This window comes from Nicotiana tomentosiformis, chromosome 6, assembly GCF_000390325.3.
Source record: "Nicotiana tomentosiformis chromosome 6, ASM39032v3, whole genome shotgun sequence".
NCBI lineage: Eukaryota > Viridiplantae > Streptophyta > Magnoliopsida > Solanales > Solanaceae > Nicotiana > Nicotiana tomentosiformis.
Genome location: NC_090817.1, coordinates 12,655,459 through 12,727,547, shown reverse-complemented (window position 1 = coordinate 12,727,547; position 72,089 = coordinate 12,655,459). Strand labels below are relative to the sequence as shown.

The following is a 72,089-nucleotide window of genomic DNA, read 5'->3' as shown; positions in this document are numbered from 1 at the left end:
CGTATTCCCACGATGTGAGGAAGAAGCCATCCTACCCAGTTAGAAATATCATCGACCAAGGGAGGAGGCAAACACGTAGCTGCACAAAAAGAAAAGAAGGTTAGAACCACAGCCAAACACGGCGGGGAATTAGATACTTACAAACGAGAAAGTCGTGTACTTACGAGTACAATGCCAAACCTGAGGAAAACCCTCGACATTGGCCACCACGTCCTTAGTTCTAACAAAGAAGAAGTTGAGCCAAAAATGACAGTTAGCCTTATCATTTATCTTCACCACCAAGCACTTGCCTCCTCGGTGGATGAGATTCAACAGCGTCCCCCTGTAAAAGTTGTGAGCGAATAAGTGCATCAAATGTCGGAGTAAGAGTTCGACCTCGGCCAGCTACGCAAACTTGGTGAGCATCCTCAAGAGTTTGTAAACGTACGACGCAAGCTGAGCTGGGCAAACACCGTAATAGCGACAAAACTTCTCCGCCAGCGGAAGAAGAGGAAGAGTGTAACCGATGTGGAATAGGTAGGCGTAGAAGGCGCAATACCAATGGCGGCAAACCTGCACCGCATCCCACCCGCTAGGGATCAGTTCGACATGGTTGGGGAGACTGTATTTCACCTTAAACTCTATCAAATCAACCTCAGTCATCGCCGATTTAAAAGTTTCGGGGTCGGCTTCAGGCAGTTTCGAGAAGTCAGACCTGATATCAGGGTTACGGGGAACTATTTCCTCCACCATTGGGAAGCTTTCGTCCTTGGTGGCCGCAAAAACATCCTCTGCATGAGAGGGAAACACCATCGCTAATGGGATTGCGTCGCTCCCCTCGCTAGACTCAAAAGGTACATTAGACATGTTTTTGACAAAATAGGGGAATGTAGTAAACAACAAAGGATTAAAAAAGATAAAGATCGTGGGAATGAAGGGGAAAGATGCGCAACAATGGAAAAAGAAGAAGAGGATATAGGGTTTCGATGTAGGAAGTCTGTAAAATTTGGGATTGCATCCTCATATCACTATTTATAGAAATTCGGGTGTCAGAACCAAAAATTGCCTCATCATTGCCTGGCATCGGAATCGAAGTGGCAAGACCAATCAGGAGTCCCACGCAAAATGAAGCGACGCATCGGGAATACGCATCATGATGACGCATAAGGTCGTGATGTCATTTGGATTCATGGACAATACAACCCCAAAATTTGCGGCTCACGAAGAGCCATGTTGTCAGTTCGCCTCAATCATTATGACTCAATCAGCTCATACAAACGTTCCAACTACAATGAACAAAATTCAGTCATCAAGCCCACCTAAGACTGGCCTCAATAAGCGGGGGAACTAACTGTATGGATCAAAATCCGCTCTAGAATATTTGAAATAAGATAATAATAAGGAAAGGATTCTCGAGCCGCCGTTAGTCGAGATAGATCAGTAAGTAGTAAAGCTCATAGCTGAAGAGTCAACATGAGTCGTGGTCAAGGTACCAATCATGGTCGAGGTCGAGCATCGTCGATGAAGCTATAATGGCTAGTTTTCGAAATAGGGCATTAAAGAGAATATTCTGTGAATATTATCTGTACATACACTATTAGGGTTTACTAGGAATATGCTTCATATAAATATAAAAAAGATAGAGAATAGAGGACCGTGAGACTCAATTGTAAGAACAACACTTTGAAAAAGATTCATTCTTGACTCAATACAAGGCTTTACTTTTTACTAAGATTCTCGTCAGATCCGAAGAATCCTCAATCGTTTGAGGATATATTGTTCAATCATTGTCAGGTGGAAGGTTCTTTTGTTCCACCTCTTGCTGATTAAATTACTCCTCTTAATTACATGAGTGCCATTATATTGGCATTTATTGAATATCATACACACTGCTGTTGTTCTTGATAGTAAAATACATGTATTATATAGAATCATTATTGTCCTCATAAATGCCATTCAACTACCTTCTCCGATTTACACGATCTGGGAATATTATTATTAACTAAGATTAACCTATGTTTAACTGAAATTAATTATTTGAACCAAGAATTATGTTTTTGGGTCAAACAGTTACACGTCGTCCAAATTCTGCAACTTTGACTGAGAACCTGCAAATGTATTGAAAGCAAATCAAATAAGTATATATAATAAATTTTGAACCCGCCAAATCAAATAAATTGTAGTAAAATATCAAATTCGGGTCACATAAAGTTCAAATCTTGAATTCACTTTTGAGTGGGTCTTAAACTATGCTAAACAATAAACTCGCCTTACCATGTTATACCCCAATATATATATATCAGTTTTAAAAGAAGGATAACAATTGCTAAAGCAAAAAATACCAATGTTTGTTAACTGCAAAAATCAGGGCTGGTAGAATTTCAAGCTGCTTACAAGGGAAAATGTTAGGTCAAATTGGGTCCAATTGTTTATATTCATCCTATTAGCTAGAAGGAATTTGGGGGGAAGTACACAAATAGCCATTTTAAGGCTGTATTTAGGGATTAACCAGTACTTATTTTGTCTTGAAAATTTAAACAAAATTTTTTAACTTCACGACTTTGTGTCCTGAAAAATTGAACTAGAAAACTAAAATTCAGAACACATTGACTAATTTTCAAATAGCAACCCTCTAGAATAGCTACTTTGTGTCATTTCTACATGAATTTGGGCATGGGAGCTCTCCGATTGAAATGGAGCCATTAATATTTTTTTATTTTTTTTATTTTGTAGGATATTTGACAATACTAATGTATTTATACATATCATTTTTATTGAAATTAATCTGACGTGGCAAATTGAATTATTTGTTAAAATATTAAGATGTGAAATTCTCTAATCACACTTTATTATATCTGAGTATCTTGATATGAAGACATTGAGAATCATATCCAATGAGGACCAATCGATATTGTGATAAATTATTATAATAGAATACGTAGATAAATATCTTAGGATAAATTATGAGTAATAAGTATAATAATTCATGAAACCAAAAATAAAATTACAAAATATAGTAGGATATAGCGAGCATGCACAAGTGGACAAATACAACATGCGAAGGATTGACAAACAAAAACAACTCTAAGTGGAATTGTGTTTTAAAGTTTTTTATGAATACAGTCAACGATGGATAACTAGACAAAGGACTTGAGCTTGGTTTCTATTTAAGGTGCAACAAAAGGTAAGACAACCCAATACTTTATTAGTTGATTTTGTGTGAAAACCTTGCAACAAGCATAGCGAGTGATTGTGGAAAAAAAGGATTAAATATCGATACAATGTTTGGAAACCTTGCAAAGTACAATGGTGGTATCTGCTCCCCGCGCAAAGGGGTCCATAAATAGAGCATGTATAAGAAAAGCAGTAGAAACGACGATTAAACACTAACAAATAACCATCAAAGACTTTTGGGACAGTCTATCTTTGCTTCATCTCAAAAAAGACTTCAATATATAAGAATTTATATATCTCGAGCTAAGCATCTCAAAGTATTTTTGTTAATGAACTTATTGTATTTTAAAAATATAATATATCTTTGTTTACCCAAAAAATCGGATAATGTTAAATTTAGATATGGTTCTAAGGGTATGCGAATCCCTTTGATACAAAATGACAATACATGTATTTTTGCTATAAAATGGGAATGATGGATGGGGGGACTGAAATGAGTTAGAAAAACAAGCACAATGAAATCTCAATGTATCTTGGAGAACTTGCCTCTATTGCAGTCTATATCCCTTTTTATAGTAGAGGATCACTGCTTTATCTTTAACAACATAATAAAATAATACATATAGTGGAGGACCCATGATAGTTTGTCTCTTCCTTGATTCTCGCCAAGATTCTCTCCCTCGGTGCGGTTGTAACGGTTCTTGTCTGCGAGCTTGGTACTGGCTCGAGCTCGGTGTTAGGTCGAACCCCCAGTCTTGGTTTGAGCTCGGTTCTGCCTTGGGACATCAATATTCGGGGCCTGTATCGATAGATGTTGCCCCGTAGTCCGATTCGGATATGGGCTCGATAATGATATCGAGTTTTGCTATTTATAACGCGAAGCGCGACGTCCCTACTTCAGAATTCATCCGAGCTTGTCATGTGGATACCCTTCGATTGAAATGTCATTATCTCCACCGGTCATTATGACTGAGAATCGATTTTGACCGTAAATAGATAGTCCCCTTATTTCTCGGAAAGGATATGGCGAGGAACGATATGATTTCCCTGCGGCTCGATCAAATTTATGCTAACGTTTCTATCGAACCTGATCTTGACGTATGTGATAGCTGTCCCATCGACTCGGTTTTACCGAAGCATTTAATGTGTGTAAGACGGTGGTCGGCCACCGGTGATACCGAACCGTCATGCCTTAGTCTATAAATAGTCTTTCTATGCAACCTTTACCACTTTTGCGCCTTCTCTTCTTCCAAACTTTCTTATCTATCCTCTCTATTTCGCTGCTACGGGGCAGCCCATTCCAGAATTTTGGTGTTGTCTATTTCTTCACCTTCCTTTGCACTCTTTCCTTTCATATCAATGGCAAAAACTTCCAAAGCCGTAGCTCAGAAGGAGAAAGCTTATTCCTCACGGCCGTCTGATGATAAGGTGCCGGTGGAGCCGTCAGTTCATGACTATGTTCCTGGCCCGTGCACTTTGAAGAATGATTTTAAGGTGGAGAGTCCTTCCTCCGTTCCGGGTTGATGTGAACACGTATCGATGTATACGTGCTCTATAACGGAGGATCACCTCGAGGCCGTCCTAAAAGACTTCAACTGGGGTTCTGAGGTCGTGTTGCAAATTCCATCTTCCGATGAGAGTGTTACCACTTACGTGGAGGGGTTTTAAGTGTTTATACTTATCCCTTCATACTGGTACCCATCGACCCGGTGATTATTGATTTCTGCAAAAGGTATCAAGTCACCCTTGGCCAAATTCATCCCTCTCTATGGCGTATAGTGATCTTCTTGCGTTTCTTCTCTATCAAAGCCGGGGGGTTGGATTTTTCCCTAAACCACCTCATACGACTGTATCGGCCTCAGATCTTTCGAGGACTAATCAGACTCCCGACAATGGGTCCCAGTGTGAAGGGATAAGTATAAACACTTAAAAAAAACCCACGTAAGTGGTAACACTCTCATCGGAAGATGGAATTTGCAACACGACCTCGGAACCCCAGTTGCAGTCTTTTCGGACGACCTCGAGGTGCTCCTCCGTTATAGAGCACGTATACATCGATACGTGTTCACATCGACCCGGAATGGAGGAAGGATTCTCCACCTTAAAATCGGTCTTCAAAGTGCACGGGCCAGGAACATAGTCATGAACTGACGGCTCCACCGGTGCCTTATCATCAGACGGCCGTGAGGAAAAACCTTTCTCCTTCTGAGGTATAGATTTGGAAGTTTTCGCCATTGATATGAAAGGAAAGAGTGCAAAGGAAGGTGAATAAATAGACAACACCAAAATTATGGTATGGGCGGTCCCGTAGCAGCGAAATAGAGAGGATAGATAAGAAATTTTGGAAGAAGAGAAGGCGCAAAGGTGGTAAAGGTTGTATGGAAAGACTATTTATAGACTAAGGCATGACGGTTCGGTATCAGCATTGGCCGACCACCGTCTGACACACATTAAATGCTTCGGTAAAACCGAGTCGATGGGACAGCTATCACATACGTCAAGATCGGGTTTGATAGAAACGTTATTATAAATTTGATTGAGCCGCAGGGAAATCATATCGTTCCTCGCCACATCTTTTCTGAGAAACGAGGGGACTATCTATGTACGGTCAAAACCGATTCTCAGTCATAATGACCGGTCGAGACAATGACATTTCAATCGAAGGGTATCCACATGACAAGCTCGGACAAATTTCGAAGTAGGGACGTCGAGCTTCGCGTTATAAACGGCAAAACTCAATATCATTATCGAGCCCGTGTCCGAATCGGACTACGGGGAAACACCGATCGATACAGACCCCGAATATCAATGCCCCAAGGTAGAACTGAGCTCGAACCAAGACTGGGGGTTCGACCTAACACCGAGCTCGAGCCAGTGCCAAGCTCGCAGACAAGAGTCATTACAACCGCACAGAGGGAGAGAATCTTGGCGAGAATCAAGGAAGAGACAAATAATCATGGGTCCTCCACTATATGTATTATTTTATTATATTGTTATAGATAAAGTATTGATCCTCTACTATAAAAAGGGGGATAGACTGCAATAGAGGCAAGTTCTCCAAGATACATTGAGATTTCATTGTGTTTGTTTTTCTAACTCATTTCAGTACCCCCATCCATCATTCTCATTTTATAGCAAAAATACATGTATTGTCATTTTGTATCAAAGGGATTTGCATACCCTTAGAACCATATCTAAATTTAACGTTATCCGATTTTTTGGATAAATAGTTTAGCGTCCATCGTGGGGCTAAGGGTAACAATGATTGTTTGATATAAATCTACAGTACACTCCATCTTACAACTTCAAAATGGCTCTACCTATCGACCTCGAAGCCGGCCTTCAAGATGAAACTAACAACTTAGTGCTCGGTGCCAGAAGGCTACCTGACGACGGCAACGAGGCTCGAATCGAAGAACCCAAAATTCGAGCCGAAGTACCAATGGATATCAATTCACAAATAGCTCTAAAAGTGAATCAGCGTTCTGAACCAGAAAGAAGAGTTTAGGGCAGTGCTCGACCCATAGACCGAGACACCTACAGCACAGAGGAAATCGGGGTCAACTTGCATATGATTTTCGAAATGTTACAAGCCCAACAAACAGCGATAGCTCAGTTGCTGAGCCAAACTCATATGCAAAGCGGGCTGAACTCCAATCCGCTTCTCCGAGAAGTCACCCCCAGAACGGAGCCCGCCGTAGTGAAATCAAACGAGCAGGAATCGGGGACCGCTCCTGAAATTGCTAAATTGCTCGAGGAACTCACAAAATGAGTCGAAGCCAACGACAAAAAAGTGGAAACATATAACGCTAGAGTCGATCAAATCCCGGGGGCTCCGCCAATGATAAAAGGACACCTTCGTGAATTTCTGAGTGATAGGGCGAAGAACCATTTTAGGAACAAGGAATTCGGCAAGCAAAACAAGCCAGAAGAACCGCAACACGTCATTCATATGATCATCGGCGGTATCGATGCCCCTCAGGGACTGATGCTTAAACGTACTAAAATATCGATTGTGAGGGAAAAGAGATCTCGAACTCAAGATTATACACCCATAGGGACTTTGTACTTCAGTGATGAAGATGCAGAGGGAATCATCCAACCCCAAAATGATGCACTGGTAATATTCGTACTCATGAATAAAACTAAGATTAAGCGTGTGTTAATTGATCTAGGTAGCTCGGCCAATATCATCAGATCGAGGGTCGTAGAACAGCTCGGCCTGCAAGATCAGGTCGTACCCGCAACTATGGTTCTAAACGGATTCAATATGGCATGTGAAACCACCAAAGGCGAGATTACCCTACCAATAAACGTGGCCGGAACCATCCAGGAAACAAAGTTTCACGTGATCGAAGGTGATATGAGATATAACGCCCTTTTCGGAAGGCCGTGGATCCACAACATGAGAGCCATACCCTCGACCCTACACCAGGTCCTCAAATTCCCAACATCGGGAGGTGTCAAAATAGTGTACGGAGAAAACCAGCCGCAAAGGAAATGTTCTCTGTCAAAGAAGCAAAATCAATATCCTTGCCTTCGCCGATAAAAGGATCGGGTTCAGAAGGATGATGCATGTCAATGTGCTTGGTTCTCTTATGTTGGACTAGATTTTTGGCCATACTGAATGCACTTGTATTGTCGCATAGGAGAGGAACACAATCTGAGAACACTCCAAAATCTTCCAGTTGTTGCTTGATCCATAGCGACTGGGCACAGCAAGAGGTAGCTGCTACATATTCTGCTTCTGCAGTTGGGAGTGCCACCGAGTTTTGCTTCCTTATACCCTATGAGATTAGGCAGGAACCCAGGAAATGTGCCATTCTAGACGTGCTTTTCCTGTCCACCAGATATCTTGCATAATCAACGTAAGCATACCCAATAAAATCGAAGTTATCACCTGAGGGATAGTAGAGAACCAGGTCCTGCGTTCCTTTGAGATATCTCAATATTCTCTTAGCAGCTTTCAGATAAGATTCCTTTGGATTTGATTGAAACCTTGCACGGAGGCCCACACTGAACACAATGTATGGTCTGCTTGCAGTAAGATACAAGAGTGACCCTATAATCCCTCTATACATGGTCTGATTTACAGGAGAACCACGTTCATCCATGTCTAGTCTGGTAGTTGTGGCAATAAGGGTGTCGATGACTTTTGATGCTTCCACGTGAAACCTTTTCAGCAACTCCTTGATTTACTTCTATTGCCTTATCAATGTTCCCTTCTGGGATTAATTTACTTGAAGTCCTAGAAAGAAATTTAATTCGCCCATCATACTCATCTCGAACTCACTCCCCATGAGTTTTACAAATTCTTCACAAAGCGAGTCAATTGTGGCTCCAAAGATGATGTCATCAACATATACTTGAATAATGAGCAGGTTCCTCCCTCTTTTCTTCAGAAAAGAGTGTTGTCAATATTTCCTCTTGTAAATCCATTTTCTAGAAGGAATTTTGACAACCTTTCATACCAAGCCCGGAGAGCCTGCTTTAGCCCGTACAATGCTTTGTCCAGTTTGAACACATACTCAGGATGCTCGTGACTCTCAAAACCAGGAGGCTGCTTGACATAGACTTCTTCTTTTAGATAGCCATTTAGAAATGCACTTTTGACATCCATTTGGAAAAGTGTGAATTCCATATGAGATGCAAAGGCAATAAGAATTCTAATGGATTCCATTCGAGCAACTGGAGCAAATGTTTCATCATAATCGATACCCTCTTCCTGATTGTAGCCTTGAAGTACAAGCCTTGCCTTGTTTCTTGTTGTATTTCCAAACTCATCAAGTTTGTTCCTGAATACCCACCTGGTTCCTATGATGGTTCGATCTGCAGGTCGAGGGACCATGTGTCATACCTTGTTTCTTTCAAATTGATGCACCTCTTCTTGCATGGTTGTGATCCAGTCTGCATCTTCCAGCGCTTCTTTGATGTTTTGGGCTCTATTTGAGAAAGAAAGGCTGAAAAGGCAAGTGAATTTCTGGCTCTTGATCTGAATCTCATTTGTAGAGGACTCAGGTATGTCTGAATGAGGTTCTTGGCTACTTCTTATTTCAGCAAGTGGAGTACCTTAGACTGCATCATCAACTATATTTTCAACTTCAGTTGTTGTGATCGTGGGGCCAGGTTCCTCTCGAATGGATGGAGATGTATTTTTAACATCTTTTCTGGATTCCTTGATATGACTCATCATGTCTTCCTTTCCATTTGGCATGTCAATAACTTTACTTTTTACACATGCATCACACACTTAGTGATTTTTGAAACTTGACTTGGGCAGACCACGAACCAGGTCCTTCCTGACCAATTTGTTCAGCAACGTGAAGCTTGCATGACCCAGCCTCTTATGCCATAATTCAGCATTATCGTTAATAACACTTAGACAGTTAAGATCACCATTCTGCAGAGACTCAAAATCAGCAACATAGATATTTTTTTTATCTTTTTGCTACTAGCACCACCTCACCAGTCACTATGTTTGTGAATGTACATACTTTTGACACAAATTCCACCTTGTTTCCCTTGTCACGGATCTGGGAAACACTTAACAAGTTGTACTTCAGCCCGTTCAGGTAGTACACATTTTCGATTGAGTGTGAGAGAGACTTCCCAATCCTTCCAACTCCCAGAATGTATCCTTTCTTGCCATTACCAAAGGATACACTACCTCCTTGTAGGGCTTTAAGTGAAAGGAAATCAGTTGTACTTCTAGTTATGTGTTTTGAGCAACCACTATCCATGTACCATTGTAGGCTACTTCCTTTCAATGTTCCCTGCACAAGAGAATTAGGAGTCAGACTTAGGAACCCAAACGAGTTTGTGTCCCTTGTAATGAGGAAAGGGGTGAATGAGGGATCTTCTAGTCCAAGCAGGCATCATGCGTTTTTTATATGACGGATCAGGTTCTCTACCAGTAGTTACTTTTTTAGCGAAAACTATGTTTTTATGTGGTGACTGAAATCTGGTTTTACAATTTTCTTTAAAGTGGCCAGTGTTGCCACAGTGGGTGCAAAGCCAGTTATCAGGTACAATAGCATACTTGCTATGAAGGTTATAGGGATTCATTTCCCTTTGGAACCCAATCCCATGCATGTTTCCCCCATTGTTGTTGTACATGACAGTGATAGCATCAGAGGACCAGGTCTACTTGAGTGATTTTTCAAGATCACTCTTCACTCTTCCTAGTTATTTATGAAGTGTTTGTTTTTCTCAAGCTCAGCACACAGACTAGACTTCACTGAATTTAACTCACTTTCAAGCTTAATGTGTACCTCGCTTGCAACTTCCTTTCCCTTTTGAGAATTTTCAGGCCTACTCTCTATTTTTGTTCTCCAATTATTTCCTTCAAGTGCACTACCACCACTAATAGGTCATCTCTCCCATGCTCAATGTTAGCAACTCTCTCAACTAAGACTTCTTTTTCCTTTCTTACACACTCAAGGGTCTCTTTTAAGTCTACCACAACGACCATTGTATCATCTCTTTCATGTTCTATATTTGCAATTTTTTCATCTAAGGCATGTTTCTCTTTCTTCAGGTTCTCAATTGTTTCCTTTAATTCAACAACCACGATTACTAAGTCATCTCTGGTTTTTTCTGCTTCTCCTAACTCCATAGTTAAAGCATCTTTATCATTTATAAGACTGTGATAAGTATCAATTAACACATTTTCCAAAGACATGAGTTTTTTTAGGAGAATAAGATTTCAGATTTCTCTGAACATCTAGAAAATTTACCTCATCATTATCGTCATCTTCATCATCATCAGACTGAGCCATTAAGGCAAAGATTGAATCATACTCAGTTGCTTTGCTTTCCACTACCATCATTGAACTATTACCATGATCATTTTCTTTTTCAGATTCGCTGGAGGAGTCTCCCCATGCAGCAAGAGCTTGCTTTACAACATTGTCAGCGACATTCTTTCTCTTGAAGCGTTTATTAGGAACCAGGTTCCTCTTGGCTGCTTTGTCAAAATTATTTTTGTACTGATCTTGCTTTAAGAGAGGGCACTCATTGATGAAGTGTCTTGTCTTACAATGGGATTAAAAACCACGACCTACCCTTGTAGGATTTCAACTCCACTACTGAGCAACTTTTAGATTTACAACCTATGCAACCTAGGAATTAACCTCTTAATCCCTCACTAACTTGTAATACTCTATTACAAGCCACTTTGTAATAACTCTATTACAAAGTCTTTACAATTCGACTAACTCTAGCCAAGACTCAAACAAAAATGTTTAAGATTTACAAAGGGTTTTCTACAAAATACTTCTGAACAAGCTAAGTAGGAAATATAATTTAAGAACTATTACAAAGTTACAACTCAACTAAGGACATACAATGACTTGTTGTGGGGAATTTGTCTGTAATAGTGTTGTTCTTTGTTCTTGATGCACTTGAGAATTGATTGCTTGATGATCAATTATCGTGTGAAAACTGGAAAATGAATTCTCTAAGAGAACAAATGATTTGTTTTACCTTCCTTGATGTTAATAATGCATTTGTGACATCATTAGAATGATGTAAGCAAGGTAAGTAAAAGATACTCCACATAAAGTTGACTGATGCACTGTTTCTGCACTGTAGCATGTGCAGGCAGCAACTTTACAGCAGGGGTAGTTGACTTGTACTGTTTCCTCGGGAAACAATAGTTATATGTTCCCTTTGTTGTTCCTCTAACTCTGAAGAATTGAAGCATATTCCAATCTGAAGCCTTTCGATCTTAAGGTCTTGAGGATATGTAACTAGCTCCTTATCTGGTTCTTGGCAGTAAGTTTGTTAGATCATCAAAACATAAAGCAAGGTAGTTGTAACTTATCAAACATTTTAAGTCAAAGTACGCGAGGACGACGTCGTGACTACTAATTCATTGCTCGACCTCTTAAATGCTCTCCAGGTCAACCAATGAAGGGACTAGATAGAGTGGGACTGGAACGCCAGCCGACGCCCGAAAAACATGTAAATTTCTCCAAGTATGTAACCAAAGCAACAACACCGAGGCAATAAACTTTACGGTTATCAGCACATCTTTCTAAGATTCAGATTATGTTCGAACTAACACCTACTGGCGCTCGGCCATAATTAAATTCAGGTTATGTTCGACCTTGTTAGAACAAACACCTACTGGCCCTCGGCCATAAATAAATTCAGGTTGTGTTTGATCTTGTTCGAACTAACACCTACTGGCCCTCGGCCATAATTAAATTCAGGTTGTGTTCGGCCTTGTTCGAACTAACACCTACTGGCCCTCGGCTGGCCCTCTGCCATAATTAAATTCAGGTTATGTTCGACCTTGTTCGAACTAACACCTACTGTCCCTCGACCATAATTAAATTCAGGTTATGCTCGACCCAGTTTGAACTAACACCTACTGGACCTTGGCCACAACTAAATTGAAGCTATATCCAACCTAGTTCAAACTAGCATATACTGGTCCTCAGCCACAGTTCTATTAAAAGGTCATGTTTGACCTTGCTCGAACAAATGCCTATCAACCTTTAGCCGCAACTCGCCATTAAGTGATCATGACTAATAAGAATAAACCAAGGCAACCAAGCGACATAATTAAAAAACATACAAATAGTAAAACAAACTACAGGAAAAGAAGCAGATGCAAAAAACGAAGTTGGCATTTCATACATGAAACATTTTTACAAAGGTTCATGAAGACACCACCAACTACACACAAAAGTTAACAAAAAAAAAAACTACTGGTCACCACCATCAGGGTCATCCGTGCCTTCACCGCTCTTACTACTGACGTCCTCGCCACCTTGGTCACCCCCGCTTACACCGCCCACGCCGTCGGGATAAGTGGTGTCATACCAAGCATCCTCTTCAAGACGGTCCACGACTTCATTATCTCCCTCTTAATCACCCTCAGGAGTAGCGGGATCATACCCGCAAGCGACTCTAATTTCACGGGTTTTAACATGGATATCCTATAAAGATGCCTCAAAAATAGACCATGCCTTGTACAAATCTCATTATACATCCAATTGAGCTTCGACGTGAATCCATTCCTCATACGACGCCCGAGGAACATTAGGAAATTCCAAAGTATGGGAAAAATAGGGTTGTGCAAGAAGTTGAGCCTTCTTAGCTTCCAATGCGACCACCTGACCACAAAGGAAGGCGTTATCCTTCTCCAGCTCTCTAACCCTCCCCTTTAGTCACTCCTCCTTAGCTTTCGCTGCGTACTGGTCGTTCTCCTGCTCAGCCTGAAGGGTGTTGTTCACTAGCTCAATTACTGATCGTGGCCAAACCTACGCCACTATATAGTAGCAAAGAATGGTCGATGAAGTTTTACCCGATGAGGTCAGGATCGATTTCCACATGGAGTTAATTTGGTTTGGAGTCGGGTATCTAACTAATCTGTATGTGCGAGTTGTTTCTAATTGCACTTTCAAACATTGTTGTGATTGATTCTATTCTAATTTTTATACTATTGTATGCCAAGTGTAAGCTAAGTACAATATTTTTGGTGAAAGTTTTCAAGTGTTAAAAGGCACTAAGGTAGTGACTATCTAATGGATGTAAAGAATTTAAGACAAGCTTGTTACGATTGGGGTCGTGATATAACCATCACACATAAGTGCTCACTCTATACCTCTCGGTAGTTTGAGTGACTTTGCCTGATTTGGCTTTCTCAAGCCCAAATAGGTGTTCACACAATACAAATAAAATTGGCTTAAGTCGGGTATTACTATCTCTAGGTTTAACCCTTTAATCGGGGCTATCAATCTCTTGAGTTCACCCTAATTCCTTGTTAGCCTATTTTTTCTAGACTTAGTCTCTCTTTCTCAAGAAGAGCCTAAGTCATAAATGCGTGAATTAGTGTTTGCAACCACTAATTCTACAATTTTAGCATGAATTAGGCTAAATATCGCTAACCCATAAATAATTAAGCCCTAAAATTCAAGACCCATTAAATACCCATACTAGGATTGGGTCACCACCCTATCTATGAGGTCTATCTACTCATGAATACAACAGAAATCAAAGGTGAAGATGAATATAAGCCATAATATTAAAGAACAAGACGAAAATCTAAAGTTTGAAGGTAAATCTATTATAAAATTGCCCAAAAGGGGAAAAACCAGACGTTCACGTGCTCTGCTCTACAAAACTTAACCTAAAAATGTCAAAAAGATCTATTTATGCACAACTAAAATTTTCGGACAAAAATGCCCTTGCAGAGTATTCGCGAATGCGTAATTCTAACCGCGTTCGTGCTTGAGCTTTCGCGGCCGCATAATAATAAGCGTGGTCCGCGTTTCTTCAATACTGGGCTTGGACTGGACTAGATTTCGTGGACAGCGTAAATACCTTCGCGTCCGCATTCAATCGCGGCCGCGTATTATGTTCGCGGATCGCGTTCTTCAGTTAGGTTTCATTTGCCATGTCTCTGAACCTCTATCTCGCCGACCCCTCCTCAGCGGTAAACCCTACACGGTCGCGCTTTTCCATCGCGGTCCGTGGTTCAGTTTCAGCCTTTGGCTTGTGCAAGTTTGACTCCTTCATGAGATTATTTTGGCTCCTTTACCTTATTTTGACCAAACCCTGCAAGCAAGCACATTATGTTTGTTTTCGGGACTACCTTTAGCATTTTTTTACCCAAAACCTAAGCAAAAGAGAGCAAATAATAGCCTAAAATCCCTAATTGTCAACTCCCCCAAACTTAAGCTTTTGCTTGTCCTCAAGCAAATAAGGTAATTCCCATCTCCGTAAGAAAAAGAAAGGAAAATCTTAGTTGTCCCAAGGTGACTTCATCAACATCAATTGGAACTAACAATTACCCTCAACACAAATGCATTATCAACAACATTATACTATGACTTTTTTAGTTTCATAGGTCTAATGTGACACAAGAGCATCAAGAGTTGACTCAATTCATCAAGGAACCTCGCTCTCACGTAGGTCGTTGTGGATCCCAAACTTCTTTTGCTCTACTCTCTATGAGCTCATCTCACCTTATAGAATGTGACACTCAAAACCGGGATTGTAAAGAAGTGCGCTCATCACTCTCAAAAGAATGCCACAAGTCCGGCTCTAAGTACCATAGGCTTGCCCCTCATGTAAATCACCACTAATGTAAGCTAACTCAACTTGAAATCCTATAGGGCTTTAGCGGGATATAATGAAGGCTTTTTGGATCAAGGTCGGACCTAATGAACTACGATGGTATCATCTTTCCTTAAACACTCGATTTTCTCAATTCGGCTCATGCTTTCTTGACTCCTTGAGTCATGTTCTTCTTCCCTGGGGGAACTAGAGAGACACTTTGTCACTCTTTCTTCTTTATGATGATTATTTTTCTCCTTTTCTCATCATTCCAAGCCTCTCAACATTGTTTTCTTGAATCCTTTCAACCTTTGCTTTTCTTTTGACATACTTTTTTTTTCTTTTTTTTAAACATCATTTTTATATCCTTTCCTTTTCATCAATTCCTTTTGTTCTTTGCATCATTCATCACTTTGAAATTCCTCGTCTCTCCCCCAAACTTATGTTTTTGACTATTGTTCATCATAAATGCTAAGGAAATATTGGATGCCCAGAGAGGGTCATTATAGAACAGATGAAGGCTTGTAATGTGGTTATTGAATGAAAAAGGCTTAGGCTCAAAGGGGTTGACTAAGGACATCATAGTGGTAGGCTATAGAAGTTTTCAAATTCACATGGAACCAAGGAGAGCCTATAATCACTTCTAAAGTCGATCTACACTTGGAATTTTGCCTAGAAAAATATTCGGGGTAAGTTATAGACTTGTTGGCACGGGACTTGGACTTGCAGTGCAATACCTCACCTCTCAAACTACTGGATTGTTAAAGAGAATAGAGTCGAGGGCCCACAACAACCTTAACTAAGATTGAAGATCACAGATGGCTCACAAAAATCACTTGATGATAGTTTTAGTCAACTCAAGAGTCTAAAGGTCACAACTAGAGCTAATCTCTTCAACCAACTTGTCTCTAACCATGAGGTCGAAGGTAAATGTGTTGGTACCGAGTGAAGCCTGATTGAGACACTTTTATTCATTACTACTATATATCAAAACAGAAAGAAAAACAGACTCAATCCCTTAAGAAGGTTGTCACGCCATCTATCGTTGGGAAGAGCCACCCGGTTCACACAAATTACACCTTTGGAAAGAACCGTGGCATTAAGAAAATCAAAGGCTTATTGATCACGAAAAATTGAAAAAAAGAAGCTACAAATTCAAAAAGAAACTACTAAATGAAATAAGAAGCTAAGCTATTAAGGATAATTACAAAAGAAGTTATAAAGTAAAATACGAAAAGTAAACTGAATATGTACAATAGGGAATTGAAATGAATATACACAAAATGAGGATGAATATATACATGGAATGGTAATTTTATATACATACCAAAAGTGAAAAGTACGAAAATGAAAGTATAATAAGTAGAGAATAAAGAAAATTAGTATCAAAGTTATTACAGACCAATCATCAAAATTATCATATCAAAATAAGGCCACCCCCCCTCCAAATAAAAATTAGCATTGCCCTCAATGCTAAAAGAAAAAATAGAATAGGGGAGGGATAGAGAGTAAATAGAACTCCCTATGAGGCCTCTGTCTGCATGGGGTCACTGGTGGGGTCCTGTGGCTGACCAGACTCATCACCTCCCTCGGGGTCCTCCAGCTCAATCTCCAAGTCCTCCGTTTGGGGTATTACTACTCTCCTCACCGGCTCTCTGTCAGCCTCCTGCTCTGGTACCTGTGCTGGCTGAGCTGTCTGTGCTGCATGGGCAACCTCTCCCATAAGGAGATATAGAGGAATATCGCTGGCGGAAGTGATCTTAGCCACCTCCTTCTTCAACTCTTATTGACCCTTCTTCACTTTCCTCACCTGTTTACCCAGCTCCTTGATTACCTTTTCATGCGCACCCAGAGACTTCAAAATCTTCTTTTGGTTTTCAAGAATACTCTTCAATGATTCCTCCACTGATGGAGGCATCTGGAGCTATGCTGGAACTGCCTAAGCTGCTACTGCACTGGATAAGGCAGATAGCTTTGATGTAGCTACCTGCTTCCAGTTATTGATGACAATGTTGAAAAGGGACTCATTTGCATGAAATTCTGCAGCACAGAAGATCATATTGCAGACATATTTACCAAGGCTTTGAGTAGAGAACATTTTAAAAGAAATCGTTTGGCTCTGGGATTGATAAAGCCAAACTGAGAACCTGGTCCCTCGATGATTGGCTATGAAAGACATGTTTAGGTAAAATTAGCTAAATGTATTTTTTGGCAAAGTCTAACTCATCTCTATACCATTACAGGTAGACACACATGATGGTTACAGAGCAAATGGGCAGTTGATACAGTTCGCGCTGGTAAAAAGGCCAAAGCTTACAAATGCAAGATTTGTGAGGGAACCTGATTCCTCTGACACAGGTTAGTAGTTTCTCTGTTCTCTCATGCACAATTTTGAACGGATAAAACAAGTGTCACGTCATCAGTGCGTCAATTTCTTTTCACTGCGTCTTGAGACCCAAACCTCCTACCCATTTATTATCGACCCGACTCCCAAAACTGCCGCTCTTTCTTAACCGATCCCTCGTCTATCATAACTTCATCTATCACTGTTACAACTCCTCTCATCAAACTTCAAAACCCCATTCTTCTTCTTCTTCTCTTCAAACTGCCAAATCCCTTATCTTCTTCTCACCATGGCTGAAAATCAAACAACCTCGAGTGCTCCAAGTGACATCTCCATTGAGTTCTCACATGTTGATACACCCATATTAGACTCCTCACCCCACACAACTGCAAACCAAAACCCTAGGACAGAGTCACCCCCATATTCCATCTCCTCTCTTACCCACTCGAGTTCTGGTTCTCATAGAAGTCGCAAAATCTCGACTCCCACAAGATTTGTAGCCCAGAGCCCTTCTCCTACTTCGCCGGAAAAAGGGGATGAACAGAGTGCTGCTGACAAAGAATAAAATCAGGCAATTTCAAGATCGCTTATGAAAAAGGGGTCAAAGGTAGATCCAACTGATAGTTATGAGAAGCTTGACACTACAAGGACTGCTCCTGATCTTATGTCCACAGGTAACACTCCTTTATCTACTGAGTTTTCCATGGATGTACAAGAAAATGAGGCAATAGAGAACATGCTATCCATATCTCATGAATGGGTTATTATAGAAGGAGATGATGATGGTTTTGATACCCAAGGAGAAGAGTCTAAGACTGTGAAAGAGGATAGAGAGCTTGTGCCTGTTGAACAATCGGCACAGGACAATACTACTGGGGTACCAAATGAGGGACCTGATTCCTCCCAGGAGGATTTAACTCATTGGTCCTCTCAAGAGCCCCATGTCAGTGTTGACCCTGCTCCTTCTACTCATTTTGATGCTGAACCTTTGTGTGTGGTGATGCCTGAGGAAAGATCTGTGTCCAGAGAAGTAAAAGGTGTTAGTGAAGAGGATTCTGATGATATGCCGATTGCTAGTTTGACTAGGCGTAGACCAATGGTTGCTCAAGAGTACACTCCTAAGCGACCTACTACAAGGTTGAAAAGGAAGGAGGCTCTTGAGTCTGCGCTTAAGAACAGCCAAGCTAAGTCAAGGAGAAGAAAATTAGTGAAAGATGGGAAAGTTGTAAGTGAGAAGTCAGTGCTAGTTGTGAACATGGATGATGAAGTAGAAGAGGAACCTAGTTCCTTAACTAGAAAGCGCTCACAGAAGCATGATCTCCCCAACCCAAAAAGGGGATCTTCTGTGTCTGCTGAAGGGTTGAACAAGTTTGATGATGTTGTTGCTAGTAAAAGTGTGGTGAAAGAATTTGGTGTTAAGTTGGTTGAAGAGTATGCTGCCAGGGTAATGGAAAAATTTGGTGAAAAGTCTGTGAAGTTTGATGAAAAGGGAAAGAATGCGTGCAAATCTACTAAGAGAAGAGCTGATACGAATGAGGAACCTGGTTCCTCAAAGAAGGCAAGAATGAGTGATCCAAGGAGTATTGGGAAATAGAGGTTAAGAAGTCAAAAGGTGCTATGGGGCCGTACATTTGCCCCTAATATCTTGGAGGAGGCTGGTATGCAACAACTGGTTGAGATCTGTGAGTTCCAACAGTGGACACATTTGTTCACGAATGATGCTCCAATGGTGTATGAAGAGGAAGTCCAAAGTTTCAACGCTGAAGTTTTTAAAGTTGAAGATGGTCACATCTGTGTGTTGGTGAATGTAGTTGATATGGTGATGAACTCTGCCTTGTTGGGATCCATTCTTGGTATGCCTGGTGAAGGGTTGTCTAGTGTCCATGGATCTTATTCTCAAAATTTTAGAAATGCCATATTAAACGACAAAGCAGTTCAGCAGGGGGAACGAGTTCAGAAGAAGGCCCTTCTTCCTGTATATAAACTGCTATTTGAGATGGTTAATAAGGTATTACTACCTCGAGCTGAGAGAAGATCTATCACCTCTCGTGCAGACCTGTTCCTCATGGAAGCATTGGACAACTTCACCACCATCAATATGTCTGGGATTATGATAGAGCACATGAACAAAGTGGCAGGCTTTAAAGATGGTAATCATGGGTTGCCGTATGGGTTCCTTCTCACCAAGGTCTTTAAGCACTTCAAGGTTCCTCTGGGACAAGCTAAAGTGGGCACAAAGAAGCAAACTTTCTCCAGAGCTACTCTTGAAGAATGTGAGTGTATCGAGAAAATTGGAGGGATTGGAAGCACTTCTACAATCTCTCAGCTGATCAATGCTCAGAATAGTGCTACCTCGGAGATACGGAATTTGAAAGTAAGGAATGCTATCCTTGAGACTCAGTTAAGTCAGCTGCAGGAGGCACCTGGCTCCAGTTGTTCTCAAGGATAAGAGGTTGCTCGTCTAACAAAAGAGAATGTTGAGCTTAGGAAACAAGTGGAGGACATGAAAGAAAGACTACTCAACGAGCAAATTTCAGCAAATACTCGAATGGATTTAGTCCTCCAAGCCCTTTCGAAGCCATCTATTTCCAATGCTCCCTAAACAGCGTCCCTTCAGTGTCCAGTCTTTAGTGATCAGTCTATTCCCTCAGTGTCACCTTTTTTATGATGATGTTTGTGGTCTTTTTTTTTTTTTTGTTCAAAACTATGGATGGTGGTAGTAACATTGACTCTGCTCCTATTAAAAAATCCAAATTAATGATAATGCAGGCTTTTCCCTTTTTTGCTAACTATGCCTTGTCTTTATGCTATGTTTTTAGTCATGTTGTGTGCACACAGGTGACATGAGTTAACTCGAGCTAGACTTCTTTTTGCTATATACTTGTTGCTCTTCCTTTTATGATTCCAAAAGGGGGAATATTAATGTGCATAATTGATTAATGAGCACTGATTAATGGGGAATACAAACTCAGGGGGAAACTTAAATCTTTTCTGGTTCACGTTCTGATTTTGTGCGTTTTCTTTGGGATCTTCAATTATAAGTTTGTCATCATCAAAAAGGGGAAAATTGATAGGTTACAACTACCTTGCTTTATGTTTTGATGATCTAACAAACTTACTGCCAAGAACCAGATAAGGAATCAGTTACATATCCTCAAGACCTTAAGATAGAAAGGCTCCAGCTTGGAATATGCTTCAATTCTTCAGAGTCAGAGGAATAACAAAGGGAACAAATAACGATCGTTTTCCGAGGAAACAGTACAAGTCAAATTCCCCAGCTATAAAGTTGTTGCATGTACATGCTACAGTGCAAAAATAGTGCATCAGTCAACTTTATGGGGAGTGTCTTTTACCTACCTTGCTTACATCATTCTAGTGATGTCACAAATGCATTATTAACATCAAGGAAGGTAAAACAAATCACTTTTTCACTTAGAGAATTCATTTTCCAGCTCTCACACGGTAATTGATCATCAAGTAATCAATTCTCAAGTGCATCAAGAATAAAGAACAACACTATTACGGACAAATTCCCCACAACAAGTCATTGTATGTCCTTAGTTGAGTTGTAACTTTGTAATAGTTCTTAAATTGTATTTCCTACTTAGCTTGTTCAGAAGTATTCTGTAGGAAACCCTTTGTAAACCTTAAACATTTGTGTTTGAGTTTTGGCTAGAGTTAGTCGAGTTGTAAAGACTTTGTAATAAAGTTATTACAAAGTGGCCTGTAATAGAGCATAACAAGTTAGTGAGGGATTAAGAGGTTAATTCCTAGGTTGCATAGGTTGTAATCTAAAAGTTGCTCAGTAGTGGAGTTGAAATCCTACAAGCGTAGGTCGTGATTTTTAATCCCATTGAGCTGGGAATTTTCCACGTAAAATTCCTATTGTCATCTACTTACTGTTATGTGCGTGTGTTCTAGTGGAACTGATAGAGAACCTGGTTCTCTATAGAGTTTGGTGGACCCTTATATTCTATCAGTGTTCCTGACGTCGCCTCGTTAAAAACCTCTTTGATAAAACCCAACTGGGACAAAACTCAAGTGAGGGAAAAAGAGTACGACTTGGAGGATGCTTTATCTTTTAAAAGTTAAAGTATTTGAGGTGGCTGATATTCCAGTTGTTTGGTAGAAACTTTCCTTCCATTGTTTCTAATTGGAATGATCCTTTATTTGCTTTTGTTGTGATTTTGTACGGACCGTCCCAATTTGTTCCTAGCTTGTCTTCTCGTGGGTTTTTGCTCGCTTGTGTTTTAGCTTTAAGCACATAGTCCCCGACTTTGAGCGGCATGACCTTTGCTTTTTTGTTATAATAGTGTTCCACTTGTTGTTTTTGGGCGATCATTCTTATTAGGCCGTATCTTTTCGTTCTTCGACGTCGTCGAGCTCTTGTCTTCTGTTTTAGTCGTTGCTCGTACCGCTCTCATGGGAGTACCTTAGGCTGGGTTCTCTGACCTCGACTGGTATTACTGCATCGGCCCCATAGACCAAATAGTAAGGTGTCTCTCTTATGCTCATTTTCGGAGTTGTTCGATAAGCCCACAATACTTCTGGTAATATTTCCACCCACGGTCCCTTGGCGTCTTCAAGCTTTTTCTTCATGATGTTCAGTATCAACTTGTTGGAGGACTCTGCTTGCCCGTTGCCTGCAGGGTGGTATGGCGTCGAGAGTATCCTTTTGATATGTCTTTTCTCGAAGAACTCGGCAATTTTCTTTCCCGTGAACTGGGGTCCGTTGTCGTAGTTGATCTCTTTGGAGAGGCCAAACCTCCATATGATGTCTCTCCATATAAAGGTGATAACTTCATGTTCCCGTATTTGGGCGAATACTCCTACTTCCACCAATTTAGAGAAGTAGTCAGTTAAAACCAAAAGGAATCGTATGTTACCTCGTCCTGTCGAGAGGGGCCCCACGATGTCCATTCCTTATTTGATGAACAACCAAGGTGAGGTGACCGAGTGGAGGTGATCGCCCGCTTGATGAATCATTAGGGCGCACTTTTGGCATTGCTTGCATCTTCTTACGCGACCTCCTTTTTCATGGTAGGCCAATAGTATCATGTCCGTATGAGGCATCTGACCAGAGCTCGATTGCCGGAGTGAGCTCCATAATGGATTTCGTGGACCTCTTCAAAGACGCGCCAAGTTTGGTTTGGGCCCAAGCATTTTGCTAGAGGGTCGACGTAAGTTCTCTTATACAGGTCGTCGTGGATGATACTATATCTGGCCGCTTGCATTCTCAATTTCTTGGCCTTTTTTTATCATCTAAGAGTGTATTGTCCTGCAAGTATGTAATAATATGATTGCGCCAGTCCCAAGTTAAGTTTATGGTTCTTACCTCGACTTGGTCTAACAATGAGTTAAGGAGGTGGACCACGTTTCTGTCTCCTCTTTTAATATTTTTTGTGGTTGCGGCTAGCTTAGCGAGGCTATCCGCCTCAGCGTTCTGTGCTCGTGGAATTTGGTCGAGCTGACATTCGTCGAACTCGGACAACAACTTGTAAATTTCGATCTGATATTTTTGCAATCTTTGTTCCTTGATTTTAAAAGTCTCTGTGACTTGGTTGACTACGAGTTGGGAATCACAACGTAGTTTTAACCGTTTTACCCCATACTTGATTGCTAGCCTCAAACCTACAATTACGACCTCATACTCGGCCTCGTTGTTAGTCATATCTGGGTACCTTATGGATTGGCGAATTACTTCGCCAGTTGGGACTTCGAGTACAAGTCCCAGTTCGTACCCTGACGCGCTGGACGCGCCATCGGTGTACATGACCCAGAGGTTGGGGGGAAGTTTGGGCGGCTTCTCTTTCAACTTCAGGCATTACTTTTGTGCTAAAGTCAGCGAGCACTTGTGACTTTATTGTTGTTCGCGGCTGGTACGTGATATCGTGCTTGCTCAGCTTGATGGCCTATTTGGCCAGCCTTTTCGATAACTCGGATTTATTTTAAATGCTTCTTAGGGGGAAAGTCGTTACGAACGAGATGGGGTGGCATTGGAAATACAATCTAAGCTTTCACGAAGCTATGACTAAGGCAAGGGCCAGTTTTTCGAGGTGAGAGTACCTCGTCTCGACATCGACTAATGTTTTGCTAATATAATAGATGGGGGATTGCGTACCTTTGTTTTCTCGAACTAGGACTGGGCTCATAGTTACTTCATATACAATGAGGTAAACGAGGAGACGTTCCCCCGGCTCTGGTTTTGAAAGCAGTGGTGGCGACGACAAGTATGCTTTTAATTCCTTCAGGGCCTGGACGCACTCAAAAGTCCATTGGAGGCCGTTATCCTTCTTAAGTACGTCAAAGAATTTGTGACACCTATCCGACGATCGTGAAATGAACCTTGATATGATAGAGATATGGCCAGTCAACCTTTGAACCTATTTTTTGGTGGTCAAGTGTCCTGGTTTCCCCTCGATAGCTTTGATTTGGTCAGGATTGACCCTGATCCCTCGTTGTGATACCAAAAAACCTAGAAACTTTCCTGAGGCAACACCGAACACACACTTTTTAGGATTCAGTTTCATTCCGTACCGTCTGAGTATGTCGAAGGTTTCTCTCAGATGGTCAATATGACGTTCTTTCCTTTTGGACTTGACCATCATGTCGTATATATAGACTTCCACCATTTTGCTGAGCTGGTCCTTGAACATCCTCGTCACCAACCTTTGGTAAGTTGCCCCCATATTTTTTAGCCTGAAGGGCATGACCCTGTAGCAGTACGTCCCTTGATGGTGATGAATGAGGTTTTTTCCTGGTCCTCTTCTTCTATGAGGATTTGATTATAACCTGAATAAGCATCCAAGAAGCTCAGTAGTTCATGCCCGACTGTTGCATCGATGAGTTGCTCGATATGGGGTAATGAAAATGAATCCTTCGGGCATGATCTATTCAAATCTATGAAATCCATGCACATACGCCATTTCATATTCTTCTTTTTCACCATGACCATGTTGGCGACCCACTGGGTTACTTCGACTCCTTGATGGAGATATTTTCCAACAGATTTTGTAACGACCTGACCGGTCGTTTTGAGCTCTAATATGTTGTTCGGCAGTTTGAGGCCTTGAGTAGTTTCTATTATGACTTGTGTGTGTGGTCAGAATTGAATTTCGGGAAATCCGAAGTTGATTTAGAAAGAAAATTCTCACTTCGAAAGCTTTAAGTTGGAAAAATTTACTAAGGTGTGATTTTGAGTAAACGACCTCAAAATCAAGATTTGAAAGTTCAAACAGGTTCGTATGATGATTTTGGACTTAGGCGTATGTCCGAATCGGGTTTTGGATAACCCGGGAGCGTTTCAACGCCTATTGTGGAAAGTTGGCATTTTAGAAGGATTTCATAAATTTGGGTTGAAGTGCATTTCGATGTTATCGATGTCCGATTGGGATTCCGAGCATGGGAATAGATCCATATGGTGATTCTGGATGGATTTGGAGGTCCGTAGGTTGTTTCGAGGTCATTTGGCCAAAAATGGAAATTTGAAGGTTTTTGGAAAGTTTGACCGGGAGTGGAATTTTTGATATCGGAGTCGGATTCCGATTCCGGAAGTTGGAGTAGGTCCGTAATATCAATTATGACTTGTGTGCAAATTCGGAGGTCAATCAGACGTGATTTGATATGTTTCGACATCGAATATAAAAGTTTGAAGTTCTAAAGTTCATTACGCTTGAATTGGGGTGCGATTTATGATTTTGGTAATGTTTGATGTGATTTGAGGCCTCGAGCAGGTCCGTGTTATGTTATGAGACTGGTTGGTGTGATTGGATGGGGTCTCGGGGACCTCGTGTGTGTTTCGGGGTGGTTTCAGATCAATTTGAGCTGTTTTGGAACCGATGTTGCTCGTATCTGGTTTCCTTCTTCGCGAACGTGAAAGGAGTCCCGCGTTCGCGAAGAGGAACTTTGAGGCTGCTGGGATTTGGCCTTCGCGAATGCGAGGCAGTAGATGGGCAAGCCTTCGCGAATGCGAGGGTTGTGCCGCGTTCGCGAAGAAGGGTCGCCTGGGCAGTGAGGCTTTTTAAAATACGGGATTTGGCCATTTTCCTCCATTTTTCATTTGGTTGGGCGATTTTTGGAGCTCTTGGAAGGGAGATTTTTGTCATCTATATCAAGGTAAGTGATTCTCACTTATTGCAAGTTAAATACTTGTATTATATAAGGATTTATACTTGAAAGTTTTTGGAAATTTGGGATTTTGAAGAAAAAAACCTTGAAATTGGTATTTTTGGATTTGGACCACGAAATTGGACATAGAATTTGGAATAAATTATATATTTGAGTTCGTGGTGTTATGGGTAAAGTTTATCTTCGAAAATTTTCGAAATCCGGGCACGTGGGCCGAGAGTGATTTTTATCGACTTTTCGAGCGGAGTTGGAAATTGTCGTAAATTGAATTATTATGAGTATTAGAGTATATATTTGTGGATTTGTACATTTATTGACTAGTTTTGGAGCGATGGGCATTGGTTTGAGTTGTTGGAAAGACTTTGGAGCAAGTTATGAAATTTCGCAGCGAGGTAAGTCTCCTTTTTCTAACCATATAAGAGGGAATTAACCCATAAGTGAATCAAATCATTATGTGTTTCTATTTGTGGGGGCTACGTACGCACAAGGTGACGAGAGTCTGTGCGTAACTACTATTATGCTTATTCTCGGGTAGTCTAGGACCCATATCATGTTGCACTTGTGATGTTTGCGCCCTACTTGTTAATTTAATTGTATAAAATATTTAGGAACTCGATAAAGGAATTGTAAAAAGGTTAAACTTCATTTACTTGACCGTTAAATGAGAATTTGAAATTCTTGGAATATTTTCCCTTTAATAAATCTTGAATTGGTTGTTTAATGTATTTTCTCTTTTGTGGAGCGGGCCGAACGCCTCGGTAGCAGATAGATGCATCTATGGTTTGTGCTGTTCGACCCTCGGTAGTGCACAATTTAAATATTTATGTTGGATCGGGCCGTACGACCTCGGCATGATTCACGCATGTTATATATTTGGAATTGATAATAATTGATATTGCTTTCATTGACCCGAGATACAAAAATGTTAAATGACGAAAATAAATTTGGAAAGTTTCTATTAAAAAAAGAATTGTTTACTTACTTCATGTTATTGAGTTTACAACCGTTCTATACAATCCACGTATAATTATAATATCGGTATTTTATTGTTAGCCTTTAGTAAGTATCGGAGTCGATCCCTCGTCAATACTTCTTCGAGGTTAGGCGGGATACTTATTGGGTACGCGTTGATTTACGTACTCATACTATACTTCTGCACATTTTTTTGCAGGTACATATATGTCTAGTGACCTTGTGGGCGTAGAGGCGCGGTTATGATGGAACTTAGGTGAGCTGCATTCTATACTACGATCCGCAGCCAGTAGAGTCTCCTTTAGAGTATTTATATTTTTCCTGTCCAAATTTGTATTCCGGACATATGTATTTTATTTTACATTCCTAGTTAAGGCTCATGCACTTGTGACGCCGAGTTTTGGGGTGATTATGGGTTGTCCTGTATTGAAATTGTTACAAATATTGCTATTTTACTCTGTAAATTCCATATTTTACTATTTAATTGAAGGAAATATGATTTCAAAAATATTAAATGAGAACCAAATTAAGTATTTATTTTTGGCTTGCCTGACAGCGGTGTCCGGCGCCATCACGACTTTTAATGGATTTTGGGTCGTGATAGTTTTTCCACCTCTTCACGTACGACGTCATTAATTGTGGAGTTGAACTTACGTTTGACATGTCTTACTGAGGGTGGAATGGGTCGACGTTCAGTTTGTGTGTGGCGATTTCCTTTGGGATACCTGGCATATATGCATGGCCGAAAGCAAACAAATATGCGTTAGCTACTAAGAATTAACAAGATTTACCTGGTTCATGAAGTTTGCAGCAAATGTAAGCCTTCTTGTTATGGTTGTTGAGGTCTAATTGAACTGGATCGAGGCCTTCTATGGTCGATCTTGCAACTTCGACCATATTTGGGTCTCTGATGTCGTCCCCCTGTTGTTATGTGCCGACCTCGACAATGGTGATTGCTATGCCTCTTTTTCTTTGTCACTCTTTTGTTGGGTGGCCGAGTTGTCTGGGGAGATACGGTAGCATTCCCGGAATGTGCGTTGTTCCCCTCGTATACTGAATATTTCCCACAGAGTTGGGAACTTGATGACTTGGTATAAACTAGAAGGGCGGCTCTCATGGTGTGTATCCATGGTCGCCCTACTATGGCGTTATATGATGTGTCTTAGTCCATGATATGGAATGTGGTTTCTAGAGTGATGCCACCGGCCAGAACGAGGAGTGTGATTTCTCCAGATGTTCGCTCAACTACATTGTTAAAACCAGTTAGCGTGATCTAACGCAACACTATCTTATCTTCGAGTTTCATTTGTGCAAGTACTCGAGGATGGATAATGCACGCGCTGCTCCCGTCCTCTACCATAATGCGACTCACATCGGTATCTAAAATTCGTAAAGTAATAACGGGGGTGTCATTGTGGGGAAAGGTCAAACCGTTGGTGTCTGACCTATCGAAGATGATATTTTCCTTGAGTCTGTCATACCGTTCGCGGGTGATTGATTGCTTGAGCTTGTGGGTAATGGTGAATTTCACGTTGTTGATGGAGGAGTCATCGCTGCCGCTGATGATCATGTGGATTATATGGGCTGGCAAGGGTGGCTTTAGCGGTCCTTGGTGTTGTTTGTGTCCTCTGGCGAAGTTGATCTTTCCCCGGTCGCTTAGCAACTCTTTGAGGTGTCCTTGTCGCAACATGTTTACGACTTACTCCTTTAGGGAGATGCAATCCTCGGCTTTGTGCCCTCGTTCTTGATGGAACTCACAAAGGGCGTCAGATTTTCCAGTACTCGGATCTGACCTCATCTTTTGCGGCCACTTTACCGTCAGTCCTAGTTTCTCCAAAGCATAGACTATCTTTGTAGATGACACATAAAAATTATGAGCGGATAGTAAATGGGGCATACCTCTTTCATTCTAGTAAGTCCCTGTCCTTGATCTAAACGGGCCCTTTTCGTAGTGGGGAGAGGCTGTAGTGGTCGTTCTGACATACGACTGATGTCGTTCCCTGTTAGGTCGCGGAGCTGCGAGATCTCTTCTAGCATCGTTCCTTCGATCTTTTCTGGATTCTGCCTGTACCGAGGTTAATCGATGAGTTGATCCATTGAGGTCATCCTCATCTGCTCGGACCTCGGCACAATAAGCGTTGTGTATTTCATCCCAAGTGGTTGGGGGATACTTCATCAGCCGACTCAATAATTTCCTAGTTGATCTCGAACCATCCCTGCTCAGCCCGTTCTGAAATGCTGCAACCGTCATTCCTTCGGATACGTTCAGCAAAGTCATCCTCACTCGATTGAACCGGGCGAGAGAGTCCCTCAACCCTTACCCTAGGGCTTGTTTAATGACAAATATGTCGCTCACTCTCGCTTCGGCCTTCTTGGCCCCGCATGGGACGTTACAAACTTGTCGGCATCTCTTTGAAAGTTTCTATGGAGCGAGTTGGTAGCTGTGAATACCATGTTAATGCTCCTCCCGTAAGGGTTTCGCTGAATTTGTTCAGCAAAATTGAGGACATTTGCTCTTTGGCGTGGTCGTTGCCTTTCACGACGGTGACATAATGGGTCACATGATCTTGTGGGTCGGTCGTGCCATCGTATATCCTGAGGTAGGGCAACATTTTGAAGGTTTTGGTATGACATGAGGAGCTGTATCATCACTGTATGGCTGCTCTATGAAACGTTAGGCGTCTCTTTTCGGTAGCAATTAGGGGTGCCTGGTATTTTATCGACCCGCTCCTGGTTTTGTCGAGTATTCTTTGATTTTGTTAATATTCTGTCAAATTATCGCGCGAGTTCTAACACTAATATTACTCAAAAATTTTAATTTGAGAGTTTTGATTAACAACCTGTTTGGATGGTTGTTACCTATTGTATTGTATCGTATTGTTACTTTAAATACGATGTTTGTTTTGGTTGTTACTTAAATTTTATTGTATCGTATCGTTATATCCGTCATTACGTAACGACGCAATGTGCCACTTTATGTAACGATCTATTTGGTGTGGTTACGTCATTATCTTGTCTTTTTCTCTCATGTCACCCATTATTATTTTTAAATAATTTTATTTTATCATTTACCCTACCTATTATATAATAAATTTACCATGTATCATACTTTTTCTTTATAATATTATAAGTTTATTCTTTATATTATCGGGACATTATATCATGAAATAATAACAAACGATATAATCTATCCAAATATTATATTTATCAAACGATATATTATAATACAAAACATTATAAAAGGACGCGTAACAATCATCCAAACAAGGTTTAAGGTAAAAACTAAAATACGAGTATTTTTCTAGCACTTCTATAAAATAACCTAACCTCAAACCAACGGGGTGGCATACGCCATATCTCTTTCATTCATCTCCTGTACTGCAGCTCTCTCCCTCTCCTTCGAGGGATTCTTTTCTTTTCTTTTCTTTTTTTTCTTTCTTTTTTTCTTTTCATTTTTTTCTTCCTTCAATTTTTCTTTCTTTCAATCAAAACCCTAATTATCCCTTCAATTTCTTTATCCTTTTTTTTTCTATTTAAATTCCCCATATTTAGAAAGATGATGCAACAGCAAAGGCTGAAACAACAGCAACAGCAAGCATTGATGCAACAATCACTTTATCACCCTGGTCTCTTAGCACCTCCTCAGGTAATTTTTATTTCATTTTTACCCTTTCAAGTGTTTTATTTTATCTGCTATTCAATAAAGTTTTTGTCTTTTTGGTTTTTAAGTTTTGATTTTTTGATATTTTTTGGGGTTGAAATCCAAATGTTAATAGAGCTACTAGCATAGTAATTTTTCTGTTTTTACCCTGTAAAGAGATTCATTTTAACTGTTATTCAATAAAGTTTTTGTCTTTTTTGTTTTTGTTTTTGTTTTTAGGTTTTGAATTCTTGATATTATTGGGGTTACATATGTTTAGGAAGCTACTAGCATTGTGATTTTATTTATGGGTTGTAGTTTGTTTGTATATTGAGTATTTGATTGTGGTCGGGGTCCTAGGTCCTATTCTTTTTTTGTTTTGTTTTTTGTTTTCATATTTTGTTTGGTAATTTTTCTTTGTTTATTCTTCCAAAAGTTTCAGTTTTTCCTATTATTCAAAGAAGAATATGTCATTTTTGAGGTTTTAATATCTTACTATGCATAGGGTTTTTGTTTGAAGGGTTAATTGGTTTTGTGGCTCTTTACAAACTTATTTTTTGTTTTATGACCTTACCTTTTTCTTTTTACACATAGGAGATTCACTTTTACACATAAGAAATTTGCCTTTTACACGTGAGAGATCTAAAAAGGTCATTTTCTTAATTTTAAAATTGTAAAGGGGCATGATGTACAAATAACATGTCTTTGAAGGGGAGCCTTGACGTAACTTGTAAAGTTAATGACGTTACGGGTTCGAGCCGTGGAAACAGCCTTTTGTAGAAATGTAGGGTAAGGCTGCTGTACAATAGACTCGTGGTCCGACCCTTCCCGGACCCCGCATATAGCGGTAGCTTAGTGCACCGGGCTGCCCTTTTATGCATAGGGTTTTTCATGTTCAAATATCAAGAAAGCTGCTTGTATTTTCATTAGTGGATTGTAGTTTGATTGTAAGTTGGGTTCCGGGTTCCTCGTGTAATTTTTCTATGTTTGCCCTTCCAAAAGTTTCATTTTTCCTAGTACTGTATTAGTTATGATTTAGTAAAGGTTTTGTCTATTTAGGTTTTGACTTCTTTATATTTGTTGAGGCTACAATTCCAAATGTCAAGAGAGCTAGTAGAATTCTGTCTTTGAGATGGACTATTCCTTTTTGTTTTTCCTTTCCAATTTCATGTTTTAGTTTCCGACTTGAGTTCTTGATCTGTGCTTACAAGTCCTGATATCAATGATTCTACTAGTATTGTATGTTTATTTCTGGATTGTTGTTTGCTTAGTTTTTCTTTCGGGTCCTATTTGTTTGCTTTTCTATTTCATATTTTGGTTACCCATTTGATTTCTTGACGTCTACTGTTACTGTGCTTACAAGTCAAAATATCAAGAAAGCTAGTACTAACATTGTGTATTCGTTTCTGGTTTGTGGTTTGGTTGAAAATTGAGTTTATATTCTGGGTCCTATCTTTTTGCGTTGTTATATCGTATTTGGTTACTCATTTGTCTTCTTAGTATGTATTGGGTTTACAAGTCTGCATATCATCAAAGCTACAAGCTTTTGATTTTCATTTCTGGTTTGTAGTTTGTTTGAAGATTGAAATTTGTGTCTCGGTCCTATTTATTTGTTCGTTTTATTATATGCTTGGGAAGCCATTTTGGTTTTGGAGAGAAATATGGCGTAATAGGAGTAAATTTTGGAGTTCATCTCGTTCCTTACAACTTATAAATCGTTGCCAAGGGTTACCATGTTAATGGTCTAGTAATTGTTCAAATTTTCTCTCTCTTTGTAGGTTTAGTATTATGATTTTTGTAAGATAAGTAACAAAGATTTTTTTGAAACTTGGGTGCGTGCATAGCAACCATCTGCTTCTTTATTTGAATTAGTTTTCATACAATTTTAGTTGAGTCTTGGCGATGAACGTACTGACGTGACACATTCAAAGGGAGTTGCCATGGTGCATGGTAGTTGCTGATGACATAGTACTGTTTTACGAGGCGAGAGGTAGAGTTAACGCGAGGTTGGACATTTGGATCTTAGAGTCTAAAGGTTTCAAGTTGAACATGACCAAAATACTTGGAGTGCAAGTTTAACGATATAACTCATGAAGCGGACGTGGGCGTGAGGCTTGACACACAAGTCATTCCTAAGAAAGAAAGTTTCAAGTATCTTGGGGCAAGGTATTGAGGAGATTGACAAGGATGTCACATTTCGTATTGGAGCGGGGTGGATGAAATTGAGGCTCGTATCCGGTGTTCTGTGTGATAAGAATGTGCTACAAAGACTAAGTTCTACAGAGTGGTGGTCAGATCGACTATGTTGTATGGGGTAGAGTGTTGGCCAGTCAAGAACTTCGATGTCCAGAAAATAAAAATAATAGAAATAAAGATGCTGAGATGGATGTGCGAGCATACCAGGAGGGATAAAATTAGGAATGAAGATATTCGGGACAAAGTGGGAGTGACCAACGTGGTGGACAAGATGTGGGAAGTGAGGTTGCGATGGTACGGGCATGTGAAGAGGAGATACACAGCTGCCCCAATGAGGAGGTGCGAGATGTTGGCGATGGTGGGGTTGAGAGGTAGAGGTAGGCCTAAGAAGTATTGGGGAGTGATGATTATGATATGGAGCAGCTTCAGCTTACTAAGGACATGACTCTTGATAGAAGGGCGTAGAGGTCGAGGATTAGGGTAGAAGGTTAGTGTAGTCGAGTGCATCTCTTTTTCACTCCTGTAGTATTAGTATTATTCTCGTATTTGCTTATCCTTCAAACTTTTTTACTACCTGTTTCTTTTGCTTTGGTTTTCGTATCACCTTATCTTGCTGATTGTCACTGTTTTTTGTTAATGCTTCCTTTTTATCTGTCTTTGAGCCGAGTATCTGTCACAAATAATTTTTCTACCTTTACAAGGTAGGTGTAAGGTCTTTGTACACACGCCCTTCCCCAGACCCCACTTGTGTGGGATTTCACTGAATTTGTTATTGTTGTTGTACAATTTTACTTGAGGATGTGCAACAAACATTAGGGGTTCATTCTATTATCAAAAATATTCTTCTTAGTTGCCTATATTGGGGAATATCTAGCCCTCACCTACTTATTTATTTACCATTTTCCTGACATTTTATTGCTTATTTATTTACAGATAGAACCCATCTTGAGTGGAAATCTGCCTCCTGGATTTGATTCAAGCATTTGCAGGAGTGTGTGAGTGCCTTACACATCATTTTGTATACTATAATTGATATCAAGCTTATAGTCTTGTTTACCTTTTGTATTCCTAGTGTTGCTTGTTGCCTTGTACATGATATCGGGTTTCCTACTGCAGTTACTTTTTGCCTTATCAAAAAAAGATTTCCCAGTTGAGTCAGGAATTGAGTTTTTTCTTCATTTTTTTGCATTTACAAGAATGTCTATAAGTGATAGATTGAACAGTGACATGTCATATGTAGACTTCAGTGCTTAAGTACAATTTTTCTGTTTAAATTTGGTATATTGAACTAGCATAGCTGTTGACAGTCTAGGTTTTCTCTTGTAAGAAGAAAAAGGGGCGGTCCGGTGCACAAATCATCCCGTGTGCACGCAGGGTCTATGGAAGAGCTATACCCAAGGGGTGTAACAGAAGACAACCTACCCTAATGCAAGCATTATTGGCCCCTTCCACGGCTCAAACTCGTGACCTATATGTCACACTAAGACTACTTTACCCTTGCTCCAAGGGTCCCCTTCATTTTCTCTTGTAAGAAGAAAGGGAAAAAAAATAGGAGACTTGGCCATGAGGGGTGGCAATTTTCTTTCTTTCCTTTCCTTTCCTTTCCTTTCTTTTTGGTGATCAGGGAGGGGGATTTCAGGGGACCGTTCTTTTTTGAAGATTTGCGTGACTAGGAATATTTTGCACTTTATCACCCCCAAAAGAGCGGAAGACCTTGTCTTTTTCCAACACAACCCATCACAATTAGTGAAGCCTGAAGATGAAATTACAGCTAGATTATTTGATTGTCATTCCAAAATCAACAAAGATAATAGCTGCTATTTGGTAATAGTAAATGCTATTCTGACAATCTACCCTCATGTGTATTTCCCGTATTGGTACAAGCACTCACATACAAGGGAATAATTACTCTTTCATCTATTTCTTCTATGATTTGTATTTCTAAAGCAGCTCTTCTGCCTACTAAAAAGAGATTTTATATTATTATTATTATTATTATTATTATTATTATTATTATTATCCTTGATAACCTTTTTGTTTTCGACGTGATTCAATATAGGTATGTGGGAAACATCCACCCACAAGTCACAGAACCACTTCTTCAAGAGGTTTTCGCAAGCACTGGTCCCCTTGAGGGATGCAAGCTCATAAGAAAGGACAAGGTATGGTCTTGTTTTACTTACTAGAAAAGTCATGCAAGTCAATTTGGAAAATCTCACCTCACTACAATTGATTGTTATGATGGATTTTTACATCATTAAACAAGTTAAAGCCTTCCTGTTGGGCATTATATAGTTGCTTTATGGTAATTGTGCCTTGGAGTAAGTCTAAGTTGTGATGGGAGTCCAAAGTTCTTGAATCACTCGTAAGCTCTTGTAGATTTGAAAATCTTCAGTTTGAATGCATAATAGTGTTTCTTTTGGTAAATTGTGCATAATGATGTTCTTGGTCTTATTCCTTGATTTTATGTTTCTGAGGAAACTTGTCTAGCAAGAAGGGAATAGTTTGGGGAAGAGAGTTGCTGATCACCAACCAAACCTTACCTAGTTTGGCTTTGATAGCAGTCCTTGAATCTAGTTCTAGAAAATATCTACCCGTCTTTGTTTGGCCTTTGGAATGGCATCTTGGTACTTGGATGTTTTTGTTTAGTACATGGATCCCGTTAAATTCTTAACATTAAGAGGCTGTTTGTTGTATAAGCTTGATAGTCTATAATCTATTTGGTGCTTAGTTGGGGAATAGTAAGAGTATCTAAAATCGTGTAAATTTCAGATGTTCCGCTATACAATAAAAGATAATATTGACCTCCGTTAGTAGTTTGATATTTCTAAATGAGCATTGTATTGTTCTTTGGCTTATAGCTTATAGTAACTCGAGGATTAAATGTAGGATACCTAATAGCTAAAGGGATATGGTTTTAGTGTTTTTGCCGTTGTTGTATCAACTATATCCTTCTTGTAGTCTTTTAGTTACCGTTCTTTGTTATTAAAATCCTAACATTTGAATACCCAAAAAATCATTTTTAATACGTTTATAACTAATCCACGTGTACCTTATTGGAATTCAGACGACCTATTTCCATACTGATTTTTACATTATAAATCAGTAGTTCGTCTCAAGTCTGAAAAAAGTTTAAGATTTTCCTTCTGGTTGTGTGAATAGTCAGCATGAGAGTGATATATGGTGATCTTTTTACAATGCAGTCATCCTATGGTTTTGTGGATTACTTTGATCGCCGATCAGCTGCCCTTGCTATTGTGACCCTTAATGGAAGGCACTTGTAAGAGCTTTTATGAAATTCTGACATCAAGTTCGTTATTTGTTCTATGGTTTCGCCTAATTTGTAAATTGCAGGTTTGGACAGCCTATAAAAGTTAACTGGGCATATGCCAGTGCCCAAAGAGAGGACACATCAAGTATGTATTTTAGACATCTCCAATTTTAATCCTTTTGTTACTTTGTACATTATTGTACCAAGAACTAAATCTGCTTCTTCTCACTTGTAGATCACTATAACATTTTTGTGGGTGATCTTAGTCCTGAGGTTACAGATGCCACATTGTTTGCATGCTTTTCAGTTTACTCTAGCTGCTCGTAAGTTCCAAACTTTCTTGTATTTTGTCCCAAATATGATGTACTCGCATTCATGTTCAGACAGTGGGATCAATCAATGCTATATTCATGTTATCTCTTGCAGTGATGCGAGAGTGATGTGGGATCAGAAAACAGGCCGATCAAGGGGGTTTGGATTTGTTTCCTTTCGTAATCAGCAGGTATTAAGCTGTCTAAATACAATCTATTTATGCTTTGCTTTTTTAATTATGATTGCGCATCTTAACCCCGTCTTAAGCCTTATGTACTTCTTTCGGATGTTTTGTGCAGGAGGCCCAGAGTGCAATAAATGACTTGAATGGTAAGAACAAACTTTGGTCTACTAATATTTAATCTTGTTACTCCATTGTATTTGTGTGCACAATCTCATCAAATATAGAGACCATGGTGTTTGTATTCTTTACCATCCACTTACTATTGAAAAAACGTGGTTGTGCCTACTTATATTCCTTTCATTGGTTTGATGTTAAGCGACTCTTCTCTTGATTTTTGCTCTGGGCCACTCACTTTATGTGTGCACTTTATTATCGCACCTTGGTTTTTCATTTTAGGAAGCTAGCCATCAAACCTCTAACCTCCTCTAATGTCCATTACAATCTAGTGTCATTTGGATTCTCATGGTTGTGGTAATCTAAATTTCTACCATGTTTGCATTCAAGAAATGAAAGTACGGTCGGTGTAGGTATGCCAAAAATTAAAGATGATAGGGTTAAAATAAATTAATTCTTAACTGTTTAGGGATAAAAGGATTCTCACGATCTTGGCTAATTAGTCGGCTTCATGCCAGCTTTGCGTTTATCATTTTGGAAGAGTTAATTCTATTGACCCCTGGTTTTCTTTCCTATCTAATTTGAAATTTTCGCTGCAAAAGGGAAGTGGCTTGGTAGCAGACAAATCCGCTGCAACTGGGCAGCAAAAGGTGCTGGAGCCATTGGCGAGCAGAATTCAGATGCCAAAAGTGTTGTTGAATTGACTAGTGGAACATCAGGTTGGTTTCATTGTATGCTTATTGGCTTCTACATCTTGTCTTCTTAAAGCTTACTATCTCAACTTATGATGTCTGAAACTCTATACTCGTCTATTTTAAACATCTTCATGCTCTCAGTTTCTCTATTTCATCTTCGGTGTTCATGTTGCATGTGTAATAGATCAGAGGACATGCATATCTATGGAAATCCGTGCTATATACATAAATCGTTTATCAAACTGATCTGCACTATATATGTGACATTATGTGCTTAGTAATACTTGGCGGTTGCCTTATCCTCCTTTATTAGGTTAATTTATCGTTGTCTTACAATCTTCTCGTCATTATATTTTCATTATGTAGATGATGGTCAAGAAAAGGTGGTCAACGAAGATGCTCCAGAAAATAATCCCCAGTATACAACTGTTTATGTTGGCAACCTTGCTCCTGAAGTGAGTGTCTTTTGAACTTTTTAAACTCCATTTCTTATATGCATAAAAGGAATACAAAGAGCTAATATGATTTAAATAATATAATATGACTATATCAAAAGGGGAAATAATGTTGGAAGTGCCATGATTACCTTTTCTGTGTATTCTTTCAAGCAATTTAGACTTCAGTTTCTATTCCCGGGGCATCAAGTAGTTTTTAGGGGTGGAAGAGAACACCCCCCTTCCCCCGAAAAAGAGGAATAAGAGATTCACATAAACATACTTGGAATGAATCCGAAAAAGAGGAATAAGAGATTCACATAAACGTACTTGGGATGAATTTATTAGCAGTCTATTTTGTAGTTATCCTATTTAGAATATCTATTTGTTCTGAATTCTAGTTGTGTTTCAGGTTACTTCAGTTGACCTCCATCGTCATTTTCATGCTCTTGGGGCTGGTGTTATTGAAGATGTTCGTATTCAACGAGACAAAGGTTTTGGTTTTGTAAGATACAGCAGCCATGCTGAAGCAGCTCGAGCTATTCAGTTGGGGAATGCCCGACTCCTTTTTGGTAAACCTGTTAAGGTACTATGTTATGTCAAGATATAGGAAATTTTGGCACCTTTGGGCTTTGGCTGTATAGTTATTCTTTTCTCTAATTTACACCCCCCACCCACAACACACAAACACACAAAAAAAATTCGCTCGTTACACTAAGCTCACGCTATTTGTGGGGTCCAGGAAAGGGCCGGACCATAAGGGTCTATTATACGCAGCCTTACTCTGCATTTCTGCAAGAGGCTGTTTTCACGGTTTGAACCCGTGACCTCCTGATCACACCAGTTACGCCTAGACTTCCCTTCTATCAAAGGAGACATAAAATTCAGAAAAGGTCTTATCTTTCACTTTACATGCCCATATTCCGCTGCTCTTTTTAATTTTTGCATGGGGTCGCCAAACTTTCTTGAACACCTGCAGGAAACAATCATGTGTTTCATCGTAATTTGCGCTTATTGAGGAATTTTCAGAACCCAATATTGGTGAAATTTAAATCTAGTGTAACCACTTCAGGATTTAAAGGCAAATTTTCTGTTTCCGGTTGCAGTGCTCGTGGGGAAGCAAGCCAACTCCACCAGGAAGCAGTTCCAACCCTCTACCACCTCCGGCTATCGGACAAATCCCCGGTCTTTCAGCAATGGATCTTGCAGCGTACCAGAGGCAGCTTGCTTTAGCTAAGATGGCTGGTGCTCAGGCATTTATGCAACCTCAGGGTCAACGAATCGGCGCTCCTGGTCAAGGTATTTATGATGGTGGATATGGAAGTATTGCTTCAACTCAACCACCAATGTACTACTAATTAATCAATAAGGCTACTACGTACGTGTAAACTAAACACCTTTTGTTGTTACTTCATTGCATTTTGAAGTTAATAGGATCATTTCCTTTTCCTTTTTATTGTTAGCTTGTCAGCTTCCTGTAATACCTTTAGCATGTATGGTTTACATGGTTTGTATTCTGCTCGAGGATAAAGAGTTGATTAGCTAAACCGATGGCAGTTCATTGGATGAGCAGTGATCAACTATTTTTCTCTCGTTTTCTTTTTTCCTTTTTATTTACCATCTTTTCTTATAGATATCATTGAAAAAGTGGAAGACTAAGGTACTGCTCGGACATAGATTAAGTTGAATTGAAGATTAATTTTTAAAAGTTGAAGTTGTGTTTGGAATTTTTATTTGAAAAAGTTGTTTTCTGGGCGGATATATATTTTTTTTTAAAATTGATCATATTCCATAGCGCTAAACGGGGCTAAGAAGAATTTGTCTCGCTCACACCCAAGAAAATAAGATCAAAAGATCAAATCAGCAATTGCTTTCAAGTAGAGGATCTTTGACCGTTTTAGGCAGTAAGACTTTAGGATTTGTTCGAGCTTTTGTTTGTTCATGGTACACTAACTTAACCTTTAAGGTCAAATTCAAAAAACATTCTGCCTCGGGGCGGGAGTTTCTCCCGGGATTATTACACGTGTTCCCCTGGGTGATCCTCCTCACAGCTCAATATACTACTCCCTCTGTTTTGTTTTATGTTCGACTGCTAGGGAAAAGAATAGAAGAAGTATCTGACTACTTCATGCATGCTCTACTTGGTTCGGGGGTATAGCTCAGTTGGTAGAGCTCTGCTTTTGCAATTGGGTCGTTGCGATTACGGGTTGGATGTCTAATTGTCCAGGCGACACGTTATTTAAACAAACTATATTATATAACATAACAATAATACCTTATGTATTCTGTAGTGTTCCACATGGAATGTCATGCTGACTCTATGAGCATGTGATAAAATGAAAAATAGGAAGGTTAAGGTTAAAGAGTTTCCTCATGTAGAATTGTGCCGATTTATCAGAACGAATATTATTTTAAAAAAAAAGGTGTTATATAAAATCAAACGGAATAATTTTTTGCGATATTCAATTTATATTCAGCATTAATTAACCATTATATTCTTGGTGAAAATAGTGCGGGCTAGCCAATTTTTGAACTGGTAATCGAAAAATAACCATCGTTTGCAAAGTCATTGAAAAGTAGCTATTATTTTTGTAACGACCCGACTTGTCGTTATGAGAATTTACGTCTCGTTCAATGACTTAAGGTCTCGAACAGATTTGTAATATGTGATATGACTTGCGTACAAGGTCGAGTTTGGAAATTCGGAAGTTTATAAGTTTCTTAGGCTTGAATCGATGCGCGATTCGTGATTCTAGTGTTGTTGGAGGATGTGAGGCCCCTCGAATTTCCTATTAGTCCGAGGCCATAAGCACACTCACAAGTCGCTTAAGTGTCGTCTTGGCTTTCCACGAGAGGTTAAGGACTGAAACAACTTAGATGATCATGATATTAAGTGTAGGAGGTGTATTGCATGTTGTTAGGGTCTAAGGAGATCCCTAGAACTAAGGCAAGTTGAGGGCTATGCAATGGGCTAAAGTTTCGCATAAATTCACACAAGATACGACTTCAAAGGCATGTAACTATCAAAATATAAAGGCTTAGGTGGTGATATACCTATCAAATTAAAGCTTTTTGAGTCTAGTTTCCAACCATCAAACCGTTTGTCATTTCGATGTCCCTATAAAACGTTATAGGCGTTTTATTGAACACTATCCTGTCAGAAAAAATGGGCCGCATTTTGGGTGCCCAGGAGGGCGCCAGGCGCGAATCAAAGTGCCAAAGTCAGGAGCAAAATTTATGGGGCATTTTGGTTGGCGCTGGGCGCGGGCCTGGACGCCAAAGATGTGAAATTGAAATAAAAGGGACGGGGAGAGAGAAATAGCCTCATTCTTTAGAGATTAAGCCTCCCCTCTCATCCTCAAGTCATCCAAGAGTTCTCATACTATCTAAGGTGAGTTTTTAAGTGTGTTTTTATGATTATTTCACTTCTCAATCACTAGTTACAACAAGGTTTATTATTGGATTCCATAGGATTACTTCAAAATCTCAAGAACACCCCAAAAGTTGTCTTTCAAGATTTGGTCTACAAGAGGTAAGTCTACCATTCTCTAACTAATTCATGGTAATTATTTATGTATGGAATATGTGTTAGGACTTATGAGATGATGATTATAAGCAATAAGTGCCCAGGCTAGGTGTGTTGGTATTGTAGAGATTGTAAAATGAGTTAATTGATAAGATTTGTGGGTTAAGAGTGAATTGTTGGGCATGCATGTACTAAGGAAAGTTATGGATGACCTAGAGACGATTGTGAGACCAATCATTTGTGTGGAATGTGATTGTTAGGTGAAAAAATTTCATTGAAGGAGGTTGTTGAAAAATATGCACATTAGATGTTTGATAAAATGTCTAAATGACTTAAAGTATAGAAATCTTGCTAATACTGGTGCAATTATGTTGCATTGTTAAAGATTGAAAGTTATTTAGTGTGGTGGACCATCGTAGTATTATTAAGGGGCGAATTTCAGATTTGAGCCGTCCTGAGGTGGTTTCACTCGCGAAGATCATTTGAAGTATCGGTTTAGTTTCGTCGAGGTAAGTATCTTGCCTAACCTTGAGTGGGGGAATTACCCCTTAGGCATTGAGTCTTATGTGGAAAACTGTGTAATTGAAACTAATGTACCCGAGGTGACGAGTACGTACTTGGTTTATATGTGCAAATGATATCGGTTAAAATTCTTAGACGCCCTTAAGTATTAAATTGAAAATTATTGGCACTTATTAAATCCTCTATTTGTCATGCCTCAATCCTTGTTTGTCGAGTTTGTATTTTATATGATAACTTTGTGTGATTATCACTTGAATTTTTATGTGAATTCTGTGTGTTTGTTGATTTGATATTTCTTGAAAATAATCACATTATGGATTTTTCATCTGCAAAAAATTAATTAAACAAGTTTAAATTAAGCCGTTTATATATTTATCTAAAAATTTAAAATTAAGAAGGCGTTGTTCCTTGATGAATTATTTTTCAGTGCATGTTATTGAAATTGGTATTGAGTTATAAAGGCCGTAAATCATATTGAGGCAAAGTGTTAAATTGTAAAATATTATTTTATTGATTTGTTCGCTCCCGGATATTTTTATTAAGATTTTTGTGCACATTATGGTCGAGCCATGGGTTCCTTATTGTAAAAAATAATGTATTGTTGATATCTGTTGGAAGTTGTAATAGTTGAGCACTTGTAGTGCAATATATGAGATGCCGTGATATTGTTGGGAGGTATGTTCGGGTGTTTGCACGAGGTTTCTGCCGTGCTATTGTTACTATTGATATATGCACACGCGGCGTGACAAGACATGCTATATATGTGGGTTTGCGCATGTGGCGAGACAAGGTGTGAATATTATTATGCGCGTGCGGCGAGACAAGACGTGCATTTACTTTATTATTGTGCACGTGGCGAGACAAGGTGGGCTATGTCGGGGATTGATTCGTGATAACTTGTGATGGCCCGAGGGCATTATTGTTGTTGTTGTTGGTATTTGTGTTGGGACTATGAGGCGGTACCTCGGGAGTGCCCTTTATTGAAATTTATTTATGATTTGGGACTACGAGGCGGTACCTCGGGAGTGCCCTTTGTTGATATTTTTCTATGCCTGCACTTTTTTTAATTTTTTTAATTTCTGTAATATGTAAATTCTTGTGTTCTCCGTGATGTATTAATTGACTTATTATTAAGTGTTTTGTATTTTGTCATGACCCAAAATCCCACCACATGCGTGTGATGGAACTTAGTCTCTAAGACTAGGTAAGCCAATCACAATTACATTTCAAGCATTTTTTTTGAATTCAATGCAGGTGCCAAAAACCAACAGCGGAAACAATTATGAAAACCTCCCAAGACTGGTAATACTGAGTCACGAACTCTAACTGAATACATGGAATGATCTCAAGGATCGAATACTCAATACTGTTTGATTAATAATTAACAGTACAATAAAATAAAAAGACTCCACGGGACTACGACGACCAAACAGCTCTATCTTGAGTCCTTGCGATCACGCTTCAACTCTGTCCGAATCTGATATCTCCAATACCTGGCTTTGCAAAAAAATATGCAGAAGTGTAGTATGAATACACCAAAGTCGGTACCTAGTAAGTATCAAGACTAACCTTAGTGGAGTAGTGACGAGGTACAGTCGAGACACTCACTAGTCTAATAACCTGTGCTATATAATATACAAAAATAATAAAAAATAAATAACAATGATGGCAATAATAATCAACCAGTTATATACACAACAGGGCAACAAGAACACCATAAATACTACTCAACAAATAATGAATACAAGTACAACCAATTAATCAAGTCTTTAAAATATAAATCTTTCGCCTATATATATTTTTTCAAATAATAATCTTCATGATATAATACTCTCCAATAAATATATTTCGAATATACTCCCTTCAAATAAATATTTTTCAAATATAATTCTTTCAAATAAATCTCTTTCAAATATAATTCTTCAAATAAATCTCTTTCAAATATAATTCTTCAAATAAATATCTTTTGAATAAAAGTCATTTCAAAATCATAAAATACGGGTCTCACCCCACTTTCATATTTCCACAGTACCTCGTGCCAATTTCTCTATTACAACCGCACGGACAACTCACGTGCCAATATCATCTTCATTGAACCACGGCACCTCGTGCCCATATTTCATATCACAACTGCACAGACAATTCACGTGCCAATATCATCATTATTTACTCACGGCACCTCGTGCCCCTATTTCAATTCATAATCTGCCCGGTAATAGCCACATGCTCTCAAATTCAACATAGATAAGACTATTATCAAGTTTACCGAAATAACAAGATAAATTGCACAAGATATAAAAATAAACACAAGGAAAATCAAAACATCACATAAAATTTACAAACGCAATAACTCCACATCATCACATATCATCCCTGACAATAGCCACACTTATCTCTCCTATAGCCACCCTTATCACTCCTATAATAGCCACCCTTATCACTCCTATATTAGCCTCCCTTATCACTCCGTTTAATAGCCACCCTTATCGCTCCGCCAGACAATATCCCAACATACATAATCACAGTGAAATGCCACCCTTATACCCACCTAATATCAACAGTGGAATGCCACCCTTATCCGCCGCATAACAGTAACCTAAATCACACAACAATTTATACGGATATTATCACGATAACACAAAACAACAAATCATATTATAAATTGCCCATAGGCCACAACCAATTCCAAAGATGCAATAAAATCAATTAATTTCACAGCAAATAGCCCAAGGCTCGACACAACGTATATAAATCTAGAAAACAACAAGGAAGAAAAATTAACTCAGCATGACACAACACCTTCTTTAGTCCAAATTTTTGAAAAATATATTAGTACCTCAATTTAAACTTATTTAATAAATTATTTACATACGAAAAAATTCATAATATAATTATTTCCAGGAAATATCAAATCAACAAACACACGAAATTCTCATAAAATTCCAAGTCACAATCACACCAAATTATCATATAAATATAAACTCAACAAACAAAGAATGAGGCATGACAAATCAACGATTTACTAAATTTTTACAATTTTTCAATTTAATACATAAGGGTGTCTACAAATTTTTAACCGATATAGTTTGCACATATAAACCAAGTACGTACTCATTACCTCGCGTTCATGATTTTCCAATCACACAATTTCCAAATAAGACTTAATACCTAGTAGAAATTCCCCCACACAAGGCTAGGCAAGATACTTACCTTTTTAAAGTTAGGCCGATATTCCGAAATTGCCTTCTTGCTTGAATGACCTCCAGACAGCTCAAATCTATCCAAATTAATTCAATTCAGTCAATACTAATTATAGGAATTAATTCCATATGAAAATACTAATTTTCCAACAAAATCCTAAATTTAACTCAAAAATTATCCGTGGGACCCACGTCTTGGAATCTGACGAAACTCACAAACTCCGATAATACATTCAATTACGAGTCCACCCATACCAATTTTATCAAATTTCGATAACAAATCGACCTCCAAATCTAAAATTTTCGTTCTTTAAAAGCTTTTCAAAAATCTTGATTTCTTCCATTTAACCATAAATTTATGAAATATAATCACTTTTGGATGTAGGGCACTTACCCAAGTCGAAGTCATGAAAAAATCCTCAAAATCGCCCAAGAACCGTGCTCCAAAAATCTAAAAATAAAATGAAGGAAATGACCATTTTTGGTCCTTAAGTTTCTGCCACATCCGTCACTAAAAGTCCATTTTCACTAAAAGTCTATTTTTCGTCACTAAAAGTCCACACCTGAACTTGTTTGCACCAACATTTATATTCTTCACTAAAAAGGCTCTAACTCCATCATACGAACTCGGAGTTCGACGATTCTTGTTGCTATGAGTCACAGATAATAATACGAACCTAGTCGTTCAATCGAAACTCAATTCTGAGCTCATTTTCTCAATGCGATACCAATTTCGCTCGTTAAACAATTAACTCATGTTTCGCGCTAAAAACCCAATCGCGACTTGATGAAATTAGACCAAACTTTTCAGATCACTCCTATAATTCATTATCAAAATCCAGGAAGTCTCGAAATCAAATTTCGATCTCTAGAACTAAAAATGGACCTTTGGATTATTACATTCTTATGCTGAAAACATCAAACTCTTCCAAAACTCTTTCCCGATAGCCTGTAGTGTATCAATCATAAATTCTTGTACTCAACTTCAACTAAAAAATGGTTTAAATTTTTGCAAACTAGATTGCAAGATATAAGCTCCCAAAGTCAGCCCTGTGCATAAGAAATTTCTGGCGATGCACACTGCTGTAGCCAAAATCTGCAGTACCAGTTTCTGTCAATCGATTATAACTTTTTGTACAAATGTCCGAATGATAAATGGTTTATCATTATGAAAACTAGAATCAAAGAGCTACAACTTTAATGTTTTTATAATTTCCATATTCCTTATAGATTTAGAGATATAAGCTTCCAAAGTGAGCTCTGCGCATCAGAAATTTCGCACATTGCTATAAAAAAACCAGCAGTTAAAAATGATCAAAAACCACTCCGACTCACCCGAGGCCCTAGGGACCTCAACCCAATACACCAACAAGTTCTAAAATATCATACTAACTTATTTAAAATCTTAAATCGCATAAAACAATGCTAAAACTACGAATCATACCCCAATTCAAGCTTAAAGAACTTAAGAATTTTCAACTTCTACATTCGATGCCGAAACCTATCAAATCAATTCTGATTAATCTCAAATTTTGCACAAAAGTCATAAATGACATAACGGATCTATAAAAATTTTCAGAACTGGATTGCGACTTCGATATCAAAAAGTCAACTCCCCGGTCAAACTTCCCATAAGTTCAACTTTCGTCATTTCAAGCAAAATTTTACTACGGACTTTCAAAAATTTTTTTGGACATGCTCCTAAGTCCAAAATCACCATACAAAGCTATTGGAATCATCAAAATTTTATTTTGGGGTCGTTTACACATAATTCACCATCCGGTCAATTATTTTAACTTAAGCTTCCAAAACAAGAATTGTTCTTTCAATTAAATCCTGAATCATCCGAAAACCAAACTTGACCACCCTCGTAAGTCATAATACACATTTCAAATCTTCTCGAGACCTTAAGCCACCGAACGGAATGTAAATTCTTAAAACGACAAGTCGGGTCGTTACATCCTCCCCCTCTTAAAACATACGTTCGTCCTCGAATGTGCTAAGAATTATTCTGAGGACATTAAATTTCTGAGTGTATTATTACACACATAGTCGCGGGTGATTCTACGTCACCACAATTTAGCATGGGTCCGACAACACCATCTCAGTTGAGATTATTTCTTTTATCCTCATTTATAAACTTTAAAGCCAACTTCTTACACTCCAATTAATTTCTAAAGGCCTTATTATCACATCAGCGCACGGTATTAGTTTCAATCAGTTATAGCAACTCGTGCCTACGCACACATCAACGTATGCCCATAACCACATCTCTGGTCATACTAGCTGTTTATAATTAAATCCAGCATCCTCAATTAATCTCATATTAGCTAAAATCTCATTTCAAATTTTTGCAACACTGACAGCAACACTCGAAGCATGAAGACCTCATAATTATTTATCCGAATCAACGAGTCGCATTTAACACTACCTGGGCACTCACCTTATTAGCTAAAATACAATGTTTACAGCACGAATATGGCTAAATATGCATAGAAACATATAAAAGAATTATCAAATAAGCCTAACATGCACGACTCCCCATTAATACTATAGTTCAAATTTAATTTTATAAAGGGAGAATTTACACTCACACTTTTCACCACAAGGACCTCGTCCTTATATAACTTTCACCTTGTAGTCCAATTTAAATATTTCACATCATATAAAAATATGAGGATCTCGTCCTCAACTCCGAATCACAAGTATTTTGCACATTGTGCCAACTGAAATTTTCATTTTCCTTTCATTCTTCTTTTCAATAAATGTCGTAAACAATTTTCTCAACACATAATGAATCCCTCATTCCAATAGGGCATAAAATTCATAAAATTGAAATCAATTATTTTGAAATCACATCAAAACCCACGTAGTGAGTAATAAAAATCACTTTTAGACTTATAACCCTCAATGATGTACAAATATAAAAATGATAGACACGAGCTAACATCATCAAATCTCCCAATAGGGATAAACACATAAGTGGGTCACAAAGTTACGAAGCTCGCCCATAAGCGGAGCATAATAGGAGGACTCGCCTCAATATTCAGAACCAAATTAAATTAAGGAAAAATATTCTTTTATAACAAATCAGGATCATACCTGTAATGACACAATATGGTGTAGTGGCCTCAGCCACACCATAGCAATTATATCAACAGGCTGGGCCTCCCCCTCTAGGGCGCCCTCTACCCGCCTGTCCTCCACCTCTAACTGGTTGTGTACGTGGGTAGTAACTGCATTGGGGCCCATAGCCTGAGTGTTATGATGAAATCCACCTTTCCCAAGTCTGGGACAATCTCTCATGATATGCCTAGTATCACCACACTCATAACAACCCCTCTGAGGTCGCGAGTGTTCGTACTGAGTCTGTGCCGTATAACTGGAATAACCACTGTAAGAATTTTGTGTCGGTGGTACACTATAAGAACTTACTAGAGCACCCCGAGTAATCTGATGTGCAGACTGAGCTGGCCGACTGTTCGAGCCTCCGCCATAATGGGTCATAGATAAAGAGTAAAATCCACCAAACCCTCCAGAGCTTCGAGACCTTTTGGTCTCCTTAGACTCCATTTCCTCTCTTAGAACACCCTCAATCCTCTTGGTATCAGTTTGCAACTCTCGAACCCTGCATATTTTAAGATCATAATCGAGCCCCTCAATGAATCTGCGAACTCGCTCTGTAACTGTAGGAACCAAGATAGGTGCATGACGGGCTAATTCATTGAACCTAATAGTATATTCTAATATTTTCATAGTGCCCTGACGCAACCGTTCAAACTCTGTGCGCCACGCATCTCGGAGAGTCTGGGGAATAAATTCTTTCAAAAACATTTTCGAAAATTGAGCCCAAGTTGGTGGTTTTGCATCTACTGGTCTATCTTCTTCATAAGCTTGCCGCCACTGATACGCTGCGCCTGGCAGCTGAAATGTAGTAAAGGCAACTCCGCTCACTTCCACAATACCCATGGTGCGGAGAATACGACGACACTTTTCTAGAAATCTTTGGGCTTCCTCTGAAGCTGTGCCACTGAAAGTAGGTGGACTATACCTCTTAAAATCCTCAAGTCTCTTTTGTTCTTCTTCTGATGCCCCTCGCCTAACCTCAGGCTAAACTGGAATAATAGGTTGTACCGGTACTACATCCGAAACCTGACCAATATGAACCTACTCCTCTGGAGTCATGGTAGGAGTCTAAGCTACTCCCCAATCTGCGAAATATTTGGTGCAACAGAGATCAATCTCGTCTGAGTTAATGTACCAAACATACTCAGGAACTGTGCTAAAGTCTCATGAAGTCCGGGGTAATAATAGGTGCTTCTAGTACTTGTCCCCCAACTGGAGCTACTGGAGGCTCCTCAACTGTTGTTCTGATAGGTGCTCTAGTCGCGGCACGTGCCCTTCCTCGGCCTCTACCTCAGTCTCTTGCGGCCCTAGCAAAATGCGCGGGTGCCTGGTCAGTTGACTCGGTAGCACGTGTCCTCACCATCTGTGAGAGAATAGAGATACAAAGGCTCAAATTCCAAATTCAACAAATTTCGCACGACAAGAATAAAAGAAGTAGAAATTTCCTAACAGTTCTGTAGCCTCTCGAAGATAAGTACAGACGTCTCCGTACCGATCCACAAGACTCTACTAGACTCGTTCGTGACTTGTAGAACCTATGAACCTAGAGCTCTGATACCAACTTGTCACGACCCAAAATCTCACCACAGGCGATGTGATGACACTTAGTCTCTAAGACTAGGTAAGACAATTATAATTACATTTCAATACAGGTGCGAAAAACCAACAGCGAAAACAATTATGAAAACCTTCTAAGACTGGTAATAATGAGTCACGAACTCTAACTGAATACATGGAATGATCTCAAGGATCGAATACTCAATACTGTTTGATTAATAATTAATAGTACAATAAAATAGAAAGACTCCAAGGGACTACGACGATCAAACAACTCTACCTTGAGTCATTGCGATCATGCTTTAACTTTGTCCGAGTCCGATATCTCCAATACTTAGCTCTGCACAAAAATATGCAGAAGTGTAGTATGGGTACACCACAGTCGGTACCCAGTAAGTATCAAGACTAACCTCAGTGGAGTAGTGATGAGGTACAGTCAAGACACTCACTAGTCTAATAACCTGTACAATATAGTATACAAATAACAATAATGAAAACACTAATCAACCAGTGATATACACAGCAAGGCAACAAGAACACCATTAATATTGCTCAACCAATAATAAATACAAGTGCAACCAATTAATTTAGTCCTTCAAACATAAATCTTTCGCCTATATACTTCTCAAACAATAATCTTCAGGATATAATACTTTCCAATAAATACATTTCAAATATACTCCCTTCAAATAAATATTTTTCAAATATAATTCTTTCAAATAAATCTCTTTCAAATATAATTCTTCCAATAAATATCTTTCAAATATAATTCTTCAAATAAATATCTTTCAAATAAAAGTCACCCTGTGACACCTCATTTCAAAATCATAAAATACGAGTCTCAGCCCACTTTCATATTTTCACGACACCTCGTGCCAATTTCTTTATCATAACTTTACGGAAAACTCACGTGCCAATATCATCATCATTTAACCACGACACCTCGTGCCCACATTTCATATCACAGCGGCACGGACAATTCACGTGCCAATATTATCATTATTTACTCACAACACCTCGTGCCCACATTTCAATTCATAATCCGCCTGACAATAGCCACATGCTCTCAATTTTAACATAGATCAGACTATTATCACGTTTACCAAAATAATAAGATAAATTGCACAAGATATAAAAATAAACACAATAAAAATCACAACATCACATAAAAATTACCAACGCAATAACTTCACATCATCACATATCTTCCCTGACAATAGCCACCCTTATCGCTCCAATAATAGCCTCCCTTATCGCTCCTATATTAGCCTCCCTTATCGCTCCGTTTAATAGCCACCCTTATCGCTCTGCCAGACAATATCCCAATACACATAATCACAGTAAAATGCCACCCTTATACCCACCTAATATCAGCAGTGAAATGCCACCCTTATCCGCCGCATAAGAGTAACCTAAATCACACAACAATTTACACGAATATTACCACGATAATACAAAACAACAATTCATATTATAAATTGCCCATAAGCTACGACCAATTCCAAATATGCAATAAAATTAATTAATTTCACAGCAAATAGCCCAAGACTCCACACAACGTATATAAACCTCGAAAACAACAAGAAGAAAGGAAAATTAACTCAGCATGACACAACACCTTCTTTAGTCCAAATTTTTGAAAAATATATTAGTACCTCAATTTAAACTTATTTAATAAATTATTTGCATAAGGAAATCCATAATATAATTATTTTCAGAAAATATCAAATCAACAAACACACGAAATTCTCATAAAATTCCAAGTCGCAATCACACCAAATTATCAGATAAATACAAACTCAACAAACAAAGAATGAGGCATGACAAATCAAGGATTTACTAAATTTCCACAATTTTCCAATTTAATACATAAGGGTTTCTACAAATTTTTAAACAAAATAGTTTGCACATATAAACCAAGTACATACTCGTCACCTCGCGTAGATGGTTTTCCAATCACACAATTTTCACATAAGATTCAATGCCTAGGGAAAATTTTCCCACACAAGGTTAGGCAAGATACTTACCTTTTTGAAATTAGGCCGATATTTCAAAATTGCCTTCTTGCTTGAATTGACCTTCAGATAGCTCAAATCTATCCAAATTAATTCAATTCAGTCAATACTAATTATTTCAATTACGAGTTCACCCATACCAATTTTATCAAATTCCGATAACAACTCGACCTCCAAATCTAAAATTTTCGTTCTTGAAAATTTTTGCAAAAATCTTGATTCTTTCATTTAAATACGAAATAAATAATGAATATAACCATAAATTTATGAAATATAATCAATTTTGGATATAGGACACTTAGCCAAGACGAAGTCGTGAAGAAATCCTCAAAATCCCCAAGAACCATGCTCTAATAATCCAAAAATGAAATGAGAAAATGACCATTTTTGGTCCTTAAGTTTCTGTCCATCCTTCACTAAAAGTCCATTTTCCGTCTCTAAAAGTCCAGTTTTCGTTGCTAAAAATCCACACCAGAACTTGCTTGCACCAACAATTATCTTTTTCACTAAAAAGGCTCTAACTCCATCATACGAACTCGGAATTCAACGATTCTTATTCCTATGAGTCACAAATAATAATACGAAGCTAGTCATTCAATTGAAACTCAATCCAGAGCTCATTTGCTCAATGCGATACCAATTTCGCTCGTTAAACAATTAACTCATGTTTCGCGCTAAAAACCCAATCACGACTTGATGAAATTAGACCAAACTTTCCAGATCACTCCTATAATTCATTATCAAAATTCAAGAAGTCTCGAAATCGAATTTCAATCTCTAGAACTAAAAATGGACCTTTGGATTATTACATGCTAATGCTGAAAACATCAAACTCTTCCAAAACTTTTTCCCAATAGCCTGTAGTTTATTAACCATAACTTCTTGTACTCAACTCCAACTGAAAAACGGTTTAAATTTCTGCAAACTAGATACAAAGGGATATAAGTTTCATGTTTTCCTCATCGCCCAACTCCTTTTAGATTGCGAGATATAAGCTCCCAAAGTCAGCCCTGTGCATCAGAAATTTCTGGCGATGCACACTGTTGTAGCCAAAATCTGCAGTACCAGCTTCTGTCGATCGATCATAACTTTTTGTACAAATGTCCGAATGATAAATAGTTTATCATTATGGAAACTAGAATCAGAGGCCCTCGGGACCTTAACCCAATACACCAACAAGTCCTAAACATCATACTAACTTAGTTGAAACCTCAAATCTCATAAAACAACGCTAAAATTACGAATCATACCCCAATTCAAGCTTAAGGAACTTAAGGATTTCTAACTTCTACATTCGATGCCGAAACCTATCAAATCAATTCTGATTGACCTCAAATTTTTCACACAAGTCATAAATGACATAACGGATCTATGAAAATATTCAGAACTGGATTGTGACTCCGATATCAAAAAGTCAACTCCCCGGTCAAACTTCCCAAAAATTCAACTTTCGTCATTTCAAGCAAAATTTCACTACGGACTTCCAAAAAATTTTTCGGACACGCTCTTAAGTCCAAAATTACCATACAGAGCTATTGAAATTATCAAAATTTTATTTCGGGGTCGTTTACACCTTATTTATCATCCGGTCAATTATTTCAACTTAAGCTTCCAAAACAAGAATTGTTCTTTCAATTAAATCCTGAATCATCCGAAAACCAAACTTGACCACCCTCGCAAGTCATAATACACATTTCAAAGCTTCTCGAGACCTTAAGCCACCGAACGGAAAGTAAATTCTTAAAACGACAAGTCGGGTCGTTACATATTTCTTGTAGTGTTGTGTTGGCTTTGACTTTTTTCGTACGGGACTTTGAGAATTTGTATTTCTGGTTTATACTTATTCTTGATGATTGAGTTGATTTAAATAAAAAAAATTACTATTATGTTTTAATTTAATAATTTTACATCCAAATTATTTCTTTATTGATTTCTTACTTGGTTTAAAAATTATAAACTTACTCTATTGAAAATAAATTAATCATGCTGAGCTTATATACATTGATATGCTAACACGTGAGTTGTCCGTACGATTTTTTATAGAAATATGGGAATGAGGTACCGTAAAATATGAAAGTGGGCTGAGACCCGTATTTTATGATTATGAAATGAGGTGCGAGAGAGTGACATTTTTTTGAAAGAATTTTATATTCGAAAGATATTTATTTGGAAGAAGTATATTCAGAAAGTATTTATTCGAAAGAATTATATGTGAAAGATTTATATTTGAAGGACTTGATTAATTGGTTGTACATGTGTTCCTTATTTGTTTGAGCAATAATTATGGTATTCTTTTTGCCTTGCTGTTTATATAACTGGTTGATTTTTGTTGCTATCACTGCTAGTTATTTTTCAGTACTATTGTATACTGCTATATTGCATAGATTATTTGACTAGTGAGTGTCTTGACTGTACCTCGTCACTACTCCACTGAGGTTAGTCTTGATACTTATTGGGTACCGACTGTGGTATATACATACTATACTTTTGCATATTTTTGTGCAAAGCCAGGTAATGTGAAGTCAGTTGACCGCTCACTAGCAGTACAGATCTTGATGTGGAGACTCAAGGTAAACCTATTGTTGCGTTCACAGGCTTCAGAGTCACCTTCTGATATTGTACTTGCACTGTTTTATCTCTACTTCAAAATAATTGTATTTATAGGCTTTCTAGTAACTCAGTAGAGCTTATGACTTGTACTACCGGATTTTGGGATTTCAAGTATTGTATAGAGATTTCTACTTCGCATTTGTCAGTCGTTATTTAATATTGTTATTATTTCGGTGAACGTTAGGCTTACCTAGTTCCTAAGAGTAGGTGTCATCACGATATCCTACGGAGGGAGATTTGGGTCGTGATAGTTTTGCTGAAACACAGAAAGTTCCAGCATAATATGCGGGATTATGGAGCTGGGGCATATAAACTTCCCGCATATTGTGTTGGAACTCCAGTACATTATGAAATTCTAGCATATTATGATAGAAGATCATATGTAAAAAATTCAAACTCTAGCATATTATGTTGGAATATTTCCGGATTTTTAAGGGTGTTCTTGTTCAGATTTTATCTTTACATGATAAAATGACTAAATTTCGATTACTTTTGAAACTGTGACTATTTTTCAATTATCAGTTATAAATTTGGTTTTTTTATTTTTATTTTTTCCCATATGGCTGGCTACGGCGAAAGCCTCTTCGCTCCTTGCACGTATTCCGCCTTCAATTGATAGTACAAAGTTAATAACAGCTTCCTACGAAAGAACAATAAAAGTACTATCGAGTATGGCGGTGTGATGCGATGGTTGAAATTCTTTATATTTAAGCTAAGAGTTCTCCATTTTGAACTTGAAAATGAAGAACTTTTTGATAAAGAGCGACTTACCCTCCATTAATGGATCTACCTCATGCTAATCCGGATTAATTGAATCAGTAAATTTTAAATACCGAATATAAATAAAAATGATACAAAGCTAAAAACACAAACGCACAAAAAAAACCTTTCACGATCATGACTTGCACCAAATAATGGATATCAAGGTTTTTCCACTTTCTACATTTCTTTTATTCATAAACTACTCTATTTCTTATTGGTAATTAAAAGGGAGAATATTTATTATTGTTTATTAGTAGAAGACTTTTAGTAAAGGTGGGAACGAAACGTGACTATTGTAAAGTCTCCTTTGCTTAGAAATATTTATTTCCATATTTAAATATTACTGTACTTTCTAGGAAAGATGTAAGTCCACCCAACCTAACATCATTCATAACATTTTCCTACCCACTTGACTCTGTCCTTCTCGGGCCATGTTTATTTTGTGCATACTTTTTTGTTTAACTAGTTTTATACACTATCTCAATGGAAAAAAGAATATTAAAATATTATATAAATATTATATTTGGTTTATAAAATAAAAGTATATGTTCATGAAAATGATAAATGTTGATCCTGTGTACCTAACTCAATAAAAAAAAAAAATATCACATATTTTTCAATCATCTGTTAATATATCCAAGAGTGAGTTGCTCTAGTGGTGAGCACCCTCCACTTCCAACCAAAAGGTTGTGAGTTCGAGTCACCCCAAGAGCAAGGTGGAGAGTTCTTGGAGGGAGGGAGCCGTGGGTCTTTCGGAAACAGCCTCTCTACCCTACGGTAGGGGTAAGGTCTGCATACACACAACCCTCCCCAGACCCCACTAGTGAGATTATGCTGAGTTGTTGTTGTTTTTAATATATCCAATTATAAACTTATTTTAGTTTTATAATTTCATCATTCCAAATTCAAAAATTATCATTCTTCCTCCCCAGTTTCAATATTCACACATAAATTTTAAGAGATTTATAATTTAGTTTTAAAATTCTAATTTAAGAGCTTCACAAAACAACGAATTAGGTTGATGAATGATATTAAATAATAGTTTCCTCCTTATTACCTACGATAAGTTTTACTTGACTTTAATAGGGATATTAAATATTAAATTGTCAATTGTTTTTTCGTTTTTAAACCAGCGACAATCATGTTTTTTAGGGATATAGTAATTGAAAAAGGATTCCCACTTGTTCTCTTCTTCCTTTTCCTTTTTTGTCATACGCAATTTTGAATTTTGCAAAACTATATTTTATTTATACTTACAATTTTGTCCAACTTAAAATGCATTTACGAACTATAAAAAACACCATTTAGCTATTCGTGCTTTTAATATAACAATTTTAGTGTATGTACGTTGCACGTGTATACCACCGTATCAAAGAATAAAATTATATTTGAGAAAAATAAATTAAGTAAAATAACAATTGATGTTAAGATAGATGCAATAATATATTCATTAAGTTCAATTATGGTTATTATATATATTGATGCAATGGTTGGTTCAAATATTTAATATCTTCCAAACATGCAAATACTTTAGTTTATTAGTTAGTATATTCTATATATAATTATTGATGAGCCGATTGGTGTATGTTTTCTTTTATCGCTTTGGTCACTATGACCGATATATTTGTTGCCCAACCTACAACAAATAAAGTGCAAACCGATATTAACAAAATGAAAACTTTAGTGTCGTCCTTCCTTTTCTTTTTTTTCATTCCATAAAAATATTTAAGTACTTTTAATTTCTTACTAAAATTTTACAATTTAACCACATATAATATATATGTTGTCACCTTAAACTTTTAATATTATGTCAAAGTAGTAATCTATACTGTATTAAAAGCACGAAGGCTCTTAGTGAAATGTGATTGAACTTTTTACCCTTTAAAAATAGTTTTCATATTTGACAAAATAATCATTTAATTATTAAAGTTTTGGTTATTAATAATTTTTTTTTTTTAAGTTCTGTATATTTTGTGTATTCTTATATTATTTGTTTAGGTTTGATGTAGTCGATCATTGTGAGTCCAACTCTTTTTTTCTTTTGGTAGGAGAGTCCAACTCTAACACAAAATACGATGACACGTACAGAAGTTCTATTTTCTTTTTCCTTTCTATTTTAATTATAGTTTATGGTCAGTAATAATACTGTAATTGTAATGAACCAAAATGTCATCTTTAAATTTAATAAATAATTATATGTTCTAAGACCTCAAAAAGCACTATTTATTATTTTTTGACTTGCGTGCGCAGTTCGTAAAATTTTTCGAAAAGTTTTATGTGAAAAATGGATTAAAATATGAATTAGAGCTTTAAAACTCAATTGAGTTGACTTTGATCAACATTTTGAGCAAACAGACTCGGATCAGTATTTTGACAGTTCCGGTAGGTCTGTATCGTGATTTGGGACTTGGACATATTCCGAGAATTTAATTCTGAGGTCCCTAGTCCGAGATATGGAATTTTGATGAAAAAATTAAAAGTTTAAGTTCAAATAGTGACCGGATGTCGAATTATGTGCAAATGACTCCGGAATAGAGTTTTGATGATTCTAACAGCTCCGTATGGTAATTTTGGACTTAGGAGCGTGATCGAAATTTTATTTGAAAGTCCGTAGTGAAATTAAGCTTGAAATGCCAAAAATTAATTTTTTTAGGAAGTTTAACCGCGAGGTTGACTTTTTGATATCGAGGTCGGAATCCGATTCTGAAAATTGGAATAGGCCTGTTATGTCATTTATGACTTGTGTGCAAAATTTGAAGGCATTCCGAATTGATTTGATATATTTCGGCACAAGATATAGAATTTAAAAGTTCAAAGTTCATAGATTTTGATTTGAGGTGCGATTCGTCGTTTTGATGTTATTTGATGTGATTTGAAACCTCGACTAAATTCGTATGGTATTTGGTACATGTTGGAATAATTCGTTAAGGTCCCGAGGGTCTCGGCTGGATTTCGGAAGGTAAACGGAATGGATTTCGGACAAAGAGTGCTGGAAATTTCTGTTACAGAAATTTCGTCAGAAATTTTTGGTGCGTGGAGCCAACTTTGGAAGCTTATATCTCGCATTTCATAAGGAATCAGAAAGTTTGCAAAACATAAAAGTTGTATTCGTTTGATTCTAGTTTCCAGAAAGTTAAACCATTTATCATTTGGACATTTGTATGGAAAGTTATGACGGATTGAATGAAGGCTGGTAGAGTAGTTTCGCCAAAAATTTCTGATGCGTGGAGTCGACTTTGGAAGCTTATATCTCATAATTCATAAGGATTCGGAAAATTTGCAAAACATGAAAGTTGTAGTTGTTTGACTCTAGTTTTCAAAAAGTTAAACCATTCATCATTTGGATATTTGTACATAAAGTTATGATCGATTGAAGGAAGGCTGGTAGAACAATTTCTGGTGAACTTTTAGTGACGGAAAATGGACTTTTAGTGACGGATGGACAGAAACTTAAGGACCAAAAATGGTCATTTCCTTCATTTCGTTTTGGATTTTTGGAGCACGGTTCTTGGGCGATTTTTAGGCGATTTTCACGAAAAAATATTGGGATAAGTGTTCCTTATCCTATATTGTTTATATTTCATGATTCCATACTCATTTACATCATGAATCCGTGAATTTATGGAAGAAAAATCACGATTTTAGTAAAATCTTCCAAAAATGAAAATTTAAAATTTGGAGGTCGAGTTGTTATCGGAATTTGATAAAATTGATATGGGTGGACTCGTAATTGAATGGGTTGTCGGATTTTGTAAGTTTCGCCGGATTCCGATATGTGGGCCCCACGAGCAAATTTTGAGCTAATTTCGAATTTTATTAAAAATATAATATTTTCTTATAAAATTGATTACTATAATTTTTGTTGACTGTATCGAATTAATTATGACTAGATACGAGTCGATCGAAGTCGAAAAAATCGAGAAAAAGGCATAATATTTGGTTAAATTGGAGTAAGTCGAGGTAAGTGACTTGTCTAACCTTGTGTGGGGGAAATTCCCCTTGGATTGATAATTATAATGTGTGAAAAGTCGTGTACACGAGGTGACGAGTGTGTACACGGGCTAAATATGAAAGATTATATTTTAAATTGTGTAGATCACTATTGCGCATTAATTAAATTATTTTATTTTGTTATATTCTTCATTATTGATTTAATGTTTATATTTTTAAATTTGCTTGACCTTTTCCTGCTAATTATTTTATCTGTTTAGTTAGAACTTGGTTTCTTTTATTCTGTACATTATTTGAAGGTTGATTTAAATATTATCAATATGAAGTATTTGACATTTTAAAACTTGATATTGGAGCAACGTATTAAAGATTTTGAAATATTATTTTTCTGAATTATTTACTCCTAAATATTTTTGTAAGATTTTCGTACTCATTGTGATGGAGCAGTGAGCTCTTTATTGTGGAAAAATATTATTATTGAATTATTTTTACATGAGCCGTGAGCTCTTTATTGTGGAAAAATATTATTGATAATTTATTTTGGCATGAGCCGTGAGCTCTTTATTGTGGAAAAATATTGTTGTTAAATTTTTTTGGCAAGTTAAATTATTTGAGCACTTGAGGTGCAAATTGTGATATATTGTGATATTGATACGCATGTGGTAGTATAAGGTCTGGGTATTGAAACGCATGTGGTGAGATAAGGGTGGCTTGATACGCGTGGCTAGTAGGGGGAATTACTAGAATTAATGCGGTGTGATAAGGATGGCTAAAATGCGGGATGCTATTTCGGAAAAAATATTTTCTTTAAAATAAATTGTGAAGGCTCCACCGGTGAGATAAGAAAATGAGATATTGTGAATTTGTTTATGATTTGGGACTATGAGGCGGTACCTCGGGAGTGTCCTTGTTGATATTGATTTATGGCCGCAGTTGCCTTTGATTATTGTTGTGATTTTCTTAAAGTTGAAAAGAATTCTGTTTTGTTTCCATGAGATATTTATTTGCCATTATTTGATGTAATTAAATATGATATACTACTTGATTCATTTTCATTGTTATTTTATCTTATAATATTATTTAAGCATTTTACCATGCTATTATTTATTCTCCAGTAGGGCCTGACCTGACCTCGTCACTACTCTACCGAGGTTAGGCTTGGCACTTACTGGGTACCGCTATGGTGTACTCATACTACGCTTCTGCACATCTTTTTTGTGCAGATCCAGGTACATCTTATCAGACCATGCATCAGTAAACTAGCTGTACGAGGAGACTTTGAGGTATATCTGCCAGCGTCCGCAGACTCCGGAGTCCCCTTCTATCTTACTATGTTGTCTTCCTTATTTGCTTTAGACTCTGATGTATAGAGATATAGAGAATAAATTCTTAGAAGCTTGTGACTTATTTCTACCGGGGTTTGGGAGTTGAAATTGTTTGAATTGTAGTTTATTTATTTCAGATATTTATTATTATTCCGCATTGATAGGCTTACCTAATCTTAGAGACTAGATGTCATCACGACATCCTACGGAGGGAATTTGGGGTCGTGACAACAATCTTTCATCTTTAGTTCTTCAATTATGAACTCGGTTTCTACTATAACTCAATCCAAATTTTAAATTTGTCCACTCCTAGTGAATTCTTGTAGGAACAAACTTTAGTCGTTAAAATATATAGTAAAAATCCCATGTGAAAAACTAATCCTCTCAGCTTTAAACTCTGCAATTGATACTCTAAATCTATCTATATCTATCTACCTATCTATATTATTATAAAAACATGACTAAAATATTGGATTACAAAAATCTATATTATTATAAAAGTATGAATAAAATGTTGGATTACAAAAATAACTTTTTAATATTAAGCATAATAACTCACAATAAGGACATAATGAAAATTCTAGACATTAGCCTTGTAATCCTATTAGTTTTAGGATATACTTCTTAAAAAATTCCTATTACTAATTTAATAAAAGCATGAATAAAATGGTGGATTACAAAAATAACCTTTTAATATTAAGCATAATAACTCACAATAAGAGGACATAATGAGAATTCTAGACATTAGCCTTGTAATCCTATTAGTTTTAGGATATACTTCTTAAAATATTCCTATTACTAATTTAATTTGAAAACGTATTATATTGTCTAAATCTATTTAGAAATGAGAGAGCCTATATTATTATAAAAGCACGAATATAATATTGATAGACCAAAATAACCCTAAAATATTAAATAGAAGAACTCATAGGGAAAGGACATAGCTGTAATAACTTATTTTTTGGGCTATAATAATTTTTATGTTAATTTTTTTAATGTTTAAGATTTTAAAATTAATACAATATTGTCTATTTAATTCTTATTAAAAATATGTAGGAAGATTTAATAAAATCAATTTTATAAGAATCCTCCATATTGGTAATACATTACCACTTTACAATATTCAATACAAAAAGAATAAAAGTAATGCTAAACGGGCTGAATAAAGCGTTGAAATTGAGAAAAATAAATCATCACGATAATATATTTATATTATATTTAAATTGCTTTCCAACTCAAATAATTTTTTTTATTATTAATTTTTCGTGTAATATAGAAAATTATACCCACTTATTAAGGAACAACTAAGAAACTTTTTAACAATATAAATGTGTGAGAAAAGAAAGAAAAATGTTGGTAAGAGCCAATACCACTAATGATTTTGCAAACATAAAGATCTAAAAGTGGAATGTCATCGATCTTTTTACTCTTTGAAAATAAAATTTATGGTGGATAAAATTATAATCACGGTTAAATATTCAAACATGAGATGAACTAATATTAAGAACCTAAATCAACAGAAAATAAATTATATTTTATGTTAAAACAAAATAATTAAAATTTTCAATTAATTATTTAGCAAGAAAATCCAATTAAATTATTTTTTAAATTCACCATATGAGTAAAACTATTTTTCAAGTTGAAAAAAATAATAATATTAAGAAGGCCATACAAGTGTTTGAGGAAGCACAATCAAAGCTAAATCATGAACAAGAATAAACTTTTAAGACTATATTATAAAAAATCGATACTGGTACAGCGGGATTATCCTTTGTAGATGCCTCCGGTAGAATCGAAATAATATTCCTATGTCTTGCATTACTTGCAAATGTCAGATCAAGAGGCATGATATTGTTAGCAATACAAACAAGTGGTGTACCAGCAACAATTTTATTATGAGGTCGTACAACTCAGTTTAGATTTGATATACCTCTTCAAATAACTGAAATAACCATCACAAATATATCAAAGCAAATCGATAGTACTAAATTTATAAGAAAAGCAAAAGTGATAATATGGGATGAAGTGCTTTTGGCTAAGCGTTAAACGGTCGAAACAATCGCCCAAAGTTTTAGAGATATATTAGATATCGATGAACTATTTGGTAGAAAAGTAATAGTTTGGGAGGTTATTTCTGTCAAGTACGATCAGTAGTTCCAAAATTGACCAAAACAAAAACTGTAAAATCTAGCTTGTCAAATTATACTTATTACCTGAAATAAAAAATATTCAAATGACAAGAAATATAAAAGTAAGAACAAATCCAACATTTAGTGACTTCTTGCTTCGTGTCGAAAACGAAGAAGAGCATCCAATAAAAGATGATTTGGTTCTTCTAGAATACTTGGTTATCAACCCCAATGGTAATAGTAGTGCATTTAATAAGGAAAATATTTTCACCATTAGATTAAAACGTAATTTGTGCAAATTACATGATAGAAATGTCACGACCCAAAATTCAATTACTCGTGATGACACCTAACCCAACCCGTTAGATAAGCCAATTTATAATTATCCGATTTAATTAATATTTAACTGACTCTAATACACTCTCCAAGGACTGGTAGTACAAATCATGAGTTTCTAAGATTAGAAATTTACAAAGTTGATATGAACTAAATACATCATCTGTTCAAAATGTACATAAACAGATTTTTATAAATCTAAGGTTACCATGAACAAGAAGCAGCTACGACTGGAACACAAGTACATTTTCAAATCCAGCTCCCGCCGATTACAGCAACATCAGCATTCAATATCTGCATGCAAGGTGCAGAAGTGTAGTATGAGTACAACCGACCACATGTACTCAATAAGTAACCAACCTAACATTAGGTTGAAAGTAGTAACAAGCGGGTACACAAGTCAAAGCCCAACACCAATAGCCAACAATAGCTCATAACAATATAATAAGAAGTGGTACAGGAAATAACTCAGAAATATAATGTTCAACTCGTTCACAATTCCAAAAAATAGGCATGCTTTTTAAGTATATCAGTGAAAACCCAAGTCTTTTACCGAAAGTACCAAAAATATGAGTAAGTTTGCAAAATCGTAATTTTTCCTTCCAAAACTGTTCAACAGGTAAATGTTTCATTATCAAATAGCATGAGGAAAGGTACATCTCTAGGCCTACATGTCAATGTGCATGTGAAGTCATGAATGATGCAATGTCGTATACCATGAGGAAGATTCATCTATATGATTGTATGTCAAGTGTGTATGTCAATGAAATGCAACATAGTGAACAACTATATGAATACTCTCAGAGTATCAATCCACTCAATCCTCCCAATCACTCACACTCGGACTCAATAGGTACCTGTGCTCACTGGGTGTGTGTGCAGACTCCGAAGGTGCTCCTTCAGCCCAAGCACTATAATCCGCACGGACAACTCACGTGCTATAGTATATATATATCTGGATCCGCACGGACAACTCACGTGCTATAGTATCAATATCTCAAAATCAGGTACTCGGCCTCACTCAGTCATCAATCTCTCTAGTCTCTCGGGCTCACAATGTCATGAAACTATCCCAAAATGATGATAAGATGTATCAATAAATAACAATAGAGACTGAGCTATGCTATGCAATGAATGAATATGACTGAGTATGAAATTACAATGTAAGCAAATAGCTCAACAACATTAATGACCACAGTGGGACCTAACAGGATAAGTATATAGTCTATATATGGTTTCTAACATGAATCACAGCTCGATAACTCTAGTACGTAGAGATTTCATGATTACAGATAAGTTCATGTAACTACATAGTACCATAGAAATAACGGAGTCACAGTTCACACGGTGCACGCCCACACGCCCGTCACCTAGCATGTGCGTCACCTAAACACCAAACACATAACACGTATAATTATTGTTCATACCCTCAGCTCCAAGATTAGAAGAGTTACTTACCTCGAACAAGCCGAGTCCAATATCGAGCAAGCTAAACAATGCTCCAGAAATTCCATTTTGCGTATATCAATATCCAAACGGCTCGAATCTAGTCACAATTAATTCGATTCAGCCAACAAAAATTATAGGAATTAATTCCATATCAAAATACTAATTTTTCCACAGAAAATCCGAAATTACATTAAATATTCGCCAGTGGGGCCCACGTCTCGGAACCCGACAAAGTTACAAAATATGAACGCCCATTCAACCACGAGTCCAATCATACCAAATTTACCAAATTCTGACAACAACTCGACTTTAAAATCCCCAAATCTCATTTTCAAATCTCTAGGCCAAATCCTCTAATTTTACCTCAAAACACGTAATCTAGTCGAAATACTCAATGATAATCTAATATTATTGACTAACAATGATCACAAGTAACTTACCTCAAGTTTTCCTGTGAAATCCCTCGAAAAGTTTTCCCTAACCGTGCTTGAAAGGTCGAAAATGACAAAAATGTTCTGAACCCCTTTGTTTTGTACTCTACCCAGTTCTTTCGCTTCTGCGGCTCACTAAGCTGCTTCTGCGGCGAAGATGCCGCTTTTACGGCTAATCACTCTTCTGCGGAATACAATCTGCTTCTGTGGACACGCTTCTGTGAAGCTGCCTCACCAAACGCCCTTGCGCTTCTGCGATCAAACTCCCGCAGGTGCGACCCGCTTCTGCGGGCCACCTGTCCGCTTCTGCGATCACAACCCAGCCCACGCCAGGCCGCATCTGCGATGGACAACTCGCTTCTGCGAGAAAATGTCCGCAGGTGCGATTGCACCAGAAGGCAGAATTCTCAGATTTCCTCTAAGTCCCAATTTTGATCCATTAACCATCCAAAACACCCCGGGACCTCAACCAAATACACAAACAAGTCCTAAAACATCATACAAACTTAGTCGAACCTCTAAATCACATCAAATAACGCTAAAATCACGAATCGCATCCCAATTCAAGCTTAATGAAACTAAGAATTTTTAATTTCTACATTCGATGCCGGAACCTATCAAATCAAGTCCGATTGACCTCAAATTTTGCACAAAAATCATAAATGACATAACTGACGTATTCCAACTTCCAGAATCAGATTCCAACCCCGATATCAAAAAGTCAACTCCCCGGTCAAACTTTCAAACTTATATTTCCATTTTAGCCAATTCAAACCTAATTTAAATACGGACTTCCAAATAATTTTCCAAATACGCTCCTAAGTCCAAAATCACCATACAAAGCTATTGGAATCATCAAAACTCTATTCTGGGATAGTTTACACATAGTCAACATCCGGTCAATTCTTTCAACTTAAGCTTTAACCCTTGGAACTAAGTGTTCCAATTCATTCCAAAACCTCACCGGACCCGAACCAATTATCCCCGGCAAGTCACATAACAACTGTAAGGCATAAATTGAGCAGTGAATGAGGGAGTGATACTGTAATACTCAAAATGACCGGCCGGGTCGTTGCAAGAAATTAAAGAGCTATCTTAGCTAGCAAAAATGAATATGTTGATCAACTAAATAAAATGTTGATTGCTAAGTTTTATAGTAAAAACAAAATATTTTTTAGTTTTGACTCAACAGAAGATGATACCAACAATAACTACTAAGAAGAATACTTAAATACTTTAATACTAATTGACCTTCTACCGTACATGTTTGTTGTCAAGTTCATTATTTCTTACGTATGTTAGTGTCACCATATATATAATAGACTAAGTTAAAATTGATCTTCCATTGCATATTGGTTTATGCCCGTCATGCTATTGAAAACTTAGATCCGCTGAATAGCTTATGTAATAGTACACATATGGTATATAAAAGTTTTGACAATAATGTCATACGTGCAGAACTTATGATACTGGTCAATGTGCGTTTAAATATATGTTTATCCCCGAATTCAACTTTCGTCTTCCGAAACTAAATAATATCCTTTAAAATTTGTGTGAAAATAATTTTCAGTAGTTATAATAAATAAAGTACAAGGACAAACATTCTAAATATTGAACTATATTTATCACAATATATTTTCTTACACGAATAAATATATGTTGCACTTTCAAGAGAGATATCAATATCGACAACTAGAATTCTGGTTATGGAGAGTAACCAAAGCACTAGAAGGAAAAATATACAACAAAATACCGTTTATAAAGAAGTGTTCGGTAAGATACCACCACATTAGATACTTTTAAACTACAATACATAATTATCTACTTAACATGACTAAAATTGATCATTTATGTAAGTTCTGATGATATCCTTTCATTTTGAATTCACGTATTATGCTAATGTATCAATATTTTTCAATATTTAGATGATTGTTGTAGTATTATATATAAAATTTCTCTCATTAATAAAATTTGATTATTTTTTCATATAAATAAATATTTAAACCATCATGTGCTACTATATTAAAAGCACGAAGGCCTTAGCGAAATATTGTTCACTTTTTTTACCCTTCTAAAATATAATTAACACTAGACAAAATAGTCATTTAACTATTATTTTTAATATTTAAGACTTTAAAAACACTAAAAAATTAAAATTTTGGTTATCAAATCTTTCTTTATTTGAATTATTTTCTTATATTTAGGACATTAAATTAAAAAGATTTTATTTCCGCAAAGCTTCAACATTCATCTTTTTCTTTCCTTCAAAAAACTGTCACACATGTCTCTCTCTCTCCAACTAACAACCTCAAATCTTTTTCCTTTTCGTTGGTAAGATTTCAAACATTTTACAAGTTGAACTGATAAGTTTTCAAAGAATTTACAAGTATTTTCTGTATTGAGTATTTCACAATAGATAAAATAGTAATTTAAGTTATTTTTTATTATTTATGACTTAAAAATTAACTAAATTTTGGTTATTAAATCTTTCCTTATTGAATAGATAAAATAGTAATTTAACTGTTTATTCTTTTGTTTGATTTTTATCTTTCTGAAAAGTTAGTGTTGTGCTTTATGTTGTCTCATTGTGGTGCACTGCAGATATATCCTGTATCAATTATTATAAATATTTGTACAATATTTTTGCAAAAAAAAGTAAACTATAATGTTATTCGGTAGAATTTCACCATTCTTAATAGTTCTTTTCTATTAACAGATCGATAGATATTATTTATAATTTCATGAATATTCTTAACACATTATTAGTAGATACAAAATTACACGCGCAAAGCGCGTAACACTAAGACTAGTTAAAGGAAACAGATAAAGACAAAAATAGTACATTATAAATTTTCCTATTGACCGTCTTAATTAAAAGAACAACAACACTTGTATTGCAAATAAATGAACATTCTTTAAATTTACAAAATAAATAAAAGTATAAAACTATTAAATTATATTGTACAATTATTTATTTACACTTCTGTTGTCTTTTGTATTAAACTCGTGATAGGACATTTAGTTCTTAGAAGTTATTGGGAAAAGTTTGATCAATTTGCGAAGTTTATGCTTTTAATACAATCTATTTATGTAGAAGAAGTTCATATGTTAATTACCCTTAAAAACAGAGGATGTATTATGGTCTCATTATACTAATTACATTGAATAGACAACGACACTAATGAAGAAAACATATGGAGCATGGAAGTATTTCGTTCACCTATTATATTCGTACTTCATTTCTCCATTCCTTATGTTACCTTTTCAAATAAGGATAGTTCATGATTACACAAAGTTTAGTTGATTTTGAATTCCTAAATATTAAGAAAAATAATTAAATATTTATTCTTAAATATTAGGAGAACAATTAAATTATTATTTTGTCTAATATAAAACCTATTTTTAAAAAGTAAAAAAGGCGAACGACATTTCGTTAAGGGTCTTCGTACTTTTAATATAACTAGACTCTATGTTCGTACGTTGCACGAATATTTTATGTCAAATATTGTAAAACGTGTTCCAAAAATAATTGTTAAAATTAGATAATCCTCTCTTTAAAATAAAAGTTTATATGTATATATATAATGCAAACCAACTCATAAATAAAGTTGTGAGAATCAAATTAAATAACAAAATGGAACTAAACATTTCAGAATCACAAATTGCTAGAATAAATTTATGTATCAGTAGGAGGATGCAACAATACTTAATATTGTTTGTGATGAAAATCGATTGACAAGTACAAGTATATATGTAACGACCCGGCCGGTCGTTTTGAGTGTATTAGCCTCGATCCTCTATTTACTATTTTTTCCGTATCTGTTTCTGCTTATGTGACTTGCCGGGAGGTCTTATTTTTGATTTTTGAGTGTTTTGGGATACTTAGTCCCTAAAACGGAAGCTTAAGTCTCAGGATTTTGACCGTAATTTGAAGTGTATGAAGGCGACTTTGGAATGGAGTTCCGTCGGTTTCGTTAGCTCCGTTGGGTAATTTTGGACTTAGGAGCGTGTCCGGACTATGAATTTGAGGTCTGTAGCTAATTTAGGCTTGAAATGACGAAAGTCGAATTTCGAAAGTTTGACGGGGGGTTGACATTTTGATATCGGGGTCGGATTCCGATTCCGAAAGTTAGAATAGGTCCGTAATATTGAATATGACTTGTGTACAAAATTTAAGGTCAATCGGACGTGGTTTGGTAGGTTTCGGCGTCGTTTGTGGAATTTGAAAGTTTAGAAGTTCTTTAGGCTTGAATTTGGGTGTAATTGGTGTTTTGATGTTGTTTTGAGTGATTCGAAGGATCGACTAAGTTAGTATAGGGTTATATGACCTGTTGGTATATTTGGTTGAGGTCCCGAGGGCCTCGAGGTGATTCCGGGTGGTTACCGGATCGTTTGAAGTTGGAAAAAAGTGCAGCTGAAGCTGCTGCTGCTAGTGTTTCCGCATCTGCGGAATGGGAACAACATGTGCCTCTAAGGAAGGCCTGAGCTTAGACCGCGGGTGCGATGGAAATCCTGCATCTGCGGTCGTCGCAGAAGCGGATTGAGAGACGCAGATGCGCAGTTGGATCGCAGGTGCGGCTTGGGCCCTGCATCTGTGATGGCCGCAGATACGGTCAGGTGATCGCAGGAGCGGAGTCAGTCTTTTAATGAATTTCCGCAGAATCAGAGCCCTTTTCACAGATGCAGTTCCGCAGGTGCGGAACTAGGACCGCAAGTGCGGTTTTGCTGGGCAGAAAACACCAGCTCGAGGTTTTGTCTTTTATTTTCCAATTTTGGACTCGAGGAATTCGGAGAGAGGTGATTTTTTGAAGGTTTTCAAGGAGCAATGTTGGGGTAAGTGATTCTAACCTGTAATGGTATAAATTTCGTGAATCCATGACTTTATTCATCATCTAATTAGGGATTTGAACTAGAAATTTGGGGAATTTAGGGCTTGAGAGTTGGAGAGTGGATTTTAAGGATTTGAGTGACCAAATGAGATCGAATTTTGATAAATTTAGTATGGTTAGACTCGTGAGTGAATGGGATTTCGGGTTTTGTAACTTTTGTCAGATTTCGAGACGTGGGCCCGGGAGCTGGGTTCGGGCCAATTTTGGATTTTTGGCTATAATTTAGTACTTTTCTTGTGGAATTGATCCCTTTAGCCTATATTGATTGTATTGTTCTACTTGTGGCTATATTCGGGACGTTTGGAGACCGATTTGAGAGGCAAAGGCATTTCGAAGTAGAGATTTTCTCGGTTTGAGGTATGTAACAGTCTTAAATCTAGTTTTGAGGGTATGAAACCCCGAGAATTGGTATGATGTGAGTGTTTATAGGTGACACACATGCTAGGTGACGGGCGTGTGAGCGTGCACCACGAGGGATTGTGTCTTGGTCCGTCCCGTGAGACTGTAAAGTCGAATAACCATTGTTATTACTTGTTTTTTTCTTATCTTTGAGCAATTGACTGACTTTCATGTTAGAAACCATGCTTAGGCCATATGATATCGATGTTGGGACCCGCAACGGTCGTATACTTGTTAAATTGACTGCTAATTGTTGTCTTGTACTCAGTCACAGTCTTACTTGTGTGTTACATCTCTGTTCCCTCTCAGTTCTTGTTGATACTTGTTGTATTCTCTGTTTGGGCTGATTATTATGATATTCTATGAGCCCGAGGGGCTGGAGAGGTTAGTGACTGAGATAGGGCCTGAGTGTCGAGCTGTGAGCTATGTGAGGTTATATGGATCGGGTTGCACGTCTCAACGAGCCTTATGGCTATTTATGGATTATGGATCGGGTTGCACGCCGCAACGATCCTTATGGCTACTTATATGATTTGGTCGGGCTGCACGCCGCAACGATATAGCACTTGGGCTGAAAGGAGCCCCTCTGGAGTCTGCACACCCCCAATGAGCGCAGGTACCTATTGAGAGTGTGTATTGAAGATTGAGAGCCAAGAGTATGAGCTGTTGAGATGAGTTGAGTGACTGCTGCCTTGAGAGGCTGTATTTGCTTTTATTTATTATTGCACTTAGTTGTTATCTGTTATTGTTGTGAAATTTTTGGAAGATTCATATCTGTTTTACTTGAGCTCGAACTGATTTGACTTACACCACCGGAATTGAAAGCATGTTCACTCTTTAGTGAAAACTTTTGAAATGAATTGTATTTTTATAGCTTGTCACTACTTCTCAGTTCCTTATTTAATTCCGTTACTTGTTGAGATGATTGTACTCATGCTATACCCTATACTTCATGTGTAGATCCAGGTGTGTATAATTCTGGCAGTCGCTGAGTTCGTGCACGAGCTGACTGTCGGAGACTTACGAGGTAGCTGTCGGTGTCCACAGTCCTTGTTTCTCCTTTCTTATTATCTTTTTTCTCTTATTTTGGCATTTGGCACAGACTTTAGTAGACTCTATTTCTTGATTGGTTATTAGATTTTCGTGACTTAGTGACACCCCGATGTTGGGCTATTTTGTTTTTCTGCACTTATGTTTTAATTGGGTTTTACCCCCTTTTTATGAAAAACTTCAGTTATTTTAAATGTCTTAATTCATTTCAGTTAAATTTTGAAAGTATTTTGGAAAGGTCGACTTGCCTAGTACCACGTTAAGCACCATCACGACGGGTTAGATTTTGAGTCGTGACAAGTTGGTATCAGAGCCTAGGTTACATATGTCTCACGAGTCATGAGTAGGTTTAGTAGAGTCTTGCGGATCGGTACAGAGACGTCCGTACTTATCTTCGAGAGGCTGTCGAACCCTTAGGAAATTTTACATTCTTGAATTCTTATCGTGTGAATCTGTTAATTCTAGTAACTAAACATCTGTTGTTTCATTCTCTCACAGATGGTGAGGACGCGTACTATCGGGCAGGATGGACAACCACGAGTACCACCAGCCAGGGCCGCGGTAGAGGCCGCAGTAGGGCAGAGGTGCAGCCCGCACAACAGCTGGGGCAGTACCTGCAGATCCACCAGTTGCCCCAGATCAGGACCAGATTCCAGTTGTTGATGCACCAGCTCAGGCACCACCTGTGCCTATTGTGATTCCAGGCCTTCAGGAGGCCTTAGCTCAGATTCTGACCGCGTGTACCAGTCTTTCTCAGGCGGTCTCTGTTCCGGCCGCAACATTCACTTCTCAAGCCGGGGGAGGTGCTCAGACTCCCGCTGCCCGCACACCAGAGCAGGTGGTACAGGGATTCCAGACACCGGGGGCACCACCAGCCCAACCGGTTGCAGCTGCTCTGGACTATGTGGTTCCTGTTATGCCTGAGGATGAGCAGCGTAGATTGGAGAGGTTTGGGAGACTCCAGCCTCCATCTTTCAGTGGTGCAGATGGAGAGGATGCACATGGTTTCTTGGACAGGTGTTAGAGGATACTCCGTACAACAGGTATTCTAGAGACCAGTGGGGTCTCGTTCACTACTTTTCAGTTCTCTGGGGCTGCCTTCAGTTGGTGGGAGGCTTACGTGAGGCATAGGCCGGTCGGCGCAGCACCCCTTACTTGGAAGCAGTTCTCCGGTCTATTCCTGGAGAAGTTTGTGCCACAGTCCCGCAGAGAGGAGTTGCGCAGGCAGTTCGAGCACCTTCGTCAGGGTGATATGTCTGTGACGCAGTATGAGATGTGATTCTCGGATGTCACGACCCAAT

The 72,089-nt window shown here is 37.7% G+C and overlaps 3 protein-coding genes and 1 long non-coding RNA gene across 4 annotated transcripts; 1 reads left to right on the top strand and 3 right to left on the bottom strand.

Moving 5' to 3' along the window:
* Positions 1-2,049: 2,049 nt before the first annotated feature.
* LOC138893582 (secreted RxLR effector protein 161-like) lies at positions 2,050-8,267 on the bottom strand. The gene is made up of 3 exons (XM_070178216.1): positions 8,001-8,267; positions 7,640-7,940; positions 2,050-2,087 (listed from the first exon to the last, which is right to left on the bottom strand). The coding sequence occupies exons 1-3, from the start codon at positions 8,265-8,267 to the stop codon at positions 2,050-2,052; spliced, it is 606 nt and encodes a 201-aa protein (XP_070034317.1).
* Positions 8,268-30,009: 21,742 nt separating this feature from the next.
* Positions 30,010-39,077, top strand: LOC104111669 (oligouridylate-binding protein 1). Its single transcript, XM_009621413.4, has 12 exons — positions 30,010-30,311; positions 33,435-33,496; positions 34,561-34,663; positions 35,705-35,781; positions 35,856-35,917; positions 36,008-36,095; positions 36,199-36,274; positions 36,384-36,414; positions 36,985-37,101; positions 37,444-37,532; positions 37,924-38,097; positions 38,618-39,077. Exons 1-12 carry the CDS (start codon positions 30,222-30,224, stop codon positions 38,867-38,869), a joined length of 1,221 nt encoding a protein of 406 aa, XP_009619708.1. The 5' UTR covers positions 30,010-30,221; the 3' UTR covers positions 38,870-39,077.
* On the bottom strand, positions 37,455-37,751 carry LOC138893268 (uncharacterized). Its single transcript, XR_011408356.1, has 2 exons — positions 37,696-37,751; positions 37,455-37,565 (listed from the first exon to the last, which is right to left on the bottom strand). It is a non-coding gene; the product is annotated as an uncharacterized lncRNA (long non-coding RNA).
* Positions 39,078-47,166: 8,089 nt separating the features above from the next.
* On the bottom strand, positions 47,167-48,728 carry LOC138893581 (uncharacterized). Its single transcript, XM_070178215.1, has 2 exons — positions 48,195-48,728; positions 47,167-47,241 (listed from the first exon to the last, which is right to left on the bottom strand). The coding sequence occupies exons 1-2, from the start codon at positions 48,726-48,728 to the stop codon at positions 47,167-47,169; spliced, it is 609 nt and encodes a 202-aa protein (XP_070034316.1).
* Positions 48,729-72,089: the final 23,361 nt, after the last annotated feature.

What these genes read in the sequence shown, in the direction of transcription:
- LOC138893581 (XM_070178215.1), bottom strand. Translation starts at nt 48,728, where the DNA reads ATGGGTATTGTGGAAGTGAGCGGAGTTGCCTTTACTACATTTCAGCTG. An exon ending in AGATTACTCGGGGTGCTCTA is followed by an intron (nt 47,242 to 48,194) that starts GTAAGTTCTTAT and finishes ATGCATATTTAG; the next exon opens with CCATATTCGTGCTGTAAACA.
- LOC138893582 (XM_070178216.1), bottom strand. Translation starts at nt 8,267, where the DNA reads ATGGATGAACGTGGTTCTCCTGTAAATCAGACCATGTATAGAGGGATT. An exon ending in TTGATTATGCAAGATATCTG is followed by an intron (nt 7,941 to 8,000) that starts GTGGACAGGAAA and finishes CTAATCTCATAG; the next exon opens with GGTATAAGGAAGCAAAACTC. An exon ending in GAACATTTCCTTTGCGGCTG is followed by an intron (nt 2,088 to 7,639) that starts GTTTTCTCCGTA and finishes ATACATTTGCAG; the next exon opens with GTTCTCAGTCAAAGTTGCAG.
- LOC104111669 (XM_009621413.4), top strand. Translation starts at nt 30,222, where the DNA reads ATGATGCAACAGCAAAGGCTGAAACAACAGCAACAGCAAGCATTGATG. An exon ending in TCAGTTTACTCTAGCTGCTC is followed by an intron (nt 36,096 to 36,198) that starts GTAAGTTCCAAA and finishes TATCTCTTGCAG; the next exon opens with TGATGCGAGAGTGATGTGGG. An exon ending in TGCAATAAATGACTTGAATG is followed by an intron (nt 36,415 to 36,984) that starts GTAAGAACAAAC and finishes TCGCTGCAAAAG; the next exon opens with GGAAGTGGCTTGGTAGCAGA.